This window comes from Lynx rufus, unplaced genomic scaffold (assembly GCF_022079265.1).
Source record: "Lynx rufus isolate CCGP_SWC_20201006 ecotype Redwood Valley unplaced genomic scaffold, mLynRuf1.p SCAF_7, whole genome shotgun sequence".
Taxonomy (NCBI): Eukaryota; Metazoa; Chordata; class Mammalia; order Carnivora; family Felidae; genus Lynx; species Lynx rufus.
The window spans coordinates 131,355,807-131,424,468 of NW_025814889.1; the positions used below are offsets into that span (position 1 = coordinate 131,355,807).

At 55.3% G+C, this 68,662-nt stretch overlaps 3 protein-coding genes and 1 long non-coding RNA gene across 5 annotated transcripts in view; 2 read left to right on the forward strand and 2 right to left on the reverse strand.

Moving 5' to 3' along the window:
• Positions 1 to 25,798: 25,798 nt before the first annotated feature.
• On the forward strand, positions 25,799 to 28,186 carry CDC42EP1 (CDC42 effector protein 1). Its single transcript, XM_047065196.1, has 2 exons — positions 25,799 to 26,261; positions 27,567 to 28,186. Exons 1-2 carry the CDS (start codon positions 25,799 to 25,801, stop codon positions 28,184 to 28,186), a joined length of 1,083 nt encoding a protein of 360 aa, XP_046921152.1.
• Positions 28,187 to 29,459: 1,273 nt separating this feature from the next.
• On the reverse strand, positions 29,460 to 35,403 carry LGALS2 (galectin 2). Its single transcript, XM_047066410.1, has 6 exons — positions 35,398 to 35,403; positions 33,514 to 33,579; positions 31,230 to 31,289; positions 31,082 to 31,164; positions 29,781 to 29,937; positions 29,460 to 29,606 (listed from the first exon to the last, which is right to left on the reverse strand). Exons 1-6 carry the CDS (start codon positions 35,401 to 35,403, stop codon positions 29,460 to 29,462), a joined length of 519 nt encoding a protein of 172 aa, XP_046922366.1.
• Positions 35,404 to 55,108: 19,705 nt separating this feature from the next.
• GGA1 (golgi associated, gamma adaptin ear containing, ARF binding protein 1) overlaps positions 55,109 to 68,662 on the forward strand; it is a 19,390-nt gene continuing 5,836 nt past the window's right edge. Inside the window, exons 1-11 of one of the 2 annotated variants that reach the window (XM_047065042.1) lie at positions 55,109 to 55,216; positions 58,905 to 58,989; positions 60,230 to 60,305; positions 61,717 to 61,815; positions 62,878 to 63,001; positions 63,421 to 63,521; positions 64,208 to 64,288; positions 65,158 to 65,298; positions 65,377 to 65,458; positions 66,937 to 67,044; positions 67,773 to 67,925. In XM_047065042.1, coding sequence (XP_046920998.1) covers positions 55,174 to 55,216; positions 58,905 to 58,989; positions 60,230 to 60,305; positions 61,717 to 61,815; positions 62,878 to 63,001; positions 63,421 to 63,521; positions 64,208 to 64,288; positions 65,158 to 65,298; positions 65,377 to 65,458; positions 66,937 to 67,044; positions 67,773 to 67,925 — 1,093 coding nt within the window. In that variant the 5' untranslated portion in view covers positions 55,109 to 55,173. Of the gene's footprint in view, positions 55,217 to 57,737; positions 57,757 to 58,904; positions 58,990 to 60,229; positions 60,306 to 61,716; positions 61,816 to 62,877; positions 63,002 to 63,420; positions 63,522 to 64,207; positions 64,289 to 65,157; positions 65,299 to 65,376; positions 65,459 to 66,936; positions 67,045 to 67,772; positions 67,926 to 68,662 lie in introns of those variants that run through there. The other variant, XM_047065043.1, reaches the window with a different exon arrangement.
• Positions 67,788 to 68,662, reverse strand: part of LOC124501084 (uncharacterized) — a 1,800-nt gene continuing 925 nt past the window's right edge. The window contains exon 2 of the long non-coding RNA XR_006959698.1: positions 67,788 to 68,577. This is a non-coding gene — a long non-coding RNA (uncharacterized LOC124501084). The remainder of the gene's footprint in view (positions 68,578 to 68,662) is intronic.

Here is a 68,662-nt window from a genome sequence, read left to right on the forward strand (position 1 = left end):
AAACACAATCAAGCCATCGAGCCATGAAAAACACGAATGCATATTACTAGATGAAAGAAACCAAAGACTACCTACTATAGGATTCTAAGTCTACGGCACTCTGGAAAAAAGCAAAAGTGTGGGGACAGCAAAAAGATCCGTGGTTTCCTGGGATGGGGGCAGGGGAAGGAGGGATGAATAGACGAGCACAGAGGATTTTTAGGACAGTGAGGACTGTTCTGTGGGGTACGTGATAGCGGACACATATCATCTCACATTGGTCCAAGCCCATAGAACATTCAACACCATGAGCAAACCCTAATGTAAACCGCGGACTTTGGTAACAATGTGTCAACATAGTTTCCTTGCTCGATAAACCGGGATGTTGACAGTGGGGGGAGCTCTGCATGTAAGAAACACGTGGAAACTCTCTGAACTTTCCACTCAGTTTTGCTGTGAGCCTGAAACTGCTCTACAGAAAATAAAATCTATGTTAGAGAATTAAACCAAACCATCTATGGGAGCGTCAAAAACATCAACTTCCTAGAAATACAGGTTCCTGCTATCCGCAAGTGTTCCTATGAAACTTTTGTAAGCTGGAATGCTATAAAGCAAACAACAATTACCCTTCGTTTATATGGAAACATTTTTTAGCATTCCCAGGCCCAAAAAGCAACCTCTCTCAGGCTTTGCTGATACCTTAGGACACATCTTGCTAATAGACGCACCAAAGAAATCCAGACAAAGCGTCGATTCGCAGACACAGTTCAAAGCTACGGCGGCTTGAGGCTGAGTGGGGTTCTCGGGGCAGGAGCTTGGCGGGGCCCCTCTTGCTGCCTAGGGAGCGTGCGGCCTCTGTGACGGCCCCTTGAAAAACCACCGCGGAATGCTAAAAAAAACCACAGTGAGATTCCATTTCACGGCCACTAGGATACCGGTAATCAAAATGACAAACAGTACTAAGGGTTGGCCAGGATGCGGAGAAATTAGAACCCCCTCTCTCACACTGCTGAAGGCAAAAAGGGGCAGCCACGTTGGAAAACAGTTTAGCAGGTTCTCAAAAATTTAAAGGTAGAGTTACCATATGACCCAACAATTTTCACTCCCAGGTATCAAATACCCAGGAGAATTGAAAAGATCTGGGGCGCCTGGGTGGCGCAGTCGGTTAAGCGTCCGACTTCAGCCAGGTCACGATCTCCCGCTCCGTGAGTTCGAGCCCCGCGTCAGGCTCTGGGCTGACGGCTCGGAGCCTGGAGCCTGTTTCCGATTCTGTGTCTCCCTCTCTCTCTGCCCCTCCCCCGTTCATGCTCTGTCTCTCTCTGTCCCAAAAATAAATTAAAAAAAAAAAAGAAAAAAGAAAAGATCTGCCCACACACAGATTTACACGTGATGTTCACCGCAGCGCTATTTATAATCGCCCCAAAGTGGAAACAACCTAAATGTCCATCAACTGATTCGCGAATGAACAAAATGTGTATATTCGTACAATTAAATATTATTCAGCCACCAAAAGGAATGAAGTCCTGACGCAGGCTACAACGTGAATGAACCTTGAAGACGTGATGCTAAGTGAAAGAAACCAGACGCAAAAGGTCATTCGTTGTTTGATTCCGTGTATACAAAACGGCCAGAAGAAGCAACGCCATAGAGGCAGAAGGTTCCAGTGGTTGTCAAATGCGGGGGATGGGGACAATAAGGAATGACCGTTACTGGGTATGGAGTTTCTCCGGGGAATGTTAGTAATATTCGAGAATTGGTGGTGAGGACTTTATAACTTCGTAAATGTACTAAAAAGCCACTAAATTGTACACTTTAAAATGGTGAGTTTTACGGTATGTGAATTATATCTCAATTTCTTATTTTTAAAGAACAATTTTGGGGCGCCTGGGTGGCGCAGTCGGTTAAGCGTCCGACTTCAGCCAGGTCACGATCTCGCGGTCTGTGAGTTCGAGCCCCGCGTCAGGCTCTGGGCTGATGGCTCGGAGCCTGGAGCCTGTTTCCGATTCTGTGTCTCCCTCTCTCTCTACCCCTCCCCCGTTCATGCTCTGTCTCTCTCTGTCCCAAAAATAAATAAACGTTGAAAAAAAAAAATTTAAAAATAAAAAAAAAAAAGAACAATTTTGTGTCGTTACAATAAGATCTAAACAAACCGGAATTAAATAAGACCTAAATAGGGGCGCCCAGGTGGCTCAGTCGGTTAAGCGTCTGACTTCGGCTCAGGTCATGATCTCGCGGTTCGTGGGTTTGAGCCCCGCTTCAGGCTCCGTGCTGACAGCTCAGAGCCTGGAGCCTGTTTCAGATTCTGTGTCTCCCTCTCTCTCTGACCCTCCCCTGATCACTCTCTCTCTCTCTCTCTCTCTCCCTCTCTCTCTCTCTCTCTCAAAAATAAATAAACATTAAAGTTAAAAAAAAAAAAAAGACCTGAATAAATCGAGGGATATATCATTTTTATGGACGAGAAGACTCAATATTGTAAACATATTGATTCCTTTCAAATTACAGTTTCAACGGAATCCCAATCAAAATCCCCAGCAGTTTTTTTCCCCTGAAATTAACAAGCTGATTCCAAAACTTATATGGAGATGCAAAGCAAAAGTGTTTTCCCTAAAATACAAAAATAAAGAACAACGGACACCTGGATGGCTCACTCAGTTAAGCAGCCAACTTCCAGCTCAGGTCATGATCTTGCGGTCATGGGATCGAGCCCCACAGTGGGCTCCATGCTGAGCAAGGAGCCTGCTTGAGATTCTCTCTCTCCCTCTCTCTCTCTTTCTCTCTCTCTCCCTCTCCCTCTGCCCTTCTCCCCTGTTGCTCTCTCTCTAAAAAAGAAAAAAAAAAAAAAAAAAGAAAGGACAAAACTGGAGAACTGACTATACCAGATAACAAGAACTATTTTAAGTATAGAAACTCAGGCCGTGTGGTGTTGGTACAAGAACAAACAAACAGACTAATGGAACAGAACAGAGTCCAGAAACAACACACACTTGATCTATGACAAAATGTCACTGCAGTGCAGAGGATGATCTTTTCAGTAAACAGTGCTGGGTCAACTGGACAGAATTGGGGAAAACGTGACTCTGTGTGTGTGTGTGTGTGTGTGTGTGTGTGTGTGAAATCTCCCTCTGCCCTCCTCTTAGAAGGATACATGTGGTTGTATTTAGGGCCCAACTACATAATCCAGGATAATCTCCCTATCTCAAAATCCTTAACTTCATCGTATCTGCAAACACTTTGTCATATAAGGTAATAGGTTGCAGGGGTTAGGATGTGCACGTCTTTGGGAGCCCACTTTTAAGCCTACCACAACCCCTACCTCACACCATAAACAGAAATAAACTCTACACCTAAGTGAGAAAGATTCAAACAATAAAGCCTTAGAAGAAAATACAAGAGAACATCTTCACGATCTTAGAACAGGCAAAGGTTTCTTAAACCGAAAACAAAAGCACTAGCCATTAAAATATATACATATATATAGGGGCACCTGGGTGGCTCAGTCAGTTTAGCATCCGACTTTGGCTCAGGTCACGATCTCGTGGTTCATGGGTTCGAGCTCCACGTCAGGCTCTGTGCTGACAGCTCGGAGCCCCGAGCTTGCTTCATGGATTCTGTGTCTCCTCTCTGCCCCTCCCCCACTCATATTCTGTCTCTCTCGCTCAAAAATAAATAAAAAAACATTAAAAAAACAAAAAGTTTAAATATAGATATATAGACTATATTAAAGTGAAGAAATATGTTCAATAAAAAAATATACTTTATGGGGCGCCTGGGTGGCTCAGTTGGTTAAGTGTCCGACTTCGGCTCAGGTCATGATCTCACGGTCCGTGAGTTTGAGCCCCGCATCAGGCTCTGTGCTGACAGCTCAGATCCTGGAGCCTGTTTCAGATTCTGTGTCTCCCTCTCTCTGCCCCTCCCCTGTTCACGCTCTGTCTCTCTCTGTCTCAAAAATAAATAAACGTTAAAAAAAATTTTTAAAATATATATATATATATACTTTAGAAGAGTTAAAAGACAACCCACAAAGTGGGAGAGGATATTTGCAATACACACATACAGTAAAAAGTTTCTACTTGTGGGGCGCCTGGGTGGCTCAGTCGGCTAAGCGTCGGACTTCAGCTCAGGTCCTGATCTCACGGTTCGTGGGATCGAGCCCCACCTCGGGCTCCGTGCGACAGCGCAGAGCCCGCTTGGGATTCTCTCTTTCTCTCTCTCTCTGCCCCTCCCTTGCTCGCCAGCTTTCTCTCTCTCTCAAAATAAATAAACTTAAAAGCAAAAAAACAACAACAAAAAAAAACAAAACAAAAAAAAAAGGAAACTGTACCCCAAACAGCAGATTTTATGTAGTAGTACGGATCAAATGCAGACACGTTATTAAGGGACAAAAGTAAATGCACAAGGTATATTGCGTGGCCACCGTGCGTTTAGAGCAGGAGGGGCGGCGGCGAATATACGCGCGTGGGCGTGTCTACGTGCACTTCTGTAATCCCCCGAAGAGACTGGAAGAAGCTGCCGTTGGCTAACTGCCTTTCCGTGGGGGGGGGGGGGGGGGGGAGCTGGATGCCTGCGTGAAGTTTGCTCAAGTATATTTTCAAAACTAGGAAACTAGTCCGCACACACTTGGAAGTATTTACAGAAAAAAAAAAAAAAAAAAAAAAACCAATGGACACCTTAAAAAAAAAAAAAATGTTGAAAAGCCCAACAGGGTACCTCAGGGAAAGGCTGAGCTCTGAGTTTTTGGGGGGGATTCGGTCGGGATCAGAGAACTGCCGGGGGCCGCCTGAGCCCCGGGCGGGGAGGGGGGGGTGCTCACACGTGCACCCGGACCCCCTTTGCCGATGGAGAAACAGAGACCCAAGGAGAAGGCGGCAGCCCAGCTCGGCCCCGTCCGCCCCCGTCCCGAGCTCAGGTTTAGTTTCCGCTTGTGGATAGCGGCTGCGGCTTTGGAGTCAGACGGGGGTGGAAGGTTGTGTGACCTCTGGGCCGGGGTCCGCTAGCCTGAAAAGTGGCGGTAACAACCCCCACTTCCTACTGATGCGGGCAGAACCGATGGACGGGGGCGGAGCGGCCGCGGACAGCAGGAGCTCTGTAAGTGGCCGCCACTAGCCGACGGCGGGGCGGGGACCCGGCCGGAGCCTCCGTCCGCACTGCTCCGAAAGGGGCGCAAGGTGGCGCCCTCCCCCCCGCGCGTCCCAGCCTCCAGGGCGTTGGCTCCTGCAGGGACGGAGAGCAGGGGGGGTGGGGAGGGGGGGAAATCCGCGTGGACTCACGCGATCGCGCACTTCTGGGCCCTGGGGGTGGAAGGGGGGAGCGACGGAGGGTGGCTCTGCTCAAGGAGGCAGGGCGGGAGGGCTCGGCCTCCCCGGAAGGAGGGAGAAGGGGAAACAGGATCCATCTGGATCTTGTTTAGGGTTTTGCCCGCGGGTTGAGTGGTGGCCCCACTGGGTCCCGCCTGGAACCTGTGACTGTGACCTCATTTAGAGGAAGAATCTTGGCAGATGTCATCAAGATAAGGATCTAGAGATGAGATTATCTTGGATTGTCCAAAACCAATGACAAGCGTCCTTGCGAGAGCAGACACCGACCGTGTGGGAACAGAGATTGGAGGGGTGCGGCCACTAGCCAAGGAGGCCGCCAGAGCTGGAAGAAGCAAGGAAGGATTCTCCCCTGGCGCCTTCGGAGGGAGCACAGCCCGGCCGGCATTTTGATTTTAGACTTTTGGCCTCCAGAACTGTGGGAGGGTTCAATTCTGTTTCAAGCCACCCTCCTTTGTGGCCATTTGTTATAACAGCCCCAGGAAATTAACACGGATTTTTTTTTTTAATTTTTGTTTAATGTTTATTTATTTTTGAGACAGAGAGAGACAGAGCATGAGCTGGGGAGGGGCAGAGAGAGAGGGAGACACGGAATCCGAAACAGGCTCCAGGCTCCGAGCTGTCGGCACGGAGCCCGACGCGGGGCTCGAACTCACGAACTGTGAGATCATGACCTGAGCCGAAGTCGGACGCCCAACCGACTGAGCCACCCAGGCGCCCCAACACGGATGTTTAAAATCTCCCCCTGCTGCTCGGCCTGTGGATCCCACCCCCAGTAGCCTACAGGATGGTACCCGAGCCCCCCCAACTCCTGACCCCACTATTTGCTCCCCAGATCCCAACTCCAACCTACCCACTGCTTTCCAAACATGGGCTCTTTCATACCTCTACACTTTTGCTTTCGCTGGTGCTCTGTCTAGGGTGCCCTTCCCTCTGGGTCCCCTGTAGAACTCCTATACACCCTTCAAAGCCCTCCCCAAACATCCTCTCCTAAGTATATTCGTGTATCCTGACTCCCAGCACAGCTGGGCTCCCCTCCATTCCCCTCAGCCACTGTGCCTACTCACCCATGTATCATCACAGCCAGCTCAGCTATGGGTCCCCCACCTTCATCTCCTGCCTTCTCCATCCCCCCCCCTCCCACCTACTGCCCTAGCTCAGGCCTCCCCATCTCTTACCAGACCCTTGTGCCACCTCCTCGCTGGTCTTCCTGCCCCAAGCGGGTCCTCCAGTCTATCAACGCTCTCGGTGCTTCGATCTATCTTGTCACTCCGCTGCTCAAAAGCCTTCCATAGCTCCCCGCTGCCCTAAGGATGATGCCCAAAGGGAAAAAGGTACTTCACATGCCTCTCCCCACCTCGCACCCCACCCCGGCGATGTCTAACATGCCCTTGTGCTACATGCCTCTGCGCCTTGGCATAAGCAGTGCCCTGGGAGGCCCCCTCCCTGTATAACAGGCATGCTCTGACCCACGTTCTCTGCAATACCCACCAGTCTGCAGCGACGACAGCTAAAACATTTTCGGACTGACCACCCACCAGGTGCCCATCTAAGTGCTTTCTACGTGTGGACCCTTGGAATTCTCATAACAACCCCGGGAGAAAAAGCACCATTACTGTGTCCACATCACAGGTGGGAAAACTGAGGCCCAGACAGAAGAGATCAGAAATGGCAGAGGTCTGCGCTCCCTCTCCTGGTGGGGGCCTCAGAGCTGTTGAACACACTGTTGAAGCCTCCCCTTCTTCACCCCGTGGCCCCCCACCCCAGATTAATCGCTGTCCCCTCCGTGGCTTCTGGACTTTGTGCGCACACCCCTCACGGCACTGAGCGGGAGGGACCCGATGACGCGGTGGTCACCCCACCAGGAAGCACCCAAAAACCTTCTTTGCTTCCCTAGGCCCGCGGTAACCGGTGCGGGGTAAGGGCTTCAATAAACCAGAAGGGAGGAGTGAGCCACTGAATGGTTTCCAGGTCCTGGGAATTTTTCACCCTCCTCAAAGACAAGAATAAGTTATGCAAATCTCTGGAGCCAGAACTTTCGCCTTCTCCCTCCCACTCTCCCTCCTCCAACCCCCCTCCCCTGGTTTCTGGGAGGGCACTGGGCTCTCCAGAAAATGCCCCAGGCTCTCTAGTGGCCCGTTTCCTGATCACAGACGAAACTAGAGCTTAAAGCTGGTGAATCACTAACAGTCACCAGCCAGGGCCTGTTGGGGTGTCGGGCAGGAAGGGAGAAACCAGGTGCCCCATCCACCTCCCCTAATCCTACCCCTGCCACCCCCAGCCCCGTCATCACTGTGCGAGTGACCTCCTGAGCCTCTGTAGCCCGGGCGACGCTAGGTGGAAAGGGCCTAGCCCTGGATGCAGGTGACTTTGAGCAGTTCCTAGACTGTCCCCGCTCCTCACCCCCACTCGGCCACTCCCAGGTTCCAATGAACCTACCACCAGAACGCTTGCAAACCCGTTTCCCATCCCGGGGCTGGCGACTCACTGATGACACCCAGGGAGGTGCAGCACCCCCATTTGAGAGGTGGGGAACCCACCTCAGGGAGAAGGAACTACGGAGCACCCATAGGAGGTAAGGAGGACACGGGAAGCTGCATTCCAGCTCTCCGCCTGCCAGAGGGGTTGTTTTTTTTTTTTCAACGTTTATTTATTTTTGGGACAGAGAGAGACAGAGCATGAACGGGGGAGGAGCAGAGAGAGAGGGAGACACAGAATCGGAAACAGGCTCCAGGCTCCGAGCCATCAGCCCAGAGCCCGATGTGGGGCTCGAACTCACGGACCGCGAGATCGTGACCTGGCTGAAGTCGGACGCTTAACCGACTGCGCCACCCAGGCGCCCCCAGAGGGGTTTAAAGCAAGACCAGCCATTTTTGGATTCAAAGGTCCTACTCTTAAAAGGACAAAGGAGGGGTTCCCAGCTCCTACCCCAAGAGTCTAGAAGCCGCTTGTCAAGTGTTCCAGGGGCTCGAGGCAGGTCAATAAGATGGGAGCGATTCTAAGTACCTACATCTCACAGGATTGTTGTGAGACTCCTATGAATAACATAGAAAGGGTTTAGAGCCGGTGATGCGATACTCTCCAAACTGTAGCTGTTTTTTTAAAGGGTCTTTTTTTTTTTTTAAACGTTTATTTATTTTTGAGACAGAGAGAGACAGAGCATGAACAGGGGAGGGGCAGAGAGAGAGGAAGACACAGAATCCGAAACAGGCTCCGGGCTCCGAGCTGTCAGCCCAGAGCCTGACGCGGGGCTCGAACTCATGGACCGCGAGATCGTGACCTGAGCCGAAGTCGGACGCTTAACCGACCGAGCCACCCAGGCGCCCCTTTAAAGGGTCTTTTGAAGGACTCCCTTCCCAAGAATGAAGCATGTGGAGTGAATCCTTGTCATCAGAGAGGAATGCTCCCCACACCTGTCTGGGAGAAGCTCAGGCCTGGGGCCTCCTTATAAATCCTGAGACTTGTCCCCACCCTCCCCCCAGACCTGTCAGGTCAGAGTCCGGGGGTGGGAAGCTGATATCTTTAATAAGGGCCCCAGGGGTTCCTTGAATCAGCCAAGTCTGGAATCCCAAAACAGTTGGGAAGTCAAGTCACTTTTTGAAGATGTTTCTGGTTGACACACCTTCCTCCCACCTGTCACCCTGTCCTTGGGGGAAAACCAACTTTCTCTTGTTCCCAATTAGTAATACCACTATTCGTAAACTGGTCTAAGCCCTCCCTCGTGCCAGGTGCTTTGCTAAATTAATTCTACCCACCAACGGCCTTCTGAGGCCGGTTCTCTCTTTAGCCCCATTTTACAGAGGCGGACACTGAGGCCAGAGACCTGGGTCCCAAGGTCATAGAGCTGGAACTTGGAAGAGCCAGGGCTCTATTCGCAGCCACAGTGTGGCCCGTGCCAATAGCCCCAGGTCCTCTGAGAAGGTGTCTAGATGCCCCGGGGCAAGCCTCTCGGGAGCCTGCGGCCTCTCTGGGCGGCTGCACAGAGCTAGAGGCCAAGGTCTCAGTCCCAGTCTCCAGGACCTTCTCTTCACCATGGCCACGTACCCACACCGAATCCTGCTGGTTCCTTTACCGGACTCCCCTCCGCCTCCTGGACGAGGGCAAAAGCGGGTGCTCCAGAGCCAAGGAAAGTCCAGGCTTTGGGGCACCCCCCACCCCACAAGATCTCCCCTCACTCCCTCACCTGCTCCTTTCTCCAGCCCCATCATGTCGCTAGCACCTCTCTAGAAGGGCAGTGCCTCTGACCAGGCTGGTTCCTGGGTCAGGCACACCGTTTCCTGCCTGATGGTAGACTTCCATGTTGAGGGGCGGCCTCCTCCAGGAAGCCCTTCCTGACTGCCGGCTCTGGGTTAGCTGGCTTCTCCGTGCCCCCACCACTGTCTAGAGGATGACTGCCTCAAATAGTCATGACCTTGTGACTGAAGGATCCGTATCTCCAGGTACTCTAAGCTGGCCGGGAAGGGGGCGTCTGGCAGAGACAGAGGACAGGTGTCGCTCACCTCCTTCTGGGTTAGGGAGGGAGGGCAAGAGGGACAGGGCCAGTCTCCCTGCCCTGCCTCTTCCCCTGGCCGTGACCTCCAGGCCCTGGGTCAATACCTGTTGGGCAACCAAAGGACAGATTGGGAGAGGCTGACTGGTGGGGGAGGAGGGCAGGGCTGTTTGCTTCCTGAGGGGCAACTTTGGCCAGCTCCTCCCCTCCACCTGACCCCCGGCGGCACCTGTGCTCTGCTCGGACCTGGGACTTGGAACACGGAGGGATTCTGTGAGGTGTTGTTAAGACTTGTCTGGGTCTGAGGTCTCTCCGGTGGTCCTGAGCCTCCAGACATCCCCCCCCCCCACCCTCCGGAGACGGTGAAGGAAAAAGAAGGCTGACGGAGTTGCTGGCCCGTGGCCCTTGCCCACAGATGAGAGACTGTGGCTGCCAGAGGCTGGTCAAGCCAGAGCTGAAGTCTTGTGGCCCCCGCGGGGCAGGATGGGGTCTGGCCTCCTCCCCCCCGGGTCCCACAGCCCTCCCCTATCCAAGCAAAGGGAGGGCCCTACGGTTGGGGGAAGAGAATGGGGCGTGGCGTCCAGACTTGGAGGGGGCTGTGCCCTGGAACCACGGATGCTTCCTGCGGACGTTCGGGACGTTGGACTCCCACATTCCTGGCCATTCCAAAGACTCCTCACTCCTCCTCCCTTCTCGCCTTCCCCAGTGCAGGGGGAGGGCAGTGGCCTGGGTCTGAGCTAGCAGCGTGGGGCCTCTCGGGGGAGGGACTGAGGTCTGGGCTAGAGGGGCTGCCGCCCGGGAGTCCTGTCCCAGGCACCGCCCCAGGGGTCCTTGTGATTCTCATAAACAGGAAGTTCCCCCCCCCCACCCTCGCAGACAGGCCCCTGTGTGTACCGTGGCCGGGCTCTGAAGGCCCAGCGGCCCTTGACCTCTCCGGCTGCTTCCTGTTAGCTGGGCCAGAGGAGAGAGAGCGAGACAGAAATGGCCTGAGATGGGGAGAGGCCTGAGGGAGTGTGAGAGCAGAGAGGAGCACAGTGAGGCTGAAGGGTCAGAGCACATAGTAGGCACTCGAGAAGTAACATGCCCTGGGCTGCGGTTGGATAGGGAGGAGAGGGACCCCCTGCCCCTGGGGAAAACAGCACAGTTAGAGAGAGGCTGGACCTTCCCACCCCGGCCCTCACTGAAGCCTAGCACATAGTAGGTGCACAGAAAGTATGTGACACCTATGTTTCGGATAGGCAGGGAGGGGGTGCTCTTGGGGGACAGCACTACTGGGGGAAGGGGACAGAGGGGCTCCCCCGGCCCGGCTGCGCCCTGTGGGTGGACAGCCCCCAAGACTCAGCATCCCATTGTCCCTGTCTGGCCCCCACCCCACCCCATCGCTGGCTGGGCCAGGCCACTGTCTCAAGGCCCTTTATTTTTAAAATCCCTGCGGTGTTCCCACCCCAAACCGAAGGAGCCGTGCCAGCCACAGATCCGCCTGCGGCCTGGGCTCAGGGCCCAGAGGCGCTGGGGGTGGGGCATCTGGCCACCCCGCAGCTGCCGAGGCAATTCCGGGAGGACTTCTAGGCCAGCCAGCCTGCCGGGCAGAGTAAGGAGGCCCCTGGGATGCCCCCACCCTGGGCCCAAGGTGGCGGCCCAGAGGCCCCCTAGGGCAGCCACCAGATTTGTGTGTTAAGCCCAGGGGCATGTTCTTCTAGACAGCGTATCTTGTCTCCCCACATTCCACCAAAAACGAACGCGTGTGTGTGCCGCACCTACTGTGCGTCAGGAAGGAGGCACAGGCTCGACCTTGTGGGGGCGACAGGTGGGCCAGTTGTGAAGCAGTTGTGAAAGAAGTCCCCAGCTCCCTCCAGGCTGTGTGGCCTTGGGCAAGTTATTCAGCCTCTCTGAGATCAGGCTCCTCCCCCGTAAGATGGGACAATGACAGATACCACAAAAGGCTGTGGGGCCTTCGCACGCGCACGGCAGCGAACAAGACAGTCATGGGACCTGTCCTCATGGAGCTTAATGTCCTGGGGCGGGGGGGGGGGGGAGGAGGGGGAGGGGAGCCCCTGTATGAACAAGGTCACGGCGGTCACTCAAGACACGACACAGAGGCACAGAAAGGAGGGTGCTGGTGGGATCAGGGGCGGGGGCAGAAGTGAATTTAGAGGAGCGGTCTTGTAGGCTTTGGAAGAGGTGACTGGGGGCTGAGAAGAAGGCAAATTTTCACTCATCTTGGGGAAGAGGGTTCTGGGCCGAAGGAATAGCGGTGCAAAGGCCCTGGGGCGGGAATGACCTGAGATAATGGGTAGGGGAGGACTTTGCAGACTCTCGAGGGCTGTGCACTTGGCCTTCCAAGTGGTATTGTTATTGTCATTATGTCAAGTATGGGGAGGAGACAGGAATGTCAGGCAGACTCAGGCCAAGGCTGATAGCTGTCCCTGAATCCCTTCCCCTTGGCTTCCTCCACCTAGAGAATGGCAGGCTGGCCGGCCGATGTGCGTGGGCCCTTGGACTACAAACGCGTTCACTCTGGCCCAACTCGTTTTCCCCTTTGAGCCTCCCAACAGCTATGAGGTAGGGCAGGCAGGGTTTATTATCCCTGTCTCCATTTGATGGATGGGGAAATTGAGTCAGGGAGTGGGCCCAGGACGGTGGTGGTGGCTTGCTGAGATCACCTAGCTCATTCACGGCAAAACCGAGCCATGCGCCCAAGTAGCCTGGTCCCCAGGCTAGTCCATTCACCCCACAGTGGCTCCTGGGGTCCCCCACCTTGACCACCTCCCCCATCTCCCTACCTCCCCCACCCAGCATCTATTCCGGCACCCGCAGAGCAGCACACACACTCCACCAGGAGGTACCAGCCTCCCCCCCCCAACCCCCAGGCTCTAGCCAGAGAAGAATGCAGCCTGACCCTCCCCGTGGGAGCTCTGGCCAGAGGCCTTGGCAGAGGAGAGGCGGGCTGAGTCAACAAGAGGTTGGCAGGGGCTCAAGCTGCCCACCGAGGTGGAGTCAGAGACCTACATACCCAAACCCCATACCCCATCCCTCGCTCTCCATGCCACCCGCCCTGCTCCTGGTCTGGGCACCAGCCAGCCCAGTTAACCCCTGCAGGCCTGACAGGGGAACGGCCTGGTGGTAAGAATCGATCGGGGCGCCTGGGTGGCTCAGTCGGTGAAGCGTCGGACTTCGGCTCAGGTCACGATCTCACGGTTTGAGGGAGTTCGAGCCCCGCGTCGGGCTCTGTGCTGACCGCTCGGAGCCTGGAGCCTGCTTCGGATTCTGTGTCTCCCTCTCTCCCTGCCCCTCCCCCACTCGCGCTCTGTCTCCCTCTGGCTCAAAAATAAATAAACATTAAAAAAAAAAAAAGCTTAAAAAGAATCAATTGATCGATCACCCTGCAGGGAGGTGCTGTGGGACCTCAGGTAGGTCACTCCACCTCTCTGGGCCAGTGGCCTCACCCGTGAGATCCTCTCCTTACCCCTGAGGATGTTGTTGGAATCTTTATGAGTGAATAAAGGTCATTCTGCACATAAAAGTGTACCAGCCACTGTGTCTCTCCTCTGCGAGCTGGAGGAGGGATTCCTGGGTTCAAAGGCAAGAGTGGCGCCCCATTGCCAGGGCCAACAAGCAGGTGCTTAATGAGTACTTGCTGTGATGTGACCATTGAGTCCGTGGAATGACTCAGGAAAGTACGAGAAGCCTAAACATCTGTGATCGTCATGACACCCCCCCCCTCCCCCGGCCTGTGTTTGCAAAGCTCCTTCCCTAGGCATCTTCTTTGATCACGGGCATTATTATTCCCATTTCACAGAGGAGAAAACTGAGGCCTGGGGAAGCCAAGGAACTGGCCCAAGATCCGCAGCTTGGGACTAATTGGAACCAGGCCTTGGAAAGGGGGAACCTCTGGGGGCATCTGGGTATAGCACCAGGAGGTGGAAGGAGGAACGGTGAGCGGGGGTTACACAGAGCTGATTTCTGTTCCGTTTCAGAGAGAAGTTCTTGACCGGCAGAGCTGTCCTCTTGGGGGTGAGCTCCCAGGGACCAGAAAAGTAGTGGGTACGACCCATCAGTCAGGGATGTTTCTGAGCATGTCCGGCCCCACGAGGATGTGCGTGTGGCACGTGAGGTTCCTTCCCACATACTGAGACGGACGGAACAGGGTCTCTTGGGGGGCTCAGAGCCTTTGCCCTCGAGGCAGCAGGGCACTGGGGACACTGCAGGCATGGGCTCGAATCCAATGGGAACACTTCCAAGCTGTGAGAGGTTGAGGAAGTAACTTTACCTCCTCGGCCTGTTCCCTCGCCTGCGGAATGGTGCTGCGCGGACCACAGCAAACACAAGCACCAGGCCCGGAGCTCCAACTCGAGTCTGACATTTAGGAGGTGCTTAATTAATATTCCCCTGGCTTCTGATGATCGCCCTCTGGCCATCCATCCCGGAGAGGCAGGAAGAAACCAGGAGCTAAGAAGCAGCGGCAGGGTGGAGAATCATTGGGTGAACCCCAGACTCAGAGCCAGGACCGCCGGGTTCGATTCCCAGCTCCAGGGGGACAGGCAGGTGCCACGAACGAGTTGCCTGTCTCCCCTCTGTAGACCACGGATGTGAACGCCCTTCATCAACCAAAGGCGGCCAGCTTTTGCTAGAAGAAAATAGATGGACCCACGCACCCAGGAATGAGCCTCTAGGGTGAGGAAGGAGCCCCCAGCCCCATCCAGACAGGGCCACACGAAGCCCCAAGGGCCGGGCTAGGCCGGGGGTGGGGGGATGCTGGAGATGGTCAGGCCAAGGCAGCACTGGCCTCCAGCCCACGGGCCTATCTCTCGGGCCAGGCTGGACGGCAGAGAATGGGCTATTGTCTCTGCTCCTCAAATACTTTTCCTGTCCCCCTGGCCCCTCCTCTCTCCACACCCAGCCCCCAACATCGAGAACAAAGGTCTCCGGGAGGACCCCTCCTCACTGCCTTTCCATCCAGGCTCCTGGACGCCTGGCCCAGCTCTGGAGAACCTGGCTCCATCACCCCTGGGACGACAGGGTCACCTGGCCCTGACCCTGTCCCTCCCCGCCTCCTGCAACGACAGATGCCTCAGACCCCCCCACCCTCGCCTCCATCCATCCACCTGACTGTCCTCCTCAGGGTGGGGCTGGAGGAACTGACCCTACATCCTTCCTAGTCCCCGAAGCAACTTCTTGTCCTGTTCTCCCAGAGAAAGGGAGCCTCGTGCCTGGGGGCGGGGGGCTGGGGGGGCGGGGAGGGGAGGGGAGGAGGCCCTTCCCCGCCCCCATTTCCCTGTAGAGCAGTGAACAAGGAATCAGAGCTGAGTTGGCCTGGAAGGGTCCAGCTGAGAAAACTGTTCCATACGGCCAGCCCCCGTCCCCAGAGGCGTTTCCGGCCCTGACAGCTGCCTGCCTCCGGGAGCCACGCTCTCTCCCTCTGGGCCTCACGGCCACACCCTCCAAAATACCCTTGGGATTAACTGCCATCCTGACCCCACTCCTCCCAACAACCCACTCACACCCAGGGATCACCTCCAGAAAACAGCCGGGGCCGGGCGGCCAGGGACTAATCTGCCATCACCTTGTCCTCCGGCCCCACGCCAGCCCTGGGCCGGGCCCCGATTCCCCTCATTACTCAGCTGTCACTCCAGCTGACTCCCCGTGGGGCACACACACTTGGTGCACCCAGCCTGGCTCTCCTGCCTTCGGGTTCGCACAGCTCCACGCGTCCGCCCGCCTCTTCCAGGGAGCCTTCCTGGAAGCCCTGCCAGGTCTGTGCTCTGTCTGAGCCTTGTCTGTCTGTGAGCCTGTCTGTTTCATCATATCGGGCTGGGAGCTGGCACACAGTAGGTACTCCACAGACGCTCACCCACACTGAAGGCGGCCACGGGGTGTGTGGCTGCGGGGACTGCCAGCTCTCCGGCAGACCGGCTGTGCAGCCCCGTGACAAGGCCTGCCCTCTCTGGGCCTCAGTGTCTCCACAGCCCCTCTGAGGCCCTGACACTCCACAACCAGTGTTGACTCTTGGGGCTCTGCTGTAAAGAGGAAGGAATGGGAGGGCTGCAGTTTCCTTCCAGAAGGGTCTCCATCCCCTGGCTCCCTCAGACCACATTCCTGTCCTCAAGGTCAACCAGGGGAGAAAAACTTGGGGCTAGGTTGCAATCTAGTCTGTTAATGAGGAAACCCCAACAGGGATCCCAAGGCACCCCACTCCTGAGGGCAGCCATCACGGGGGGGCAGAGCAGTGGCCCCGGCTAGCCCAGGCCACACTACAGAGGGCCCGGCGTTCAAGGCCTCTCTCCCATCCTCCATAGTAGACCCTTCCCAGCTCATCTCCTACCCTCCTGAGCCCTGTCCTCTCCCCAGCTCACCTGCGGGCAATCTTACCCCAAGATACAAAGCCCAGCTCAAATAGCACCTCCTCCAGGAAGCCTCCCTAGACCTCCTCCATTAGTCCTCTGGCTCCCTGGCCCCTTCTACCACTGTTTTGGCCCTTCATCCCCACCAGGATCCTGGCCTATATCTTCCCTCCCAGACCAGAAGTCTCTGGAGAGTAGGAACTACACTCCTTACTCACTGCTGCATCCTCACAAGGTACCTCAACCTAGGGCCTGACCCACAGAGGGAATTTACTTAATATGTGTTCAATGAAATCTCCTCCAGGGGAAAGGAGAATGGTTAACAATAGTGATCTCGCTACCCTTTCTTGACCATTAGTTACAGGCCAGGCAGTGAGACTTATGGCTTATCAGAGACGACACAGATGAGGCCCAGGCAAAGTGGCCTGTCCAAGGTCACTCTGCTAGTGAGAGGCAAAGCCGGGATTTGGACTCAGTTTGTGTGACTTGCAAATACACGCTGGGTCATACAGGTATCGCGTGGGCGATAGTCTCCTTGGCCCCATTGCCGGTCTACCCTAGCTGACAAACCAATCTGCCTCACAAACTCCCTCGAGAACCCAATGCTGTCCCCTTCCCCTGCAATGCCTGTGTGTGTCCGAGCCCCTGCCAGGGGTCTAGCCCACAGGGACTCTCCCTAGAGTGGTCCCAGGAGGAGGGCACCTGCCCTGATGGTGGCGGCAATCCTAGACAAGGACTCCTCTCCTACGCTGTGACCATTCGTTCCCCAAACGCGCCAGGAGTACAGACATCACCATCTCGTGGGAGGATTCACAGATACCAACATGGAGGCTGGAGCAGGTGTAGAGGAGAGGCTCGCTCTGAAGGAGGATCTCCAGGAGGAGGGGACATTTCAAAGGAGCCTTTAAGGACGTTTTGCCCAAGGGTGACCCACTGAAGAAGGTGAGTGAGGTCTGTAAGTGCGAGAGAAAGGAAGACGTGCCCAGAGACCCGTGAAGGTCAACAGAGGCCAGGTGGGAGTCAAGGCCAGCGCTTCATCGGGAGGGACAGGGAAAAGAACGGGTGAATGCATGAAGGGACAGGTGGGTGAGCCAATGGGTGTGGGTCAAAGGATGCTGGATGGATAGAATGGGTGGGTAGACACATAGGCGTATAAATGGACGGGGGTGGAAGGATGCATGGGTGAGGACAGACGGGTGGAGGGGTGGATGAATGAACGGATGGGGGTGTAGGCAGTGGGTCAACGGAAGTAAGAAGTAATTAGGTGATGGATGGGCATGGGTAGGAGGTCAACGAATGGGTAGGTAAATAGATGGGTAGAGGGGGAGTAGACGCATAAGTAAGAGTGTGGGTAGTGTGTGGAAAGATGGGTTGGTGATTGCATCCATGGGTGGACGGACCCCTGAACACTCAGGAGAGAGAAGACGGGGAAGACCAATCAATGGGCCAGTGAGCATCTGCTCAAACTGCCCAGACCCCCACCCAGACGTCGGGAGGGAAAGGGTACCTGCTCCGCTCCCCAGGGAGAGGCCGGAATGAGGGCTGACAGATACGGCCAAGCCAACTCACTCAGCTCAAGGATCCCACTCCAGACCTCCCTGGAGCCCGGTGGACAGCCGGCAGCATTCTTGAGTCCCCAAGGGGGAAGTGCCCCGCTCTAGCTGTGTCCTGCTCTAGTCCACAGAGGTCTCTCTGCCCAGAAACTGCCTCCTTCCCATAAGCCCTAAGCCTCAGCCCACCCGGTCTGCAGGGGTGAGTGGAGGGGGCAGCTGAGCTCTATGATTAGGCCGAAGGGGCCCGGTTCCTCTAGGACAGAGGAGGAGCTAGGGGCTCCCAGTAACTAGCTGGGAGACATTTGTTCTGCATTTTACACGGTTATTATGGCTCCCCAGGGTTAACCCCTGCGCTCCCGGCCACCGCCCCTCCACAGGGAAGGGAAAGGGACCACGAGAAATCAGTGGAGGACCAAAGCACGGGAAATGGGGGACTGCCCATCCCCGCAGCCTTCACAAGGGTGCCAAGACCCCTCCACTCCTCCCATTTTCCAGAGGGACACACTGAGCTGGATCAGTCTCCGTGGAGAGGGTATTTCGGTCTGGAGAGAGGCTTTGAATGAAGGGAGAGAGCTGCTCGAGCTGCTCATAGCGTCAATTTACCCGTCTGTAAAATGGGGCAAAGAATTCCTGACTCATGGATTGCTCCACCGTGAGTTAGTGAAGACAGAGTGCCTGGCACCTTGCAGGAAGGTTCTCAGGCACTGGTCCCCTGCCCCCGGCTGGAAGTTGGAGAGGACGGAGCGAGCGTGCGGTGGGTGGTAACCCTTTCCACTCCGACTGCTTTCTCAACCATCTCCGGGCTGGCAACAACTAGCAGATGCCCGCACTGGCATTATACCCATTTTATAGACAGAAGAAACTTGAGGCTCAGAGAGGCCAAGTGACTTGCCCACAGTCACACGATGCCCGGGAAGCCGCCGGGCCAAGATCTGAGGTCAGGGCCTTTGACACGGCACTAAACGGCTTCCTTGAAGGCCAGCTGTTCTGGGGACCCTCTGACTAGAACCACCAAGTAATGTATCGTCTAACCAGGTCACCTTCGAGAGTGAAAGACTTGTTAATAATCGTGCTGGGACCGACCTGGGCAAACAGGGAAGTGTGGCCATCTTGCCACAGCAGGAGGCTTTGGGCAAGTCATTGCACTTCTCTGCAAAGCGGACACGAGGGCAGGATTGTCGCTATGGGGCTCTCACGATGACTAAATGTCACGGTGCCGGTAAGAGACTGGAAGGCCCGGGGTTCATTCGATGTTCAGTAAAGGCAGGTTATTGCTAATGCTGTTAGTGACAGTGGCCACTGGTCTCTGCCTCCATCACTGCCCTTCCAGTCCATTCTTGGCTAAGAGTAAGACCTTCCAAGGACACATCTGAGGGGCCCCTGGGTGGCTCAGTTGGTGAAGCGACCGACTTCGGCTCGGGTCACGATCTCGCGGTCCGTGAGTTCGAGCCCCGCATCGGGCTCTGTGCTGACAGCTCGGAGCCTGGAGCCTGCTTCGGATTCTGTGTCCCCTCCCTCTCTCTCCGCCCCACCCCTGCTTCTGCTCTGTCTCTCTCTGTCTCTCAAAAATAAATGTTAAAAAACAAAAAACAAATACACATCGGACTCATGCCGCCTGCTGGCTTCCCCATCCCAGCCGGGGAGAGGCTGAACACCTGGCCCAAGGTTAAGCCCCCAACACCTGGCCCAAGTTCTCTCCTAGCCCTTGACTGTGCTCCCCACCATCCCTGCCCTTCTTCCTCACCCATGCTCTGCAGCAGCAACCCTGAGACCATCCCCGATTCTCTCCAGGACAAAGCCCCTCCAAGCCTGAGCTCTGACCGACGGGCGTCTCGGTCCCACAGCTGTGCCACTTGAACAAGTGCCAGAATTCTTTGTGCCTCAGTTTCCCCATCTGTCCATCTCTCTAGCTGGGGAAATAACCCCGTCCCTGGGTGGCCTGAGCATTCGGGGAACCACTGAAAGAGGCCCAGCGCTCCGTGAGCAGCCAAACCTTGTCTCCTCCCCCTGTGTGTCAATATGGCCCTCGTCTCCAGCCAGGACAGCATTCAGAGGCTTTCCGCCAGCCGCGCCTGCCTCCTCCATGTGGATCCTTAGCTCTGAGTCTTTGCTTGGGTTGGCTCCCCACACGACACAGCCGTGTGCACTCCTACGGCCCTCCCCCTGCCTATGTGTCCTTTACAGCTGAAGTCAGGTATCACCTTCTCTGGGAAAACTTGTCGGGCCCCTCCACTCCCCTGCAGGCTGTTAGGGGTGTCTCCGGGCAAGGACAGCCCCCAGGATTTTCTGCCTGTCCCCAGGGAGCTCACAGTCTGAGGGGAGTATCCGAGGAGGGCAAAAAAAAAAACTTGAGGCAGGGATCAGAGCCCTGTCTCCCCTCCTTGAGGGTGACACAGGTGCCTGTGCATAGCTGTCCCCTGCCCCTCCTGGGTGGGGTTTCGGGGAGGGGGGGTGCTCAATAATGCTTTCTGCACCCATCCGTCTGAGGTGTGGTCTCATCTACCTGTTCCGCAAGCCTCCTAGGTGCTGACAGAGCAGAGAGCACTTAAGAACGTGACATCCGATGCCTACTGTTATTATCTTATTTTTCGGATGGGAAACCGAGGCACAGCAAGGCTAAGCAGGGGCTAGGGCAGGCTGGGAAACCAGGCTGTGGGGTTCTAGGGCCCCCGTCCTTGACCACCACACCACCCACCACTCCGCAAGTAGCCTGCTGTGGTCTGCGCCCCCGACACCCCTGTGGCCTGTAGAGGATTGAGAGCCAGGTGGACCGGGAGAAAGACAGCGGGCATCCCAGCGTGGAGAGCTCAGGGTCCAGGCGACTCTTTCCGGCATTCAAGGCCCCGGGCGGGCTTCTGGGTTCTCCCAAACTCCCACAGGGAGCGGCTGGAGAGCGCAGGAGCCGGAGTTGTCAGGTCCCGGAGCCCCAAGGCCACGCGGGGCGCCGGTGGGGGAGGGGTGGCCGCACACGACCCGAGTCGCCTCGCCGGGGCTTCCCCGCACGTTCGGCGGCTCCCCGCCCCGCCAGCCCGGCGCCCCCGCCGCCCCCCTCCAGCTCCCGCCGCCACTCGGGGCGGCCCGATCGGTGCCCCGGAGGGGGCCCGGCCCCGCCCGCAGGCGGGAGGGGCGAGGCGCGGGGAGGGAGCGCGCCCACACCCCGCCCCCGCCCCCGGAGCCAGCCCGCGGAGCCCGCGGCCAGGGCGGCGCAGACCGGCCCAGCCACTCGCCCGGGCTGCGCGCCGGGACGCGCCGCCGCCGCCGCCCGGGCCGACGCGCCCGCCCCTCGGCCCCCGGCCCCGGGCCCCCGGGGCTCGCGGAGCGAAGGTAACAGCGCCCCCCTCCCCCGGGTGGGCGTGGACGCCGGCGGGACGGGGACCCGGCACCCTCTTAGGCTCCCGGGGACCGGGGCGGGGAGTGGGGGGGGGGAGGGAGGAGGCCAGCCTGCCCAAGGCGCCCCGGGTGCCAACAGGAAGGCCCGTCGCGCAGGGCGCGGGGACCCTCCGAGTTTGGGGGTGGTTTTGCAAGGTCCCGGGCGAGCGGAGGGGCGCAGAGCACTGGAGCGGGCGAGCGGTAAAGCCGGCTGCGGGAGGAGGGGGTGCGCGGAGGGCCGTCTACGCTCCTTCCTGCCCTGGGAAAGGAAGGGAAGGAACGGGGAGGGGGCGAAAGTGCCGGAATGTCGGGCCCCTTGGCGAGGCCGGCGCGGAGAGCGGGAAGTGGGGGGCGGGAGGGACCGCAGGGGAGATGGACCAGGCACCCTGCCCCCTCCCCAACCGCCGCATTCCAGGCCGAGCAGGGATGAGGTCATCCCGTCCGGTTCCCCTCGGGCCACGACAGCCGGCTGTCCCTTCTCCCCTCCCCCGTGGAGCGACCCTCCCCATCCGAACTCCTTGCCTCCCAGAGGGAACGTTTTCTGGCCAAAGTCTTTCCCGGACTTCCAATCTCGACCGGCCTCGACATTGTTCTGTTCTTGCCTCGACCACGCAAGGTCCGCCCAGCTTGAAGCCCATTTGCTAGCCCGGGAAACTGAGGCCTAGAGAGGCGGCGGGACTACCCCCCGAGGCCGCAGCAAACGCCTTGGGGGGGGCTGGAACCCAGGACTGTGCGACACTTGGGCCGCCGCCCGTCCGCCTCACCGAGTGGAGGGCTTGGGCTCTAACCTGCTTTCCTCTTACTCCCCCATGGCCCCTGGTGCTCCCATCTAACCCCTCAGAGTCCTGTCCCAGGGTCCGCGCTGCCCCTGCAAACAACTTGCTGCCCCTTTCTGGCCTCACTTTGCTCATGTCTCCACCTTGACCGGGTTGGGGGATGGGGTGTGCCTTCCAGGGGTATGAGAGGCCCCAGGGACTTGACGTTTTATTCCAGGGCCATAGCAGCCCTCATCCAGGCACCAGCGGTCTGGGATGTTAACCAGCTGGACACTGGTGGGGAAGGGGCTGTGTGCGTGTGAGTGGCCTCCTGGATGACAGGTGGTGAGCCGGCAGGCACTAGTACCTGCGGGTGACCCCCAGGTGAGCTCAGGGGTGCAGCCGCCCCAGCCTCTGCCCCCTCCCCCAATGTCAGACAGCCCCCAGCCTCCTCTGAACCACAGGTGCCTCCACAGCGGCCCCTGTTGGCCTCTCCTAACGCGTGGTCCCTGCCCTCGGCCTCAAACCCTGTCCTTGCGTCATTACCACCATTGAGTAACCTCTTACCAAGTGCCCCCGCCTGACTGTCTTCTGTAGGGTAAATACGAGGACTGCTAGGACACCCAGGCCGTTTGGTGACCACTCTTGCCTGGTCACGGGCACCGAATCCGCACAGCTCAGTCTCCTGCTTCCCAGGCCTGCCCTTCTGGAACTCGGCAGCTGGGCATTGCCTCCTGCCACAGCTGTTCCCCCGTTCCCTCGCCCCGCCGCTGTGGTCCTATCCCTCCCCTGGCATTTACTAGTGATGGTGACAGAATCCTGGGGAGGCTGCCAGCCACACCACTTTTTTTTTTTTTGCTTGCTCTGTGACTCAGGGCAAGTCGGTCCCCTTTTCTACGCCTCATCGTTTTCACCTGTAAAATGGGTGTCATGAGCATCAACAGGCAGTAACGCTGGGTTGGTAAGGGGAGGTAGGCTTTGCACCAGGACGCCTGGAGCCCTTCTTCCTCCAGGGCCAGATGGGACACACCTGATTGCCAGCGATACCCTGAAGTCAGTGTCAGGTGCCAAATAGCTCCCACCAAGGACGCCCAGAGTCAGAGATGCTCGTGTTCATATGTTGGATTTGAACCGGGGCCGCCTGACTCCGGGACCTGGGGGTTTAATTACAGCACCTTCCGCTCTTCCCGCTCCTTTGGGAAAAAAACCAGATTTCGATGCTGTTATTGTTTCCCACGTGGGAAAACGGGTCCCCAGTAGCACTGCCCTGTCCTTGGCCCCACCACCCGGCAGTGTCTCTCTGTCACAGCGGGCAAGGTGGAGAGGTAAGGAGAGACCTTTCAGAGGTGCCCAGGGGCACTGGGGAGGTGGGAGCGTCGCAAGATTGGAGCAGAAGCTGGTCTCGAGAGTTAAGGTGGCCGTGGGGATTAGGTGGGGGCCAGAGTCCTCTCGGTGGAGAGAAGAGTGGCTCCTTCAAGGTGGACGCTGGGAGAGAGGTGGGTGTAGCCACATGGCAGACACAGTGACCCCTCACGTGGCATTCGGAGTGACGCCCCCACCCCCGGCCCGTTCCTTTCCCGCCCAGAGATTCATCCGTCGTCTCTGCAGAGCTAGGAAACCTGGCCCATGCCATGCACCTGCCAGGTGACCTTGGCCAAGTCCCTTCCCTCGGAACCTCGGCTCTGCTTGTAAAATTGGGCTCACCCTCATGACCTCAACAGCGGGGCCTTTGGAGTCGGATGACATCATGTAATGGGTGGCCGACTGCAGAGTGCTTCGTAACTTCAGCAAACATTCCACGAGGACTTCTTGGTGCTGGGGGTGCCGGGGAAAGGGATGATTCAGACACCCCCCCCAAGGGGGAGGAGTTACGGCTGGGGGGTGGATCAGATGGTGGGAAGGGACGAGAATGCAGTCCGAGAACAAAGCTAGCTTTGTTTTATTGCTTTCTTTGTTTTTTATCTTGTTATTTAACCGATTTTGAATTTCAAATAACATTCAAAGGGCAGTATTGAGATTTTGTATGTTGGAGGTGGCAGCGGTATTTAAAAACAAGCGGAAAAAAAAAAAGTTGAGGCACGCATCTAGGTCTTATCAGCTTTTATCAGCTGAGGCCCCACACCTGTGGAGGTAAGTGACTTGCTCAAGGTCACCCTGCGAGGCCTTTGAATCCCCCACCTGCCCTCACTGGGAAGGTGGCAAAGGGTGATCCTTTGGTATGAAGGTCATCACTAAGATCCCCTGTGATTGAACCCCTGTTGATTTGGCGCCTGGCCGGTGCGGAGCCCAGGCTGGGTGCTGGGAGGGGGGAAGGCAGGAAAATCCAGGCAGCCGCCCCACCTTCAGAGTGTGTTGCCAATCTAGGGAGACAAGACGGGGCTCCAGGGGCCGATCAAAGGGCCATGAGTCAGAGGCTCTGAGTTCAAGTCTCAACTAGCTCTCTTGCTAGGACCTGGAGCAAACTTGGACCCTCTGTGGGCCACAGGAAAACCAGAGGTCAGACCGTAGGCTCATAGGTGTCCTCCAGACTGCACTTTCTATGATGCTAGAAGGGATGGGGTCAGACCAGAAGAAGCTTAGAGAAGGTTGGGGCTGGGGAGGAGGTGGGGGAGATCACGAGGGGACGGAGTGGGGAAGGAATCGCTTTTGGCACCTGCTGAGCTCTTTCCAAAACTTGTTCCCTGACAACAAGGCTCCTACGTCAATTTGAAAAATTATGGTAAAGGTCTTTCCTGCGGGCCTTCTCAGAGCCTTGAATCTGCTCAGGCATGCAGTAGGCAGCTGGAAAAAGCCACTTTTGACCACAGGATCCTTTTTCCAGGAAGCACCTTGAAGGCGGAGGGTTCTAAGGAACCTCTGCGCAGGCTGTTTACACAGCAGTGCACAAAGCCTGTGGCAAGGCACCTCCTCCCTCCTGGCCTCCCCGAGTGAAAGACAACTTCACCCACAGAGAAGGGAGGTGATTTGCTCAACGCGCCCGCAGAAGAGAATGTAGCTTGGGGCTCAAGGGCTCTGGGTCGGGAGGGCTCTGCCTCACCATTTTTACTATGTAGCCTCAAGCAAGTCACTTCACTTCTCTGTGCCTCAGTTTCTCCTCCCTAAAATAGTGCCTCCCGGGGCGGCTGGGTAGCTCAGTTGGTTAAGCGCCCCCGACGCCGGCTCCGGTCACGATCTCGCGGTTTGTGAGTTTGAGCCCCACATCGGGCTCTGCACTGATGGCATCGAGCCTGCTTGGGATTCCCTCTCTCTCTCTCTCTCTCTCTCTCTCTCTGTTCCTCGCTGCTCGCTCGCTCTCAAAATAAGTTAACTTTAAAAAATAAAATAAAAGAATACAAAATAAAATAGCGCCTCCCTCCGGGGTGTCGTGTGAATGACATGAGTAACAGGTCATTTCTTGGCACTTAGTAGGTGCTTCATAAATGGCCTCCGTAGAAGGACCATTCATGCTTTTTACAGAGAGACGTCTCAAGCGGGCAGCCCGATGAATTGTTTCGTGCCCCCCTCCGGTCCATACCTGTTCACAGGCAACAGCCACAATTCCTACCGTGTCACTATTTGCTTTGCCTGGTCCTAAACGTCGTCCTCCTCCCGGAATTGTCCGGCGTGTCGTCTGCGCGCCCGCTCAGCACGTGGGCGGTATCCCCCATCGGGGTTGGTGGGTATAGTCACTTGTTCCCTTTCGCTGTGTGACCCAGGATCCCCACCGGGGCCTACCATCATTGTCTTTCTTTCAGGTCTCCACCACCGGGCAGAGAGGGGCAGCTGGCCCTTGAGGTGCATCTGGTACCTTCTCTGTGTTGGGACAGGCATCCGTAGCGGTTTCCACGGGGCCGGGAGCCAGGCCTCAGGGACAGGCGAGGGGGCAGCACTTCAGGAGCGCACAGGAGCAGCCTCCGTCCACCCCCCTTCCTCTGGGAAGGAAGGAGCTGAGAAGTGGATCGTGAGCCCCGGCCCCGGGGAGGGGGGGGCCCGGACCATCCACCGTGAAGAGCGGGAGCTGATGCCAGGCCCCCAGGGGGCCGGAGGAGCCCCTGCCATGAGCCTGGGCAAGCTCTCGCCGGTTGGCTGGGTGTCCGGCTCGCAGGGGAAGAGGCGGCTGACGGCAGACATGATCAGCCCCCCACTCGGCGACTTCCGCCACACCATGCACGTGGGCCGCGGCGGGGACGTCTTCGGCGACACGTCCTTCCTCAGCAACCACGGTGGCAGCTCGGGGAGCACTCACCGCTCACCCCGCAGCTTCCTGGCCAAGAAGCTACAGCAGGTGCGGAGGGTAGGGGCACCGCCCCGGCGGATGGCTTCCCCGCCCGCACCCTCGCCTGCTCCGCCCGCCGTGTCCCCCATCATCAAGAACGCCATCTCCCTGCCCCAGCTCAACCAGGCCGCCTACGACAGCCTCGTGGTCAGCAAACTCACCTTCGACCGCAACCCTGCCAGCTCCACAGACGGCCACTCCGGTTACGGTGAGGGCCCGGGCTGGCCACTCGTTCGTCAGGTGCCGAGGCCCAGGGTGTTCGGTGGGACGGCCGAGCCACCAAGTGAGCTCTTTGCCCCGCGTTAGTTTGGTCCCACCGTGGAGGTCAGGCCCGAACCCCGGACCGTGGAAGGGGTTGGGGGGGGTGGGGCGGGGACAAGGGTCGCAAACCAGCTCACTCCGCAAAGCGCGCTGAGGTTGAGAGGGGAGGGGAGGGCGGTCCAGCTCTCCCCGACTCTAACTCGCCTCCCTGTGTCCGGGCCCATGGCTGAACCAGCCCGTCCCCTTCCACGGAAGCAGCCCCCTCGTGTCAGAATGACACGGTGGCGAGACTGAGAGTCTGGGCTCTGGATTAGAATCCTGGCTCTACCCGGTTTCCAGCATGCCGGCTGACCTCTGCAGGCTCAATCCTGGCCTGTACGTGTAATGGGTCCATTAGGGTCACTGCTAAGACTCAGCGACAGGACATCGGGGCTGTTGCTGTGTTTTTGTTATTTGGACAGAACCTGACAAATTTGGAAAAACCACTCACGCGGACAGAAGCCAGGGGGCCCTCCCGGCCGTGGTGGGGGACTGGCAGGTGCAACCTTAGCTCCGCCGGACAGCTCGCCTTGGGAAGCAGGGCCCTTGCTGCCACCTGGTGGCCGTTCTCTGCCCTGTGGCTTTGCCCCACTGCCAGGGGCTTCCGCGGGTGCTCCACCCCCAGCAACGCAGCTCAAAACTCCGCTGAGGGCTGGTCCACAGTGACCACACTGTGCCTCAGGCATGGTAGTTTTGGAGCCAGAGGCTGGACCAGAGGTCCTTTGCAGGGCATCCGCCTGTCCTTTGAGTCTGTGATTTCTGTGCAGTCAGACCCCAGCTTGCTAGTTCCGTCCCCGTGCCCACAAACCCGTCCACTATGGGTTCGCCTGCAGCCATCGGCCACTGTCATGCAAGAGGACCGTGGCCATCAGTTGGGACTGCGAGTCAGGACGTTTTGAGCTCCAGGCTTGCCTCTGCCCCCTTCAGATCCTATGACCCTGGGCAAGCCTCTCCCCTGGTCCCAGACTGAGCCTTCCCTTTCTACGTCTGCAAAGTGGGAATGAGAATTGTGTCCATTTTCAGCTTCTGGGTTGATAGAAAGATCCCGTGAGAAACTTCAGGGTTCGCTATATTGGAAAGATGGGAGAATCTGAGGCCGGATGAGAGAGTGACGTGTTAGAGGCCACACAGCAAGCTAGGGTCGGTCCTGGCCCTCCCTGCCCCGATTCCTGGTTAGGGACCCCAGCTATGACCCTTCTCCCCATTCTTCTAGGCCCGGACTCCGGGTTCTGCACTATCTCCCGCCTGCCTCGCCCGGAAAAGCCTCGTGACCGAGAACGTGATAGTGCCTTCCCCTCCGAGCCCGAGCTTCGCCGCTCTGACTCCCTCCTGTCCTTCCGCCTGGACCTCGACCTGGGGCCATCTCTCCTCAGCGAGCTGCTGGGGGTCATGAGCCTTTCGGAAGCCTCTGCAGCTGAGACGACCCCAGCCCCTGCTTCAAGTTCACCAGCCCCTGCTCCAAGTTCACCAGCCCCTGCCTCAAACCCCCAACCACGTGGACACTGCCCCAATGGGGTGACTGCTGGATTGAGCCCTCTGGCTGAGGTGAGGGCCAGTGTGGTGGGAGAGTGTCCCCGTATACCTGCTGACACGGCCCCTAGCAGGCACTGGGGAGCAGGCTGGGGGGGCAGCCAGGGTAGCCACCGCTATACTGAGATCGATACCCGGCGAGAGCTAGCGGGGGTCCTGCCCCAGGCTCGAGCTTCTTGGGAGAGCCTGGACGAAGAGTGGGGGGCACCCCAGGCAGGCAGCAGGGCCCCCGTGCCCAGCACGGTGCAAGCAAACACCTTTGAGTTTGCTGATGCTGAGGAGGACGATGAAGTCAAGGTGTGACCAGCTGGCCGTGGGCTCAGGACCCTGCCAGGGCTCAGGGCACTGCCCATGAACAGTGCAGAGCCAGCACCGAATAGCTAGGTCCTGCCCACGATAGATGGGAGAACCCAGTTGCCCCCAAGCCCCTCCACGCCTCTGCAGGACAGACATGGGAGGGAGGCCGGAGGAGACCAGGCTTGTTCTGGGACCTGGGTGTTCCCGTGGGCCCTGCTGGGCTGCATTACCTAGCCCCTTGCCACTCTGGACCCAGGGCCGTTCCTTAGGCTCACCCCCCACCCTCTGCCAACCCCACTGGCTGGAGAGCCCAACCTCACAGTATAGCCTTTGTGCTGGAAAAGCTGTCCTTGCTGGGGGGGGGGGGAGGCGGGGAGCATACCACACAGGGCCTTTGTCTCCTCTCCCTAAGGGACGTCCTGCCCCAGCTCATCCCAGAGCTGCCCCCAGCAGGGTCCCTCCTGCACCCCTCAGAGCCCCAGCCCTTGCTAAGGCTGCTTCCCCAACATTCCAACCCCAGAGAAAAGTCAGGTGCGACCTCACAGGGGAGGAATCCCACCTTCCTGTGCACCCTAGACCTGCTTCTGGGTCCTGATTAAAAAAGGCTTTTTGATAAAAGGCGTCCTGCAAGATGCTTGGGGACTTGGGAGAACAAAGTCAGCTCCACCTGCTTAAAATACTTTCAGTATCGGGTTTGGAAAACCAAAGAATCCCCCCCCCCCCCCCCCCGCCAAACCCACACCCCCAGGGCCCCCAGCGAGGGGAGGGACCAAAGCAGGGGGTAATGAGTAACCAGGCTGGAATGAATGTTCCAGCGATAAGAGGCCCAGGTGGAAGCCCTTATCTACAGTTCCTGGAACAGCCCCTGGCCCAGGTGCCCGGAACGGGGGGCCTGCTCCGTAACCCCCCCTCCGTAATCACGAATCACTTGCCCCGGTGATAACTGGGGACCGAGAGGCTGCAGCGGGTGCTTAGAGGTGTTTGGGAGCATGTCCCAACCCCCACCTCGCAGCCCTCTGACCTTATGCCTCAGTTTCCTTCCCTGTGGCATGAGGCTGCTGGGAGCACTATGGAAATCACCACAAGCACTGACGCAGGAAGACTAGGTAAAGATGGCTTCTTTTGTCTGGTCTTAGCCTCAGGGGAGGGAAGTAGGGTCCCAGGGGCCGGAACTGCTGGCCAGCAGCCGGGACTCAGCGGCCGCTGATCTGTGACGGAGCGGGAGCTCAGGATCGGGAATCCGCAGTGGGCTCTTTGACTCCGGTGAGGTGCTCTCCGCTCAGTCGATCTTGAAGGAGGTGATGCTCAACCCACCCTGTATGCTCAGGTAGCTCAGGTGGCTGTGGCCCATTCTGTTGGGAAAGGTCAACTGGTGCCCATCTGACAACTTCACTTTGAATCCATCATTGTCAAAGGTCACGGTGAACTGCGGCAGGAGGGAGGGTATCAGGGAGGCGGAGGCCCTGGAAAATGGGCCACGGCAGCCCCGGGGTTGGCCTCAACAGTGCCAAACCCCATGTCTAGGCCAGGGTGCTCCCCCCCCCCCACCTGGGCTCTCTCTTTGACGTCCTCCTCGGGCGCCTCTCCCCTCTGACCTCACCTTGACCTCTGACCCTGGGCTGAAGCACATGTGACCATCCTTCTGCTCCTCCCCCCAGGTGCCATCCAGTGAGTTACAGACGATGACAGATTCACGGAAGCGTGGGTTGAAATGCAGGTCCACTTTAGATGACCCCTGGCCCAGATTAAGGGCAAATCTGCAGGGAAAGGGGGTAACAAGGATTAGGGGCCAGCCCTGGGTAAAGCTGCTCGGGTCGCGGGGTCTTGGTTGACCACAAGCTGAAAGAAATCACAAAAGAAAAGTGTTAACAGAGGCCTGTGCCTTAAAACAAAGGAGGTGACAACCTGCTCGGACTCAGCACTGGAGCGTCATTCCATTTGGCACAGGGACTAAGGCTCTCGACAGGAGGGTGACTGATAGTGACAATCTCAGGAGTTCGGGGGACCTGTCCTTGGGGGAGAGAATTGTCCTTAGGTATCTGAAGATCCGCTGAGTTTGGCCATGAACAGCTAACCTCAAGTGGCGAGCTCCCTGTCATTCCAGGTATTCAATCAGGGGCCGTGTGACCTGTTGACAGGATCCCTACAGCCTGGGTCAGACCGCCAAGGTCCCTGAGGGTAGAACATTCTGAGTCATGAATAGGGTGCCTTCACTGGGAGGGCTCAGATCATGACCGTATACTTAGGGAACCCAAGTAGGAGAAAGGAGTGATTTTCCTCTTGGCTCCTACCCTACGCCTCTGCCCGCCTCTCCTCAACCAAAAGCGGTTGCGGATCAGTCCCAAGAAATTCTGTAACCGTGTTCTGCCCACGGGAGAGCCCGAGTGCCGAGCTGTTAACAACGGAATTAGAAGTGCGGCTAGTTCTAAGGGAGAGGATACAAAAGAGACCACTTGGCGCCCCCTGGTGGCTCTCTCTGGTGTAACGTGTGTGAAAGGCTGGCCTCTGCCCATTCAGCTGGGTGGGGGGGCGGGGAATTGTGCTTTCCCTAGAGACACCTGACCCACAGGGGGCTGGGCAGATCTCTAGGGGCTTCCCTACCTACCCCCTTCAGTGTCTTTGGGGGCCACGGAGTTGAGCAAATAGCACGAGTTGTGAAATTCTGGGGGTCCCCAAACCTAGCCTCGGAGGTGAAGGCAGGCCCCTAACAGGAGGGGAGCCAGCGGGGGGCATGGCAGGGATGTGAGCACGAGCAAAGGATTTAAAAAAAAAAAAAAGGCCCCTGAGGTCGCTCTCCCCTGTGACCATCTCACAAGGCTGCCCTGCCTGCCCCCACCTTCCAGGCCTGTGGACAGCCCCCCTCCCCGGGGTCGGGCCCACCCGGCCTCTCCCCTTGCTCACCCAACGGCGTCACTGGCGATCTTGCCCTTGATCTTCAGGGTTGAGCCCAACTTCATGTCCATGTTCACGATCTCAAAATTTCCCTGTGCCAACGGAGAAGCACGTCACGCACATGCCCAGAGCCCTTCTGCTGGCGGCCCCCATTCACCGGCACCTTCTCACGGGGCCTCAGGTCTCGTTCACCCTCTGCACCCTCGAGGGCACTGAGCTGGGAAGGGAAAAAGCTAGAGTGCGCTGGTCAGAGCCTTCTAGAACTCCCTCTTCCCTGCTTTGCTTCACTCTCATCCACCCAGCCTGATGAGAACAGCTGAATGTGGACACATGGGGCCCAGCTGGGGGATCCTCAGTATGCCCATCTGTGAAGTGGGTACTGTGGTCCGTGCTGACCTTACAGTTCCCAAATAGGTTCAGGTGATGAAGGCACCCTTAGCAGAACCCCCCAAATGAGGATGTGTTCAGCTTCTGCAAAACCTTGGAGCCATTTTACTAACAGAAAGTGATTGTATCAGAGGCATGCAGGGCTTGGCCCATCCAAAACCAGGAACTATAAAGCTCTGTAAGTCACATGTCTTGACATGTCCTATCAAAGTCCCTCTCCAGATCTTACTTTTCTCATCTATAAAATGGGCTCATGTGATTTATCCATTCACAACCAGTGCTAAGCCGCCCCCTCTGTGATAGACACTGCCGGGGGCCCTGAGGTTAATAGCACCCACCTTCAGGCCGTTGGGATGGGCAAGGTCACGTTTGCAGAGCCCCAGACATAGAGGCTGGCATGAACTACAGGCAAATCGAGGGACGGATACCATTATGATTACTTGCTGTTATGATCAACTCACTCCTTTTTCCATAGGACCTTAACAGCGCCTAGATTTCTTTTTTTTAATTATTTTTTTCAACGTTTATTTATTTTTGGGACAGAGAGAGACAGAGCATGAACGGGGGAGGGGCAGAGAGAGAGGGAGACACAGAATCGGAAACAGGCTCCAGGCTCTGAGCCATCAGCCCAGAGCCTGACGCGGGGCTCGAACTCATGGACCGCGAGATCGTGACCTGGCTGAAGTCGGACGCTTAACCGACTGCGCCACCCAGGCGCCCCAACAGCGCCTAGATTTCTATATAGCACAAGTTTCCCGCAGCTGCTCCATGGTTAAAGGAAGGGTCTTGCAGCTCTCTCTCTCTCTCTCTCTTTTTTTTTTTTAATGGGAGGGAGGATGGCTATTTTTTTTTAATGCTTATTTATTTATTTATTTTTGAGAGAGACAGAGACAGAGAGAGAGGGAGACACAGAACCCGAAGCAGGCTCCAGGCTCTGAGCTGTCAGCGCAGAGCCCGGGGAGGGGGGCGGGGTGGGTTTGCTCAGACCCACAGACCGTGAGATCTCGACCTGAGCGGGAGTCAGACACCCAACCGACGGAGCCACCCAGGCGCCCCTTGAAGCTATTTTCAAAGCTCATTACCCAACACTTACAAAATGTCCCTTTTTCCACATCCATGCTCGGAAGGTGTGTGGTGGGGGGTGGGGGGTGGGGGGGAGAGGACACACGCAGCAGGTACCGAAGATCTCAAACATCCCGTGGGAGAACACGTTTATGTTGTGCAATTTCTGTTCACAGATTTTTGGGTTTTTTCCTGGAGCCCGCACGCCTGAAACTCACAGGCCTGGGGCGCTTTGCTGACAGCCAAGGGCAGCATCCTTGGGAGGATAGTCAATGCTCCCCCCCTGGCAGCTGTCTTCTTTTTACCAAGGGGGAAGGCGATCCAGTGTGCACACACACACGGCGGGCTTGCCCGGCTGTCCCAGGGGCGGGACATTTCAAAAGACAGGTCTGAAAAGAGGCTGTGCGCAGCCCAGGAGAGTGGAGCCAGCAGCCCCCACACCGGTGAGGCGGGATGACTCTTTGTCGTGGGGATGGCCCGTGCATCCGAGGGTGTGGAACTGGCAGTCTGTATCCACCAGATGCCAGGAGCACCCTCCCCGCCAGTTGTGACAAGGGCAAATGTCCCCAGATGTGGCCAAATGCCCCCTGGTGGGAAAAATCTCCCCGCCCTTGAGAAAACGGGGGCTAGAGGCAGGAGAGCCTCACCCGTCAGAGGGACGCTTGGTGTGACAGCTGGATTGCCGTCTTGAGAACCAGACAGGCTGGGTTAAAATTCTCCTCCAGCGTCTCACAGATAGACAAGTTTGCCGCTCAGAGACAAGGTTATCCGGTCCCCTCCCAAAGATGTTCAGACGTTACCAGAAACATAGATGTCCTGCCACAAAGCAAGCTGTCACAGATGGGCGCTCTGAGACGCATACACGGCTACAACCAGACATCGTGAGCGGGCTGAGTCTTCTCGTCTCCCCCCAGTTGCCCACCCACTCCCCCCAGGACCCTGGACCAGTCAGGCTGGGGCCCGTGTAGGGAGGAGCACCCCCATTCCCTTACCACCTCCTGGGAGCTGGCTGGCTGAAACAGAAGGAGCAGAGCCCCCAAGGATAGAGGTGGGGGTTGCTACGGGACGGGAGCACCAGAAAGGCCAGGGACAGGTGCCTCTGGACAGAGAAGGGTGCCGCTGGGAGCGTGCAGACCCGGGATCCCCGTCCTCACTCAGCAAAGTCTGAGACAGACGACGGGGGGCAAAGCCAGTTTGGGGAGTGGGGCAGGAGTCGGTGGTCAGGGATCGAGTCCTGACCCTGCCCCTGGTTGGCTGAGTGACCTGGGGCCAGCTGCCTCCCTTTCTGGGCCTCGGTTCTCCCATCATTAATGTAGGATATTTGGACTAGGTGATCTCTGGAGAAGGAGGAAAGAGAGGGCAGGGATGGGACGACCAGAGAAGGGGAAAGACGGGAAGGTCTCTGGGCCACAAAGTTGCCCTTGGGAGGCAGGGGGTGGGGAGTGCATCATCCCCGCCACACTGACCCCTCCAGTCACGGTCACATCCCGCACCTTACAGGGACTGGCTTGAACAGCGTCTCCCGAAAAGTCACGTCCACCTGAAACTTACGGATGCGACCTATCTGGAAAGAGGGTCTTTGCAGATGTAATCAACTTAAGATTTGTTTAGGGTGGGCCTTCAATCCAATGTGACTGGTGTCCTTATAAGAAAAGGGAAGAGAGGGGCCCCTGGGTGGCTCAGTCCGTTGAGCGTCCAACTCTTGACTTCGGCTCCGGTCATGATCTCACAGTTCTCGGGTTCGGGCCCCTCATCGGGGCCTGAGCCGACAGCGCAGAGCCTGCTTGGGATTCTCTGCCCCTCCCCAACTCATGCTCGCTCTGCTCGCTTGTGCGCGCGCGCTCTCTCAAAATAAATACACTCAAAAAAAAAAAAAAAAAGAAAAAGAAAAGGGAAACGTGGACCCGGAAGCACAGACACACAGAAGAAGAGGCCATGCGAAGACAGAGGCAGAGATCGGAGTCGTGCAGCTACAGCCAAGGAATGCCACAGACTCCCGGCAGCCACCAGAAGCTGGAAGAGACAAGAAAGAATCCTCCCCTGGAGCCTTCAGAGCAAGCATGCCCTGCCAACCACTTGATTTCAGGCCTCCACCCCCCAAAACTGTAAGGGAATATTGTTACAGTAGCCACCGGAAATTAAGACACTGTCTAATCCTCAGAGGAATTGTGATCCAATTCCACAAATGCGGGAGATTGAGGCTCAGAGAGGGAGAGTGACTTATCTGAAGCCACACAGCAAGCCATGATAGCGCCAGGTTTGGAATCAAAGATTGCAAAGAGGATCCACTCAAACGCCTGCAACGTACGGGTCGTAATGTTGGGTGGTTTAACCTCTGAGCCTCAGTTTCTTCATCTTTATAAAGCGCAATAGGGGCGCCTGGGTGGGTCGGTCGGTTAAGCATCCGACTTTGGCTCCGGTCATGATCTCACGGTCTGTGAGTTCGAGCCCCGCGTCGGGCTCTGTGCTGACAGCTCAGAGCCTGGAGCTTCCTTCAGATTCTGTCTCCCTCTCTCTCTGGCCCTCCCCTGTTCATTCTCTGTCTCTCAAAAACAAATAAACGTTTAAAAAAAAAAAAGCGTTAAAGCCCAGTAGATGTTGGCAGTTATTATTACGGATGAGAAACGGAGTCTAGAGAGGGGAAGAGGTAGGTTTCGGCTCCCCCTGCAGGGTGGTGGTGGAGGGAGCGGAGAACATCTACCCTAGAGGGCTGTGGACACCGTCTGTCCGACTTGGTCAGTCTACGGACAGGGAAACCGAGGCCCGGGCAGTGGCTTTCCTCCAGCTGCGCTCCCCCCGCCCCCCACCAGCTGCCCCACTGAAGCACAGATGTGGGAAACGGAGGAGGTGGGCAGTGGGCAAGCTGGCATCCTCACCGACATGGTGGCAGCTCCCGGTGCGGCTCCCAGTGACTCCTGGAGGTCTGCGCTCAAGATCACGCTTCACGGCCCAGTTTATATTCTAGAATATTACACATTAACTCCCCCAAGGCCGTACATGAGGACTTTGGTCCCTCCTGCCCGGGTGTCTGCCCCCCTCACATCTCCCAGGACAGATGAGAGGCTCCCCGTCCGGGCACACCCAGCCCAGCCCGGAGCCACCTGCCCCGTGCCCGGCCCAGCACAGGACCAGCGCCCAGCCGGGCATCGGAAGCCAGCACAACCAGCAGGTGAGCTTGGCAAGCCACCCAAGGTCCTGAGCCCCACTTCCTCATCCTCCAACAGGGAGACTTGCTGTGTGAAAAGCTCGAAGCTTTTAAAAAAAATAAAATCTTAAAAACAAACAAATACATAAGTAAATAATAAAATAAATGTTAAAATAATAATTAAAAATTTTTTTTAATTTTTTTTAATGTTTATTTCTGAGACAGAGACAGAGCATGAGTGGGGGAGGGGCAGAGAGAGAGGGGGACACAGAATCCGAAGCAGGCTCCAGGCTCCGAGCTGTCAGCACAGCGCCCGACGCGGGGCTCGAACTCACAGACTGCGAGATCATGACCTGAGCCGAAGCCGGACGCTCAACCGGCTGAGCCACCCAGGCGCCCCTAAAAATTTTTTAAAAAGCTCGAAGCTTTAAAAAAAATAAAATCTTAAAAATAAATAAATAAATAATAAGTAAATAAAATAAATTTTAAAATGATAATATTTAAAAATTTTACAAAAGCTCAAAGCTTTTAAAAAAAATAAAATTTTGGGGCGCCTGGGTGGCTCAGTCGGTTGAGCGTCCGACTTCAGCTCAGGTCACGATCTCGCGGTTCGTGAGTTCGACCCCTGCGTCGGGCTCTGGGCTGATGGCTCAGAGCCTGGAGCCTGTTTCCGATTCTGTGTCTCCCTCTCTCTCTGCCCCTCCCCCGTTCATTCTCTGTCTCTCTCTGTCTCAAAAATAAATAAACGTTAAAAAAAAACTTAAAAATAAATTAATTAATTAAATAATAAGTAATAAATAAAATAAATTTTAAAATAATAATTAAAAATTTAAAAAAGCTCGAAGCTTTAAAAAAATAAAATCTTAAAAATAAATAAATAATAATAATAAGTAATAAATAAAATAAATTTTAAAATAACAATAATAATTAAAAATTTAAAAAAGCTCGAAGCTTTAAAAAAAATAAAATCTTAAAAATAAATAAATAAATAATAATAAGTAATAAATAAAATAAATTTTAAAATAATAACAATAATTAAAATTTTTTTTAAAAAAGCTCGAAGCTTCTCGTTCTCTGCGATGTCGAGATTCGTTTTGAGAGACTTCTGTTTTGTCATCTCCCGTCACCCGATGGTTTTTCTGATTGTACGTGTAAGTCTTAAAAACGATACACAGTTGGGGCGCCTGGGGGGCTCAGTCGGTTGGGCGTCCGACTTCGGCTCAGGTCATGATCTCACGGCTGGGTCCATGAGTTCAAGCCCCACGTTGGGCTCTGTGCTGACAGCTCAGAGCCAGGAGCCTGCTTCGGGAGTCTGTGTCTCCCTCTCTCTCTGCTCCTCCCCTGCTCTTGCTCTGTCTCTCTCTGTCAAAAATAAATAAAAAAAAACATTTTAAAAATTAAAAAAAAAAAAAAAAGAAGCAAACATTCATAACCTTACCGCCCGGAGGGCACCTGTTCTGTTTATGGCACACTTCACTCACTCTTCACGGTTTTCAGTGGATTTTTATCCCTCTGTCTGTGCAATTGTTTATTCTGCTGCGTTCAGGAAACATTAAACCCACAAATCTATATTTCAGAACTAGATTTTAATGGCAGTGAAATATGCCATTTTTCAATGACTCAATTTATTGGCCCAATTTCCTCCCGCTGAACACTTACGTTAATTCTCAACGGATGCCGTTAAAAGTCCTGCTGCATTAAATCTATTTGCGTATAAAATCTGACTGCCTCCTGACAACTTACTGAGGGTGGACTCCCAGAAGCGGGATTTTTCTAGAGCCCTGGTTTGGCCAAGCCAGAGCGGTTTCCATCAGAGCTGGCAATGGCCACTCTGGAAGGGGTGGGGGGGAGGCGAGCCCTGCTCAGAACCCTCTGGTGCCAGGAGCTGATGGGTGGCTTGCTGCCCAGTGCTTACACGGGACACCACCTCCAGTCCCCTGCCCGCCCCCGGAGGAGGGTGATTTCCTCCTCTTAAGCCACAGGGAAATCAATCCCTTCTCGGCTTTTCTCCCGGGGCTGCGGTAAAAAGCCCAAGCGAGATAAGGAGTCTCCAAGTGCTTTTGAAACGGAAACTCCCTAATCAACAGAAACTACCCCTTGTAAAGGTGGTATTTTTCTGATTATAATAGTCATTCTGGCTCACTGTGGAAGGTTTCAGAGAATGCACAAAGTAGAAAGAACGGACACGTTCACTTGTTTTGGGAGAATGTTTAAAGGCGGGGGAACACGACCACATTCTGAATCGGACGCTTTTCTGCGTATGTGTGTGATATGAGTGAAAGATATTTTAAAAGAAAGAAAGAAGGAAAGTAAGGGGGGCGGGGAGGAAGGAAGGAAGGGAGGGAGGAAAGAAGGAAAGAAAGAAAAGAAACAAAAAATCAAAATCACCCACATTTGTATCTCCAGCCCGGTTCTCTTAAAAACGCTTACCTTCCTGGGGCGCCTGGGTAACTCAGTCGGTTAAGCAACTGACTGGCTCAAGTCATGATCTCGCAGTTCGTGGGTTCGAGCCCCGCATTGGTCTCCGTGCTGACAGCTCGGAGCGTGGAGCCTGCCTCAGATTCTGTGTCTCCCTCTCTCTCTGTTCCTCCCCTGCTCGTTCTCTGTCTCTCTCTGTCTCTCAAAAATCAATAAACGTTAAAAAAATAAAATTGCTTACCTTCCAGGGCACCTGGGTGGCTTAGGCAGTTCAGCGTCCCACTTTGGCTCAGGTTATGATCTCACGGTTTGTGAGTTCGAGCCCCACATCGGGCTCCGTACTGACAGCTCAGAGCCTGGAGCCTACTTTGGATTCTGTGTCTCCCTCTCCCTCTGACTCTCCCCCACTTGTGCTCTGTCTCTCTCTCTGAAAATAAAGAAAGAAAGAAAGTTAAAAAAAATCGCATTTTGGGGGCGCCTGCGTGGCTCAGTCGGTTAAGCATCCGACTTCGGCTCAGGTCATGATCTCACAGTTTGTGGGTTTGAGCCCCGCATCGGGCTCTGTGCTGACAGCTCAGAGCCTGGAGCCTTCTTCAGATTCTGCGTCTCCCTTTCTCTAACCCTCCCCCATTCATGCTCTGTCTCTCTCTGTCTCAAAAATAAATAAACATTAAAAAAAATTTTTTTTAATTTTTTTTTTTTAAATTTTTTTTTTTTCAACGTTTGTTTATTTTTGGGACAGAGAGAGACAGAGCATGAACGGGGGAGGGGCAGAGAGAGAGGGAGACACAGAATCGGAAACAGGCTCCAGGCTCTGAGCCATCAGCCCAGAGCCCGACGCGGGGCTCGAACTCCCGGACCGCGAGATCGTGACCTGGCTGAAGTCGGCCGCTTAACCGACTGCGCCACCCAGGCGCCCCTTTTTTTTAATTTTTAATCACATTTTTGGGGGTGCCTGGGTGGCTCAGTCAGTGAAGCATCTGACTCTTGATTTCTGCTCGGGTCATGATCTCACGGTTTGTGAGTTCAAGCCCCACACCGGGCTCTGCGCTAACAGCATGGAGGCTGCTTGGGATTCTCTCTCTCTCCTTCGCTCTCTCTCTCTCTCTGCCCCTCCCCTGCTCACGTGCTCTCTCTGTGTCTCTCAATATAAATAAATGAACTTAAAAAAATTGTTTCTAAATCACACTTTTTGGAGGCCCTCCATGGCCACGGTTACTTGCTCGCGGTACAGCGCTAAGTGAATGAAGTGGCAATGGAAGCGGGTTCCCAGGCTACGCGATGGGCCTTACAGAGCTGCCCTCCCTGAGTTGTGCAGGAGGCCATCGGGCTGCCCTGAGAGGCAGCAGCGAGGAACAGCCACAGCAAAACTGCCAGCGTGCGCCCCTCCAGGGTGCCAAGAAGGACATCGCCGAGCTGGTCACACAGGGTACATAGGACTTTGTTCAATGCATGGGATTGAGAGCTTCCAAGAAGAAAAGTAGAAACACAGCCGGGCCTTAAAGAGACCAAGCCTAAGAGGGGAGACGAGCTTGAGCACGGGAAACGACCAAAACACGATTAATTACAAACCACCCCCCACCGCCACCAATGAAAGGCTGCAGAAAGTTCCGGGATCCTGGGGCAGGAAGAGGTCCTCGGATATCATTTGGAACTGGAATCTGGGTGCCATCGCTTCCCAGCTATGTGACCTCGGGACCAGTTATTTAACCTCTCAGATCGATCTCTTCCTCTGTAAAATGAGACCATACGTGTTATAAGGATTAAGGGAGATAGAGCCTGGAGCTTTGTTAATAGTTGACAGATACTATTTATTATTATGACCAGGAGCCCAGTGCCCCACCTGTGTTGGCTGTGAGGAAGGTGGCTCGCCGCTACCCGGCAGGTGCATCTGAGTCCCCAGGCCTGTGGGAATGTTCTGGCAACCCCCCAGGGCCCCATTATGACTTTTGCGGGTTCAAGGCACTTCTGCCTTCATGGGCCCCTTCTTACATTAATATATATATATATATATGCACATATATTTTTATATACACATATATATAATTATATTTTACAACTGCACTGAATGAATCTATCAATGTACCTATATATAATATATAATATATTATACCTATATATAATGTATAATATGTAATATATTATATTTAATTTATAATAATATGTAAATTATATTATAATTATTATATTTAAATTATATATTATATAGGTATAATATATTATATATTACCTATATAATAAATTATATATTATATATTAATATACCTGAAACTACCATAACACTGTATGTTAGCTATAATGGGACTTTTTTTTTTTTTAATTTTTTTTTTCAACGTTTATTTATTTTTGGGACAGAGAGAGACAGAGCATGAACGGGGGAGGGGCAGAGAGAGAGGGAGACACAGAATCGGAAACAGGCTCCAGGCTCTGAGCCATCAGCCCAGAGCCCGACGCGGGGCTCGAACTCCCGGACCGCGAGATCGTGACCTGGCTGAAGTCGGACGCTCAACCGACTGCGCCACCCAGGCGCCCCTATAATGGAACTTTTAAAAAATGTTATATATTAAACATCTTTTCTCACGGGTGGGTGAGATGGGTGAAGGGGTCAAAAGGTATGAACTTTCAGGGGCACCTGGGTGGCTCAGTCAGCTGAGCGTCGGACTTCAGCTCAGGTCACAATCTCACAGTTTGTGAGTTGGAACCCTTCGTCAGGCTCTGTGCTGACGGCTTGGAGCCTGGAGCCTGCTTCTGACTCTGTGTCTCCCTGTCTCCCTGCTCCTCCCCTGTTCACATTCTGTCTCTCTCTCTCTCTCTCTCTCTCTCAAAAATAAACATTAAAAAAAAATTTTTTAATTAAAACAAGGTATGAACTTTCACTTATAAAATAAATAAACTATGGGAGGTACAGCATGGTAACCATATTTAATAATACTCTTGCATATTTGAGAGCTGCTAACAGAGTAGCTCTTTAAAGTCCTCATGCAAGAAAAGAGAAAGAAAAACAAATTGCGCGACTCTGTACAGCACTGGATGGGCACCGGACTTAACCATGGACGCAAGTATCAAATCGTTACGTAGCATGCCTGAAACTAACATGATATGACACGTCCATTATACCTCAATCAAAAACAAAAGCAAAAAACCCCACACTTTTTTCTACCCGAAAGTTCATTTTCTTCCGATTTTATAAGAAATCAAAACCTTTCGGTGAGCCTCTGGAGTGCGTTGGGTGCCTGGTGGGGAGTCAGCGCCCGGTTTCTGGTGACTGTTGCCCACTGGCCCTTCTGCTGTTGGGAGACTTTGATCCCGAGGCCTGTGAGATCCCTGTCTATCTCCTGTCCTGTCCTTCTCCTCCTAAAGAACAAACAGCCCGACACATCCTGCTTCCCTCCCTGCTCACCCCCTCCCCAACATCCTCCTTCGGATGGCAGAGGGAACAGGGCGGGGGCACAGAGGTACCGGTATCAGATGGGTAAGTGTCCTGGCTGTGTCACCTACAAGCTGAGTCGCCATGGCAAATCACTCTGAGCTGCAGTTTCTTAATCTGTGAAAGGGAGCTGATAGCACCTTCTTCTCAGGGTGACCGTGAAAGTGTTTTAATTTAATTTAAAAACTTATCCTGGGGCGCCTGGGTGGCTCAGTCGGTTAAGCGGCGGACTTCGGCTCAGGTCATGATCTCACGGTCCGTGGGTTCGAGCCCCGCGCCGGGCTCTGTGCTGACAGCTCAGAGCCTGGAGCCTGCTTCGGATTCTGTGTCTCTCTCTCTCTCTCTCTCTTACCCTGCCCCACTCGTGCTCTGTCTCTCAAAAATAAATAAACATTAAAAATTGTTTTAAAGCCTTAACCTATGTAGCATGTGGGCACATAATAGATGCTAAGAAGATAAATAAACAGATGTCTTCCTTCCCTTGGAAGACTTCCTAAATGGGTGACAGTTCCACCTGTGCTGCCGACCCCAGTGTCCAGGAGGAGAGAGGACAGAGAAGAGGCTTGGGTGAATTTGTTAAATATTAGTTTTTAGGCCTGCTGGGGTGTTCGGGCTCTGCCCCAGTGGATGTCCAGTCTTGCTTCTCCAGTTCTGACCAGCTGACCGTCTGTCCTTCAAGAAACTTCCACAGAGCTCTTGCCTCCTCTGGCTCAGAGATCTTCTTTATTTAACCTGACCACCCGTTTCTCCGGCTCCACTCTGAGCCCAGCTGCTGGCTGTTCCTGGCCACACGCCTGGCTGGCGTCCCTCCGGGATCACCTAGGTCCACTGAAGCCCTTGGATCATCCCCGCCTCACCTGGAATTGGGGAGGAACCTTGAAGGAGGAAGGAGTTTGGCAAAGTGGGGGATGGGCTGCAGCCACTTAACTACCCCTCCCCGCCCCCGTCCTCCACTCCTGCCCCACAACCCTTTCCCCCTCCCCTGCGATCTTTACAAATGGAAGTGAAAACACCCCCACTCTCCTGGTCTAAACCCTCCAGCGGCTTCTTCCCGCGTTTAGAACAAAATCCAAATTCGCCTCTTGGCCGATGAGGCCCACCTGACCTGGTCCTGTCCAACTTGCTGCCTTGAGTCACCCCCCCCCATGTCCCCTGGCCAGGCTGACCGTTGAATTCACCAAGCTCATTCCAGCCTCAAGTGTTTGTCCTTGCCTTTTCCCCCCACCTAGAACTCCTCCCCAGTTTTTGGATGGGCCTTAACGTGTCCATCTCAGCTCAAAGGTGGGGACGGGGGTGCCGAGGGGATGGGTGGCTGGATAGCGAATCATCAGCAGATGGGTATTTGCAAGGGCTCCAATCTCGTGGCGCACGGCCCCATCACCTCCTCCCTCCCCTCCCCCCCCAACACACACCCAGAATACTATCCAGGCCCTTTGGACCAGGGAGGCTCCCTCTCAGGCTCACACCCACCTATGCACACACGGGGCTGGAAGGATTTACAGAAGAGGCCATCATGTTCTGTGTTTGGCTTCATACAAGCAGCAAGAGGGACATTTTCCATACAGAAAGTCTCTCTAGAAATTAAACAAGTAAATCAAACTGTTTCTGTTCCTGGGGTGGTCCTGCAGGGCTCTTCCTGGGGGAGAGGAGACCCTAGCCCTGTGCCCCATCCCCCCTTTTCCCCGGGGCCACTCAATCTTCCTGTGGACAATGGAGTCTGGTCCGCTCTGATTCCTGGTCACAGCTGATGGGGCAGATCCCTGGGGGACAGAAACATTTGGATCCTAACCCCCAACCTGGCATTCCCAGCCTACTCCAGAGCTGCTGGCAAACTCTAGGGCAGGACGATATCTGCCTCGGGGCAGATGGGCAGTCTTTGTGTCTGTAAGGGAAGGGGGACAGGCATTTATCTGCCCTGATGTGGTAAATGGCAGAGGAAGCCCCCCCACCGGAGCAAGCTCACCCCCTCCCAAGGCCTGCAGTCCACCTTGAACCCACGAAGCCGCTAGACAGACCTCCCTCCTGTGGAGCCAACATCTTCCCCGGGGACAATCTCCTCCCCATGCCCAGCTGGCCCCGGATCTGCCCCGGGCCACGCGGAACACCTGCTCAACCACCCTAACAATGCCTGTCCTGGAGCCGCTTCTCTCCAGGGGGAGCAGCCCTCACTCCCACCGCTGCTCTTTTTTTTTTTTTCTTTTTGTATTAAAATTTTTTTAATGTTTATTTACTTTGACAGAGAGCTCGGCTCTGTGCCCATCCCTTAGTCAGAATCCATGGAGACCCTTGGGCACCCGGGCACTATGCTCTGCCTCCCAGGGGGACAGAAGGAGTATAGAACCCGGGCCCCACCCTACTTCTACGGTCAACTTCACAATTCAGAGAGGCACCACCCAGAGCAGTCGTGGGCCCTCGTGCAACTCCCAGAGGCCTCTCAGAGGACCACTAGCTGCCAGCACTAGAGGACACCACTTGAGGACACCAGCGGGGACGGTGGCCCCAAGTCCAGAGCAGCTGCCCTGCCCTGGGGCCTCAGTGGGATGACATCACCCTCCAGTCCTGACCCTGCCTCTTACGGTGTGATCTCGGGCTGGCCAGGTGGCCTCGGCTTCCTCACCTAGAAAGTTATTTTATTTTATTTTTTTAAGTTTATCTATTTATTTTGAGAGAAAGAGAGAGAGCATGAGCAGGGAAGGGGCAAAGAGAGAGAGAGAGAGAGGGAGAGAGAGAATCCCAATCTGGCTCCGTGCTGTCAGTGCGGAACCCAACACGGGGCTCGACCGCACGAATCGTGAGATGATGGCCTGAGCCGGAACCAGGAGTCGGACTCGGACCAACTGAGCCCCCCGGGCGCTCCTAAGAAGTCGTTTTAAAGATTTCTACTTCACAGGATTGCCACGGGGCTAAACGAGAGGACCTATGGGGTGGGCTTCACATACAGAATTTGGCACATCAGAGGAGCTCGGCTATTATGATTCTGTAATTAATAGCTAATGGCTGGCATTTCACTGAGTGTTTTCCATGCTTCGGGCCATTGCGAGGCCCCTCACCTACATCATTAGATTCACTGTGAGGTGTTCAGGGGCCTTCACGGGGCAGAAGCTCTACAGACAACCCTCCTCTCCAGTGAACACAGGACAGCTCCCAACCTCGGTGTCCCCACCTGCGGCAGGAGGGGCTGGGAGCCATGACCTTCCAGCTCAATGTCCAGAGATCTCTGGGTCTTGGTTTCTCCCTCTGCTGCTCCTCCCTGCCCTGGCCACCCACCTGTCAGCTGGAGGTTCCAGGGGCCTGCCTGTAGACTCACATGCCCTTCTCCCCTGCAGATATCTAGAGCCCCCCCCCCCAGCCCCACCCTCCCCAGCCTTCAGGCCCCAGGTCACATTCAGCCCAGCCCCCAGGAGTTGATTTGCAAAGAGGATAAGGGATTGCTCACGAGAGTCTGTCCATTTCCTGGCAAGCGGCAGACAATCAACCCATTGGTTTTCAATATCCAGATTTCGGGGCGCCTGGGTGGCTCAGTCGGTCAAGCGTCGGACTCTCGATTTGGGCTCAGGTCGTGATCTCACGGTTTGTGAATTTGAGCCCCCCCCCCATCAGGTTCATGCTGACAGTGCAGAGCCTGCTTGGGATTCTCTCTCTCCCTCTCTCTCTGCCCCTCGCCCGTTCATGCTTGCTCTCTCTCAAAATAAATAAATAAACTTTAAAAAAATGTTTAAATGGCTACAATGGAAAATTTATGTTATACATGAGTTGCTACAATTTTTAAAAATTAGTAATATACCAAAAAACATTGAACTGTACACTTTTTTTTAATCTTTGAGACAGAGCATGAGAGTGGGGGAGAAGGGCAGAAGGAGAGAGGGAGAGAGAGAATCTTAAGCAGGCCCCACATGCAGCACGGGGCCCAACACCGAGCTCGATCCCACAACCCTGGGATCGTGACCTGAGCTGACATCAAGAGTGGGACGCTCGGGGCGTCTGGGTGGCTCAGTGGGTTGAGCGTCTGACTTCAGCTCAGGTCACGATCTCGCGGTCTGTGAGTTCGAGCCCCTCGTCGGGCTCTGGGCTGACGGCTCAGAGCCCTGGAGCCTGCTTTGGATTCTGTGTCTCCCTCTCTCTCTGCCCCTCCCCCCTTCATGCTCTGTCTCTCTCTGCCTCAAAAATAAATAAACGTTAAAAAAAAATTTTTTTTTAAAAAGAGAATGGGACACTCAACCAACTGAGCCACCCAGGCGCCCCTTGAACTGTACATTTTAAATGGCTGAGTCATAGGGTATGTGAATTATATATCGATAGAGCTATTTTTTTTAAGATTTTATTTTTAAGTAACCTCTACATCCAACGTGGGGCTCAAACTCACGACCCCGAGATCAAGAGTCACATGCTCCACGAACCGAGCCAACAGAGTGCCCGACAATTGAGTTATTTTAAAATCAGAGCTTCCCTGGACTTCATAATGGCAACTTATTTAATTTATTTTCCTCCTAAGGCCCCACCTGGCGTCTGAGCTCCAGCCACAGGGCACAGCCACTGTGTTTTTAGGAGGTTGTGGAAGGGGGGGGGTAACCTCTCTCCAGGAGAGAAAGAATTTGCCTCCTCCTGCTGGCCACTAAAAGAACAATCTAAATTAGCAAGAGGGGCGCCTGGGTGGCTCAGTCAGTTGAATGTCCAACTTCGACTCAGGTCAGGATCTCGCAGTTTGTAGGTTTGAGCCCCATGTCGGGCTCTACGATGACATCTCAGAGCCTGGAGCCTGCTTCGGATTTTGTGTCTCCCCCCCCCCTTCCCCATTCATGCTCTCTCTCTCTCAAAAATAAACATTAAAAAAAATTTTTTTTAATTACCAAGAAAAATAGCTTGTCAGTTGTTAAGCATCTATCTCAGAAAAATGAACAATTAAGACATACATGTGATTTAAAAAATACTTCATAGGGGCGCCCAGGTAGCTCGGTCCCTTAAGCATCTGACTCTTGATTTCGGTCTTGACATTGAGCCCCGAGTTAGGGTCTGTGCTCAGGGTGAAACCCGCTTAAGATACTCTCTCTCCCTTGCCCTCTGTCCCTCCCCCAACTCATGCATTTTCTCTCTCTCTCAAAAATATAAATAAATAAATAAAATACTTCATAGAGCTTGAGAGGGTTGTGCAGGGAAAAGCGAGTCTTCCTCCTACCCAAGTTCCCTCAACCACCCAGAAGAGGATACCATTCTCCTACTTCCTTCCAGAAATATGTTCCATGCCTCTCAGGTGAGAGCCTGCCATACATACTGTCCCACACTTTGGTTTTATTCTCTTAACAATATATCTTGGAGATTGCTCTGTGTAACTAAAATTCTTTTTTCTTTTTAATTTTTTCGATGTTTATTTATTTTTGAGAGAGAGAAAGAGAGAGAGAGAGAGAGAGTGCAAGCAGGGGAGGGGCAGAGAGAGAGGGAGACACAGAATCTGAAGCAGGCTCCAGGCTCTGAGCCATCAGCACAGAGCCCGATGTAGGTCTTGAACCCACGAACCCTGAGATCATGACCTGAGCTGAAGTCAGACATTTAACTCACTGAGCCACCCAGGCGCCCCTGCTTTTTTCTTTTTGAAGGCTAGGTCTAATTTGAGGTCCAACTAAGGGGAAGCTGATTTGGACATGCATTTAGTTTGAGTTTTAGTGGGTTACAATTATTTTTCTTTTTGAAGGTCTTTTTTTTAATTTTTTTAACGTTTATTTATTTTTGAGAGAGAGAGAGAGAGAGAGAGAGAGCACAAGCAGGGGAGAGGCAGAGAGAGAGGAAGACACAGAATCCGAAGCAGGCTCCAGGCTCTGAGCCATCAGCACAGAGCCCGACGCGGGGCTCAAACTCACGGACCGTGAGATCATGACCTGAGCCGAAGTCGGCCGCCCAACGGACTGAGCCACCCGGGCGCCCCTAGTGGGTTATAATCATAATGCTCACAGTCACTTCTAGGAAGAGTTAGGTGATTGCTAGCTGTCCTAGTATAGACAACGGTTTCCAGAAACACTCCTATCACCCATACCCACGCTCCAGATTCAGCTGGTGTCCTGACACAAAGGGACAGGGAAGGAGGTCATATCACCACGTCACCACGATATGTACCCTTGGCACCCAATGTGGGAAGAAGGTGGACAATGGAGGAGAACCAAGGTCTGCATTGTGCAGAGCCAGAAGCGAGTGTATGGAAAACTCTTCCAATTTTCAGATGTGTGGAATCACAAGGCGGGGGGGGGTGGATTCAGTTCCCCCGATGCCTGGTTGCAAGAGAACTCGGCACCATTGGGAGGACAGTCGACCACACAGCATAGGTAACTGTAAATGTGCCACGCACGATTTTCTTCTTTGCTGGGAATCCCGCGGAACAGAATGGATCAGAACACCTCTGTCGTAGGACACACGCCCGTAGCAGTGCAAACAGCGCGTGCGTCCGTGCGTCATGCCAGACGTTTTCTATAGCAGGACACATTTTGTTCTGACAAAATTTTGCAGCTCCCGATGAAACAGCACAGAAAATTTGGCCTCCCCAAATGTGACAATATTAAAAATGTAAGATTTGGGGGTGGGGTGGGGGCGCTGGCTGGCTTAGTCGGTAGAGCATACAACTCTTAATCTCAGAGTTGTAAGTTCGAGCCCCACATTGGGTGTAGAGATTCCTTTTTTAAAAACTCTTTTGGGACACCTGGGTGGCTCAGTCGGTTGAGCGTCTGCCTTCAGCTCAGGTCATGATCTCGGGGTTCGTGGGTTCGAGCCCCACATTGGGCTCGCTGCTGTCAGCACAGAGCCCTTCGGATCCTCTGTCCCCCCTCTCTGCCCTTCCCCTGCTTGCACTCTCTCTCAAAAATTAACATTAAAAATTTTTTTAATTTAAAAAAACTTTGAGATTTATGTGACATTACCAATAACAGATTATAAAGCTGGGAAATTTTTCTTTAAATGTCTTTAATGTTTATTTATTTTTCAGAGAGACAGAGTGCGAGCTGCCAGGGAGGGGCAGAGAGAGAGGGAGACACAGAATCCGAAGCAGGCTCCGGGCTCTGAGCTGTCAACACAGAGCCTGACGCGGGGCTTGACCCACAAACCGTGAGATCGTGGCCAAGCGGAAGTCAGACGCTTAACCGACTGAGCCACCCAGGCGCCCCGAGAAAAACTTTTCCAACATAATAAAATGAAAAACTTTTTTTCGATCAAACATGCTGGAAGCCTGACCTTACTTTCTCCTTATAGAAAATATAATAGGGGCGCCTGGGTGGCGCAGTCGGTTAAGCGTCCGACTTTAGCCAGGTCACGATCTCGCGGTCCGTGAGTTCGAGCCCCGCGTCGGGCTCTGGGCTGATGGCTCGGAGCCTGGAGCCTGTTTCCGATTCTGTGTCTCCCTCTCTCTCTGCCCCTCCCCCGTTCATGCTCTGTCTCTCTCTGTCCCAAAAATAAATAAAAACGTTGAAAAAAAATTAAAAAAAAAAAGAAAATATAATAAAGTCACTGCTCTCTGAAGAGCATGCAGCCCAAATTGTAGAAAAGAAAAAGAAAAACAAAGTATTACATGGAATGTCAGGCAGTTAAGAAAAAATGTCTTACTGCTCTGACTTTACGATTATGGTATTTGTCAGCTTTTTAAAGTTTGTCATTTATAAGAATGCGTTTTTTCAGTCTCCATGAATACCTAATTTTATGTTCTTTTATTTTAATGAGGTCTCCAAATTTTTATAAACTTCAGGCTCCATAAAACTCGAGTTCACCCTGTCCTGATGTAACATGCATTGCTTACTTTGGGTATCTGTCCCAGAAAGAAAGAAAGGAATAAAAGAGAAGAGAAGAGGAGAGGAGAGGAGAGGAGAGGAGAGGAGAAGAGAAGAGAAGAGAAGAGAAGAGAAGAGAAGAGAAGAGAAGAGAAAAAGAAAAAGCCTGGATTAGATAAATGACCTCAGAGACTTCTTCCAGCTCCAGAATTCTCTCTGTGGGAAATGTGCCCTGCCCCCCTCCTCCCAACAGCTGCGACTCCAACAGAAAGACAAGGAAGTCCTGTCTTGGAGCTTATCCGAGTCTTTCCTGCTGTACTTGGAGTCCATTTCCGGCAGGGAGACAAAAGCACGGGTGTGCAGAGCTCCGGAGGGAGAGGTGAAGACAGATACCTTGAAGGTCCAAGCTTTGGGGGGAAGGAAAGGGCAAACGGATAGGACCCAAACCCTAAACGTAGAGAACTGATATAACAGCCTCTCCCCATATAACAGCAATAGTTACCATTTAGAGCTTTCTTTAATTTAGCATTTACTGAGTGCCTACGGTACGCTAGGTGTGGTACACGTAATCTCTAATCCTCTGCCAGCCAGGACTTGAGGTGAAGTGACTTGCCCGAAGTCGCCCGGCTCTGCTCTCTCCTGCCCTGCACACCCTTCCCTCCAGCCAAGTCCTACTTCCCACATACTGTCTTCTCTTGGGGAGGAAATTCCTGCTCCTACTTTGGTTTCCTGTTCACGGGCACCTCCTCTCTCTCACCCCTCAGTTCACCACCAGGATGATTGGCCTGCCCTCCCCTGCAGCACTTAGAATATGCCCCCAGAGGATGTTGATAGTGCGGGCTCACAGCTCCCTGGTGCATTGTCCTTTTGGCCTCACCCCGCTTGAAATTCTATTGTTCATTTCTGGGTTTATCAGTTTAGTAGAAAGTAAATTCCACCAGGGCACATGAATGAATGCATCCGTCCATCAGCAATTAACAAAGGACTATATTTGCCTATTGCCTTCTGATTGGTGAATCTCGTAGTTTCTAGTTTCCTCCCAGCCAGTAGGGTGAGGGTCAGAGGGTTGGCATCTGTGGCCACACTTCCTGTAAACCAGCTCTTCCTACCCACTGGAAAAGGGTGCGGGTGGGGATGGGGGTGGGGGTGGGGGAAGGACCCTTCATTCCCCAGCCTTTCCTTCCTCCCTACCCCTGGGGTTGGCACACAATCTAGTCACTGGAAAGGGTGACTTCACTTGGTACATCTGAGAACCAGAGCGGGGAAAGGTTGATGTTACAACGAGCTGGGGCAGAGGGAGGCCAGGAACCAGGGTCCTACTATGCTGCAGAGATCGGCCACATTGTGGGGTCAGACCTTTGGGGTGAGTCTGTGTAACACCATCTCGGATCTGGGATCCTTGGGGATCTAGATCGGGCAGGTGCAGGAGGGCTCAGGGAGCACGGGGTGGACTGTACACAGAGTAAAGCTCAGGGTATGGGCTGCAAATTCCTGGGCCACCCCCCACCCCCAGTGAGTCCAAGCTGAATACGAGGTTGTCCAGAAGCCTGTGTTCTTAATCAGCTCCCTGGGGGATTTTGACACAGTAGTCACCTCAGAGAAAATCAGCAGAGAGACACCTGGGTGGCTCAGTGGGTTAAGCATCCGCCTTCGGCTCAGGTCATGATCTGGCGGTTTGTAAGTTCGAGCCCCGTGTTGGGCTCCGTGATGACAGCTCAGAGCCTGGAGCCTGCTTTGGATTCTGTGTCTATGTCTCTCGCTCTGCCCCTCCCCTGCTCGCTCTCTTTCTTTCTCTCTCTCAAAAATAAATAAACATTAAAAAAAAAAAAGGAATCAAACAGAAGTTGGTGGCAGCACCCCATTAACTTGCGGCCTCAGTCAAGATTTTCTTTAACCTCTCTGGACCTCAGTTTCCTCCTCTGTAAAACGCGGAGACTAATCCCCACCTCAAAGATATATAGACATGTAAAAGTCAGGGCACGCAAGAGGTGAGTCAATAACTAGTAGCAAATTATCTTTGTCACATGGAATCAAAGCAAAGACGGTGAAACAAACTGTCACACAGGAGATGCCAACCCCCCCAGGACATGGAAAAGTTCAATGAACAAGTTCCTTGCCCTGGTGGCCTCAGGCCTCTCCCTCTACACACTAGAAATGACCCAGTCCCCCATGAACCACATCTTGTTTACTGACCTATTGTTTCAGGCAATCCAGATTTTCTGGGAAAGCTTTAATCGCAAACAACCAATTAGATCATTTTCCATAATATAGGCTTTATATTTGCACCGAATTGATCTTTCCTTCCAGCTAAAAGGTCATTCTTTTTCATAAAGATAATTTACTAAACGTACAGGGAAACAGGGCTGAATTTTAATACTTTATGAGGCTTTTCACTGGTGTAAATTCGAATATACATCAGTGCAATCATCTTCCTTATACCACATGGCCTAGTACTGATTCAGGAAATATGAGCCCCTATCCCTTGTCCTTTTCACATACATAAGAGGTTGAATGCTATATGTTGCATGTACCCAATCATCTTTCTGATTCCTGCTTTCTCCTCAGTCAGCAGTAGAACCTGGAATCGTGATTCCTGGAGACAAGCACAGACTTTGGGTGCAGAGACTCAAGCTTCCATTCAAATTCTGACTCTGCTGTAAGACCTCAGGACCTTTGCACTTGCCGTTCTCTTGGATACCCTTCCTACAGCTAGGTCCTTCTCAGCTAAAACATGAACTCATCAAAAAGGTCAGCCTGGCTTCTCCATACACGGTCTCCACTCCTCACATCAGCTCATTTCAGTACTTTTATAATTAATTCACCATATTCTGTTTGCTTTTGTGTTTTCTGTCCTTTGAAGGCCAGGGCTTGGTCTTACGTAGGCTCTTGTGATGGAGGCTGTGTGGGCATGTTGGCCAGTCACGTCCATACATGGGGCCTCAGAAATCTCATCTGTAAAAGAGGGATAAAAATCCCCAGGCCTGAGGTCTGTGTGAGGATTACAGGACACAATGACACCTGCGGTTCTTTGTGCCTCCGCCCCCAGAGGTCAGCCAGGAAGGGAGACGGATGTGATCCCGGATCTGGCTGGAGTCACAGGGGCTAGAAACGAGGCCATGTCTCAGCTTGTTCCTGGACCTCCTACAGTTCCCCCAAGAAATGATTGGGTGCCCTCCTACTTGCCCTCCAAGGTCTCTCCCATTTCCTCTTTTTTTTCCCTCCCCCACCCATCCTCACCAGGCTTCCCAGGGTTGGAAGGGGTTTTCCTGGGAAGGAGATGAGGCATGAAGCCTTTGGAGGTCAGCATGGGTTGGTTCATTACAGGTGCTTCAGGGAGAGCCCTGCTTTACTTGTCATCTCCCCTCCCCCACCCCTGACCCCAGGGTTCCCAAGGCACCCAGAGCAAGGCATGGAAATGGAAACTGCTTTCAAAGGCCAAATTCCTGCATTCCCTGTCTCCTGTGCTGGCCCCCTTCTTTTCACCATCCTCAGGCTTTCTTCCTCCTGCACCTCCTACTATGACCTCCAGTCTCAACCAGATCCTACCTGCAGTGGCCACAGCTCCTGGGTCTCCCTCACCAAGCCCTATTCTTTGGGACCCACTGCGGTACAGCCTAGAGCTTTCCTTAAGAGCACAGCCTGACTCCCCCCAGCCCCCCACACATGTACTTTGCAATGTGGGACACATTCCTGCACTCCCCCCCATCCATGAAACTTACGAATAATAGTTCCTACTCATTCACTTCTTCAATCCATATCTGTGTGGATATGTGCCACAATTCTTTTAAGCTTTGGGGATACATCGGTGAACCAAACAGATGAAATTCCTTGCTCTCCTGGAGCTTACATTCTGGTGGGGGGAAGACACACACACACACACACACACACACACTGAAAAAAAAAAGAAAATATATAATAAAAAATATAATAGAAACATTCAGCAAGGAAAGTGGTTGGGTGGGGAGCATGTGTTGGGGGGGGTTCACTTGGCAGACACAATTTCTTTGAATTCTCACAACCACGTTTCAGTGGAGAAGCCTGAGATCTAGAGAAGCCAGGTGATTTGTCCAAGGTCATGCGGTTTGGAAAGCAGTGAAGTCAGAATTTGAATCTAGGTCAAACCTATGGTATCTTTAAAAAGTGATTCCTGACAATGTATATGCCTCTGAATCTGTGCGGTAAATACAGTTGCCTTTTATTTCTGGGACAATTCTTTCAGTAATAAAAGAAACAAACAGAAGAGATCTAAGTACACATTACGTTACAGCTTTTATTGAGGAATGCAATAAACACACATATCATTTTCCTGTATAATTTTAATGGCCTGCGGGAGAGAATTTTAGAAAAGCATCTCAGTCGGCTGAATGATGAGTTTAGGGAAAAAACTGACTCAGCACAAACCCCTCATCCCCCCAGATGAGGTCACTGCAGTTGGGCAAGGTGACTCGAGGTCGTTCACCAAGGCGATCACCAAGCCGAACCGGCTACACCAGATTCCCCTGTCTTTGTCGCTTTGACAGTACGGGGCACTTGGTGGCTCCAGAGGGCGCTATAGACTGGTTCCCCAGAGGACCGCCAGGGGGCGATAGACTGCAACCGACCTAGGTGAGCCGGGGACCGACTCCCCCTGGGAGTGACGTCATCTGGCGATCCCGGGCCGCGGATGCGAAAGTCAGATGAGGGAGCTTTCTGATGAAGGGAGAAACGGCAAGAGAAGAGACACCGAGGCTAGGACGTCGGTCCATTCGGCCTTCCCTGATTTCGGATTCCCACTGTTGCCGCCTGGACAGCTCTAAAACAAAAGCCTGACTGTCGCCACCCATGAAACACTGTTAAGGACATCAACATAGCTTACAGAAAAAAAAAATCTAAACACAGACCTGCATGATCTTGCCGCGGCCTAATTCCAGGCCAACGTCCCCTGGAGCCCTACTGAAATACTTTCAGTTCTCTAAATTCATCACATTCTCTCTACCCTTTGAACCCTGAAACCTTTGGTTCACTCCACCTGAAATACTGTTCGCACCAGGTTTACGGAGAACTACGTCTGTCTTTCAGCTACACGTCACCTCTGGGACATCTTCCCAGACAAGAGCCCTTCCCTCATCCCCTCTACCCCTCAACTTCAGTTTGGAGTCGGGGCCCCTTCTGAGTTGCCACCACCGCATAGGCTTCCCCTACCACACTGTAATGAATATCCGGCCTTGCCTTTCTCCTCCAGCGCCCGTCACAGGGCAAAGCAAACGTAGTGTTCGTTAAACGATCGCAGAATCAAAGCAGAGATATAGCACGGGGTTGAGGCTCTGCCACTCATGTGACCTCAAACTATCTGGCTCGTGGGTTTGTTGTGGGGGGAGTAAATACATTAATGCATAGAAAGTGCTTAGAAAATGCCTGGAACATTGTAAGCACCCAACAAACTTTGACTTCTTTTCCCAGCGGCCAACGTCCGTCATTGCCCTTTTAAGGGACCCTCCCACTTTCCATATAAGCGGAAGTACGCAGTGAGGGTTCCGGAAGTGACCTCAGAGCCCCTCAGAAACATGGCCGCAGAGCATTCTTCCGGAAGCCGTCACGGGCATCTTCGTGACGCAGAACGAGTTAGAGCGTCCCGTGGGGTTACCATGGTGCAGCTCTCAGCCCCCATTCTCTCCGCTTCCTCTCCCGCCTGAGCGCCGGGAACGGGAAGGCGGGCGTCGGGTCCTGCCCGCGACGTAGACACCACCGGGGGGGAGGGGTTGGGAGAGCAGGTGACGCTCTAGGCGAGCTCGTACGAGTCTCTATGGTGCCGAGCGCTCCTGTGCGCCGCTCCCGCGAGTCCGGGCGGACGTTGCCCCTTTAATCGGCGGAGGGCGGTGCCGAGGAGGTCCCGCGAGAGCGGCGGGGGGCGGGGGGCGGTGCCGAGGCTGGGGGCCTGTGGCGGATGGAGCCCGCGATGGAGCCGGAGACTCTGGAGGCGCGAATCAGTGAGTGTCCGGGAGGGGCGCGGGCCGGACCGGAACCGGAACCGGGGGCACGAGGCGGGCCCCTTCCCGGCGGGGGCGGGGTACGCGGCGCCCCCTCCCCACGCTCCGCCTCCGGCCCAGGAGAGGCGGCGCCCCGAGCCGGTCCCTCCGACCCTGGGGCGAAGGAAGACCCCCGGCAGCTGCGGGGACCGTCGCTGGGAGCGGGCGCCGCCCACCTATCCGATCCTCGGGCCGGGACCCTCGGGGAGCAGTGAGCTGCGCCCGGCTCTGTCCGTAGAACCCCCAGGACGAAGACCGTAGTCCCCAAAGCCCCGAGGCCCACACTTCTCCCCTGAAGAGCGGGCCCTCCGAGCCATTCTCTTGGGCCCGGGAGGGAGCAAGCCAGCGGCCCCCAAGGCTGCAACTCAGACCCGGGCGGGAGGGCTCCTACTCTCCGCGGGCCCCAGATCGTCCACTCTGGCTCTGCATGGCGTGATTCCCTCCTAGCCGTTCCTTGAGTCTGCAGCTCCTCTCAGATTTGCTCGTTTCCTCGCCCAGGAGGGGAGGACTCACTGGCCCATCTGATCCTCCAAGCTCTGGCCGTACAACGAGAAACCTTCAAACCCTATAGGCTGGACAGGGTCCCGTTTGAGACTCCAGAAGTAGTATCAAGCTCTGTATCACTAGCCTCGGCCCAGCCCCTCAGATTCTGTACCTCCACCCAAGACTCTTCTCAGCTCTTGCTGACCTTCCTCCAGAGGCCCCTGAACCCCTTTCTCTGTGGCTTCTCAGGCGCGGGTTCCTATTACTCAGGCTTCTGAATCTCCATAACCACCTGACCTCCCTATCCCACACTGCTGATGGAGCTCCTCGGCTCTCACAGCTTTCCTACTGGACTCTCTCTCCCTAGGCTAGTGACCGCTCCCTCCCAAGTCTTTCCTCTCCTTGGGCTGCGTCTCTGCCAGGGCCTCAGGGAGACCTCGGTCTGCCTTCAGCTCAGCCCCTTGGCCCCCAGCGCACCAGGGAGCTGCACAGGGTGGTTTGGGGTCATGGCCAGCCCTTTTTGAGCCAGTCTCGAGCAGAATTGAACTCTGAGGTTGGCCCCAGAACAACAACATTTCCAGGCGTGTTTCAGAGCCCCGTCTGGCCAGTGGAGGGGGAGGGCATGGAGAGGAGGCACTCAAAGGCCATGGAGACTGTTCCAGAATGCCCAGGTGTCAGCAGCAACTTGGGAGGACGGGCAGGGCCCTGGCTGACAGATCCGACATATCTCAGGACTTGAGGGTGATGCAGAACTGTCTCGTGTTTAGCAAAGAACGGGATTTTCCGAGAGTCCAGAGGGAGTCCGATCTGAGAAACAGGAGCCAGGACCCCTGGGTTTGGCCGTAGGGCTGGACTCTAATAGACTGAGGCCAAGATTGTTTTCTCTTTTTCTTCCCCTTTCTGCACTAGCAAAATCGTAAGCTCTTCCCTTGCAGTGGTTGGAGGTAAAGAGTAGCTTCTTGTAGGTAAACGACGATATTGTCACCGCTGTGTAGTGACAGGGGACAGTCATGCTCTATTGTGAAACACTTCCCCCTTGCCCTCCCTGGGTGTTCTCCCTTACTGCCTGCTGGGGATTTGGGGCTCAGGCCAGCGAGGTTGGTCAGCTCTCCTTGGACCCAGCGGCTCTTACTCGGAGCCAGATGCAAGGGAGAAAGCTGATGTCTCATGATGCCACCGCTTTTTCCTCACTGGCTTCTGACTCAGGACAGTTTCTAGAACTAGCTTCTCTGTCCTCACTCAGACTCATGTGTCTGACATTTTTAAAAGACTTCCTGTTTTAGGGTCCCCCAGGCAGATGTCATTGAGAGGGCCAGCTCTAACCCCATTCTATCTTTCTAACTTCAGACTGGTGTTCCCCAGCCTCTGGCCATGTTGGGGGGGGGGGGCCGGGAGACAGAGTAGACAGCCACACTTGCCCTTGGTGGGGGGGTGATGGTTATTCCTGGGTGGTCAACAGGGGCTTTCATTTCTCTGAGGGACTAGAGGGCTTTGCAAGGCTCCTGGAACAGAGGTTTCTATCCAGAGAGAAAATGCTTCATTCACATCTCTGCTCAGCTGTACCTCCTCTGAGAGCTCTCCCAGAGAGAGAAGCGCCCCCCCCCCAAAACACTTTCTATACCTTCTCCTTGCTTTGAGTTTCTTTATACTTCACAAGAGTATACAGCGTTATGTGTTTGTTTATCTGAGTAGTTGGTGTTTCTCTTGCTGGGCTGCCAGCTCCAGGAGGGCAGGGATCTTGCCTTGTTCACTCCTGTGGCCCCAGCACTCAAAATATTTATGAATAAATACGAAGTGAATAAATACTGCCAGGCGCCGGGATCCCAGAACTCGACCTCCCACCACAGCATAGGACCCAAGCGGGCAGGCACCACATGTTGGGTCCCAGCCTCCTTCTGGCCACAGATCCTTCTCTGTCCCACCTCCTAGGCTGTGTTTCCGCCACACCCCCTGCTCAGTATCAGGCTTGAGGCAGAACAGGCCAGAGAGGGTGAAGCTTAGAGACCGGCTCCGGGGAGGTAGGTGGTGGAGATCCAGCTCTCACCTTGCGTAAAGTATTTTGTCATCTAAATCGGTCCACCTTTCGCTCCAGCTTTACAGATGGGGAGACAGAGGTTCAGGGAAGTTACGTGACTTAACGTGATTGTTTTTTAACCGGCATTGGGTGTCAGGGAGGTGACTGGGCTTGTGTGTCGCCCCCTCCTGTCGAGCTGTTTGCCCCTTCCCGGCCACTACCCACCCCTGGACTCAGACTCCCCCACAACCTGTGCCGGCCGCTGAGCCCTCCTTCCTTCATTTGTTTGCCAAGGGGAAATGGGCGTGTGCACAAGAGGCTGGGATGCGGTGCGACAGCAGGCTTGGGCCCACGATGAAGGTCAGAGCTGGGGGACAAAGAAGAGAGAGCTGATCCAGCAGGGCCGCCCTGGGCAGGAGCCAGGGTTAGGGAAGACTTCGTGGAGGAGGTGATACCTGAGCCGCACTCCTTCCAAGGTCCTTCACGCTCTGCCCTGTGCTCAGTGATCCGCGTCTCTCCTCCTCACACACGGCCCCGTGCTGTTCCGAGGCATGCCATCCCCCCCAGCCTGGTTAGCTCCCGCTTGAGTGTTGCCTCTTCCGGGCAGCCTCCCTGGCCCCGAGCCCAACCCGAGTCCCCTGCTCGTGGCTCCTTTGCCTCCCTCTGTCACGCTGTGTTGCGAACCTAGCTTCCCTTGGCTCACTTCCCAGCCACATGGCTCCTTGAGAGCGAAACTGTGGCTCCCCCCCCCCCCTTAACCTCTGGATCTGAGTGTAAATTCCCTGAGAATTGTGGGAATAGTTTTCAGGAGCAGAACTAGAGGAGGTGCGGTCAGGTAGGCAGACAGACGTGCAGCTGCAGAGGCGGGGGCACTAGGGAGTAGGGGAACAGCCCCTGAGCACCATCTCTAAAAGTGGGGCTATTCAGGGAGAGGCTGCAAGGAAAAGCCCGTGGACGGGAGCTCATCTGTCCGTTGACGCCGCTGAAACATCATCCCTCAGGTCTTGAAGCTATTGGAGCAGGAGGTCAAGGGGACTCTTTTTGCCTGTTCGGTCATCCCCTCTATTCCCTATTGACCAACTGTCTTGCCAGAGAGGAAGTGGGAGAGGCAGGGACGCCTCCCCCAGGCCACGACGGTCCTCTCTCCTACAGACAGAGCCACAAACCCCCTGAACAAGGAGCTGAATTGGGCCAGCATCAACGGCTTCTGTGAACAGCTCAACGAGGACTTTGAGGGGTAGGTGGCCTCCTCTTTTGCTCACCTACGCAACAGAATCTGCCCCGCACCTGCTGCGCCCACGCCAGACCCTGGCCCCCGGGCAGAGACCTCAGTGGGTCAAGACTCCGCTTCCATTCCTAATGTGCTCACAAATGAACGATAGTAGTGGTCCTTCTGTACCACCGGTGGGCCACCCGCTAACCGAACCCATTTTACAGGTGAAGAAGCTGAGGCCCAGGGGACTCGGGTTCCCCACAAAGGAAACGGTAGTCCTGGCCTTAAGGCCACACCTCCCTGAGCCCCGGCCAAAGCTTTGTTGGGACGTGCTCCCCAGCTGGGGGGAAGCCAGTAGGCCCTTTGCTCCAGGAAGAACGAGAACCGCCTGCGTTAGAATTACTTGTCAAAAACGCCCCTTGGGGGGCTGTGCGCAGACGGGGGGACTAGACTGGCAGAGGGCTTGGGGTAGATTTGCTGGCAGGCTCCCCAGGTGGTGAAGTTTGAGGAGCGCGGCTTTCCCTCCACCGCACCGCCACCAGTGCGGGCGCTCCGCTCCGGGAGGCCACGCATACGGTGCGACACGTGTGATCCAGAGTGCAGCCGCCCGGGTGCGAATCCCGCCCCTCCGTTGGCTGGGTCAGCTGGGCAAGCCTCCGTCCCTTCTCCTGTCACGTGGGGGCGATAGTCCGGCCTGCTTTGGAGGGCCGGAATGAAGGTCGGGCACTGAGATGCACGTGAGGCACCTCATAAGCATCATAAGCACTCCGTGTTACATCATAAGCACTCCGTGTTAGCTGTCGCCGTCACCGGTGACAGGCCTCTTACGATCCAGCAGACGATGTCACTACCTTCACCGCGAAGGCGCTCTGATTTCTCCCAGCAGAACATCCTGTGCCCCCTCAAATTCCCAGGGAGCCGTGTCCGCCCTTCCTTCATGGCACATTGTCATGTTGTGCTCCCAGACGGGACCCTTGAGAAGGCCGTGGTCCCCTCTCCCGCTCACAGTTCTCGGTAACGCCAGGAGAGGGACTGAGCTCATACCTTTTGAGGGTCCCTGGCCCCTACTCCCAGTCTGCCCCTGCCCTGTCCTGCTACAGCCTCCAGGCCTCTCCAGTCGGAGAAGGGGCAGGGCCTTTGCATCTACCCCACCGAAGCCACCAAGGGCTGTGCTCCCAGCAGGGGGGTGTGGCTGCCCTCCCCTGGGTTGCCTCGGGCTCCAGGGCTCCAGCCATTTGGGCTTTGTGCTGTTCCTCTCGCCCAGGCCCCCGCTTGCCACCCGGCTGTTGGCTCACAAGATCCAGTCACCGCAGGAGTGGGAAGCGATCCAGGCGCTGACGGTGAGAAGGGGAGAAAGGGTGTGCCGGCTGTCCCCAGACCACGTGGGTGGCCCCCCAGGGAGGCCAAGACTGAGGTTTTTGGTTTGTTTGTTTTGTTTTGTTTTGTTTTTAGAGAGTGCTTGAGCAGGGGAGAGCGGGGAGAGTGCGGAGAGAGGGAGAGAATCTTAAGCACTTAAGCGGAGCGTGGAGCCCGACACAGGGCTCGGTCCCACAACCCTGGGATCGTGACCTGAGCTGAAGTCAAGAATTGGACACTCTTGACTGAGCCAGCCAGGCGCCCCCACATCAGGCTCTTCTTTAGAGCCCAAGGGAAGGGTGCCAAAATGGCCTAGATTGGGGGTCTGGGCTGGCCCCTAGGGGCTCACAGCCTCCCACCCCAGCCCTGCACAGTTAGGCCTTGCGTGGGGAAGAAGCCCCTTAGGATCATCTGGCCCACGGGTTCCCTGCTCCAGCTCTGCGTCAGATCGCTGGGAGGCCAGTTAACCTACTGAATGAGGGCCCCCCCCCCCAGGCCTGCTGAATCTGAGTTCCTTTGGCATCTGCACCCAGGAATCTGCATGCCTGTAAAGCTCCCCAGGTGCCTTGTAGAGTTAACTCAGCCCATCACTGATCTCCAGCCCCAGGACAGTGCCGTCCTCCCCAAAGGCGGTTCAAGGGCTGACGCTGGACTCAGGCCAGAGTTTTTGAAGCTAGGTCAGCAGAAGGGGGGCGGGGGGAGGGTGCGCTGTCTGTGGCCCCCAGGCACGGGCCACATAGCAGCTCACCATAAAGCAAGGCTGAACTCAGAGGGTAAACGTTTTTCTTTTAGTGGTTATGTATTTGTTTTAACAAGATAGGGTTGTTGTTTTTGTTTTTTGTTTTCTCGACTATGGGCTAGTCCTACGATTCCACGAATATGTACTGTAAGGCAAGGTAAATGGTGCCTGTTGAAGTTTAAAAAACTACCAAAGGGGCACCTGGGTGGCTCAGTCATTCGGGCGGCTGACTTGGCTCAGGTCATGATCTCACGGTCCGTGAGTTCTAGCCCCGCGTCGGGCTCTGTGCTGACAGCTCAGAGACTGGAGCCTTCTTCACGTTCTGTGTCTCCCTCTCTAGCCCTCCCCCATTTGCGCTCTGTCTCCCTCTGTCTTTCAAAAATGAATTAATGTTAAAAAACAATTTTTTTTTTTTTAACTACCAAAGAAAAATAATAGGAAAATCATTCACAAGTGGTGCTCAGATGTGGCCAGGCTGTGGAGGGGCCCCCTCGATGCTGCTGTCACCGGCCCTCGAGGGCACCTGCCCCGCCTCGTGTCCTCAGGAGTCATTCTCTCCCTCCGAATGCCCATCCCTGGGCTTCCATGCCCTGGTCATGGTTTGGGGGGGGGGGGGCTGCCTCCTCTGACCCTCCCTGGGGTTCCCCCCCACCCAGGTACTGGAAACGTGCATGAAGAGCTGCGGCAAGAGGTTCCACGATGAGGTGGGCAAGTTCCGCTTCCTCAACGAGCTCATCAAGGTCGTGTCTCCCAAGGTGGGTGCTCCCTGAGCTCAGGCCTGCGCCATCAATGGGGGCGCATTGAGCAAGAAGGACCCCCTGTGGGAGGCAACTGACTGCCCTCATCCTGGGGGCTCCCACTGGGGTTCCCACTTCTGCTCAGTTGGAACTCTGCCTGGCATAAACACAGACCCTTGAGTCCGGGACAGCGGGGTGTCCAGAAGGAGGGCTACCAGGCCACCCGGTGGCTGGTGGCTGTGGAGCCACTCTTGGGGCCGCTCAGGCTTAGTGAGGAATGACCGTAGGACATAACGCGCAGCTGCTGGGCCAGCTTCCCCAGCACGGCCACTCTGCCCGTGACCTCTCCCCACCTGGGTCTCCACTGGAGGGTCTCCCTGTCCCCACCCCTCAAGAGTGGCCTCCTTGAGGCCTTGGATGCTGAGGACCCAAATCTGAGTGGCGGAGCCTGCTGTTGGACTTGGCCCGTTTGGGGCGGGGCGTCCTCCCTTAGGGCATGCACATATTCGATGCCCCTTGGGTGAGATCCCACCCCCTATGCTCTTCCTTGTCACACCCCTCTCCTGACCAGAGCAGCTGAGCGTCCCAGCTGGCCCCCCATTCTCTTCCCAGGAGGCGACTAGTGTGAGATCCAGTTCCCTCAGCCTAGTTTGCTGCTGAGAGAGACTGTGCGTGGGGCCCAGGGCTGAGCTCGGTTCCACACCTGCCCCTTCCCTGGCCAGCCCCAAGCCAGGTGGCTCCTTCCTGAGGTCACAGAGTTAAGCCATAGCGGACTGGCCGGAGGCAGGTGCTGGGCTCTGCGCCTTACCTGTGTCAGCCCTGCATCCTTACCGTGATGCCACCGCCGACATCCCCACCTGACAGGTGGGGAAACAGACACTCAGGGCTGGCCCGGCTAGTGCGCGGCAGAGCTGGGAGGTGAGCTCAGTCCGCCAGGCTGGTTGGGTGGGACGGAAGGGCCCCGCAGGCCGAGGCTCCCAAGGGACTCCTGGGGAGGCAGCCAGGTTGCGGCTGGGGTTGGGGCGACAGGTTTTGGGGCCGGACGACGGCAAAGGCCTGCCCTCCCCTCGGTCTCTGAAGTACCTGGGCTCTCGGACATCAGAGAAGGTGAAGAACAAGATCTTGGAGCTCCTTTACAGCTGGACAGTCGGCCTGCCCGAGGAGGTGAAGATTGCAGAGGCCTACCAGATGCTGAAGAAGCAGGGTGAGGCACCAGAGGGGGGGCTGTGACCAGCGCCCCCTTCCCTCCTCCCCAAGCTGGGGCTCCGGCAGCTTCTGGCGGCAAGGTCATGGCTCTGCCCTTTAACTTCTCAACAACATAGAGCTATGGGGCCTTTTTATGACTCTGTCTGAAGCTAGGTTGGGTGGAGAGAAGGAGAGTGTGGGTCAAACTTCCCCTCAGAGAGTGGCCCCCATGGAGTGGCCTCAAAATGTGGGTGCCTAAATGCCACCACGCAGTTTGACATTGTAGTTCAGGAGCCGATCGTGACCCACTGGAGTCCAGAGCCAGCATGCAGGAGAGACTGTCCTCCACCCTCCATTCTACCCTGCCCCCCCCCCCAGTTCCATTCACACTCTGGCCCTGGGCACGGTTGACGGCCTTCCCACCACCGTCTACTCCAGGGATCGTGAAGTCAGACCCCAAGCTTCCAGATGATGCTGCCTTTCCCCTTCCTCCTCCACGACCCAAGAATGTGATCTTTGAAGATGAGGAGAAGTCTAAGGTGAGCTTCCAGGGAGGGGGAGATGAGGACCTTTAGGCCCACTTGGCCATGAATTCTAGGCCCGGCCACGAATTCCAGGCCCTGCCCTGAAGCAGAGGCTCGTGCTGAGCACAGTCATGCAGCGGGTGACAGGCACAGTTTATCCAGCACTTGTGTGTGCTGAGTACCTCCCGTCCAGTGCCCCTGCATTTAATAAACACAAGAGCGTGTCTGGTGTCCCTGGGATTGGTCTGAGGGCATTTTATAGGCTGGGCAGGAGTTCGTGTATTTTTGTCTTTGACCTTTTCAATGATAATTTTATTAACTCCGTGTTAAAGAAATCATGTGCTCACGGGCAAGAAATTAAACAGCCCAGAGGAGGTAAGATAAAAAGTAAAAGCTCCTATCCACCTAGTCCCAACCCCCAGAGGGCTCGTGCCGTAGAGTTTCTGGCACATCCTTTGGGAAAGATTCCCTCACGATGGTACTCCCACATCTGGTGCCATCCATCAAGAACTTCTTTGGGGAGCACTCGCGTGCAATGCCTCGGTTGTCCTGACGGCCACCCCATCAGGTGTCGGTGGAGGCTCACTGTTTCATGGAGAGCTTAATAAGTGCCTTATGTCCCTCGGCCAGGAAGTGGGGAACCGGCACATGACCCCGGGCCCGGTACTGGGGTCACTGTCATGCCCCCCGTGTCCCTGCAGATGCTGGCCCGCTTGCTGAAGAGCTCCCACCCCGAGGACCTCCGAGCAGCCAACAAACTCATCAAGGAGATGGTTCAGGAGGTGATCGCCAAGCCCGCGGTGCAGGGAGGAGGCAGAGTGGGGACTGGAGCGGGGCCGCCGAGGCGGGGTTGTGTGTACGCCTACGGGAACCCTGCGGCGACCCAGCCAGAGGGCTGTCACAGCCAAGAAGGAGCTGACAGATTGGGGAAGCCCAGGGGACAGAGCCAGGACCGGTGTAGGGGGGAGAATGTCCCAGCAGCTGAGCTGACCTGCTCAGGTTGGGCTTCTGCGAGGCTGACTGCCTCTTCTGTGATAAGGAAATAGAAATCAGGCCTTGCTAAGTGAAACGTACGCATATGTGCTTACTTATCATAAAGAGGGAACGCCGCACACTTAATATCCAAGCAAGTACGCGTATGTCGTGGGTACGGGCTGAAACTTTTTTATTTGATGAGGGTAGGCCATCAAAGCTTCAGTCTAGAGACCTACAGGGGGGAAGTCCTAGGCGGTGTTCTGAAGGGCAAGCTGCGTGTCCTCATAGCACAGGGAAAGTCAAGGGTGGCCCCTTTCGAGGAGGGTGATTGTGTCCAATGGCGCAGCGCAAGCCCACCTCTCGTCCCGCGAGGGAGGGACGTGCATGGTAAGCCCAGGGGCACGGGACGGTGGGGTCACTGGAGATGGTGTCTGAGGGCCCCGGAGATTCTGACAGGCCCGTGCAGAGGCCTGGGACCTGAGGGCGTCGGCAGGAGGAGAGGACGTGAGCGCAGGGTCGGCAGAGGGCTTCTTGGACTGGAATGCCCTGGCCTGGGCACGAGCGCCTCGTGGCAGGGTGTGATCTCACACTGAGCCAGGAGACTCTGGAGTGCTGTAGGCAGTGCCTGGCTGAGAGCAGACATGAGCTGGGCTTTCTGGGGCTGATGCCTCCCTAGGACCAGAAGCGGATGGAGAAGATCTCAAAGCGGGTGAGTGCCATCGAGGAGGTGAACAACAACGTGAAGCTACTGACGGAGATGGTGATGAGCCACAGCCAGGGCGGCGCCTCTGCCCGCAGCAGTGAGGACCTCATGAAGGTACGCCTGCCTCTGCCGCCCAGCCCCCACCCTCTCCGGGTCCCCGCCGGCTTGACCCACCCGCCCTCCTGTCCCCAGGAGCTGTACCAGCGCTGTGAGCGGATGCGGCCCACGCTCTTCCGACTGGCGAGTGACACAGAAGACAATGATGAGGCCCTAGGTGAGCGCTGGGCGGTCAGCCCTGTCCCTCCGACCCCTCCCCTGCTCCCTTCCCAGGACTTGCTAATTATCTGCAGTTGGCAGGACCCACCACCAGGGGGCCCCCCCTCCTCCAGCCCTGACCTTGGGTTTCTCCACTTCGAGGAAGCGGAGAGCAGGGGCTGATACGGTCATAAGACCCTACGGGCCAAACCTCTACTCAAGCCCACGAGCTGAACAAGCTGAAAGGGGAAGAATTGTCCCCATTTCACAGCTGGGGCTCTGGGAGGGAAGGGACTTGCCCAGATCACAGAGCATAACAGTGGCCGAGCCAGGGTGGACCAGGGACTCTCTCCGGACACTGCCTCCCTCCCTGCTAAGGGCTAGAAACTGAGGGCAAATCCCACAGGCCTCAACGGTTCCAGCGCGGGGCCCCATGACTCTGTCACAGCCACATATCGGGTTGTCATCCTTATTCTCTGCTACCATGTCAGCCAGTCTCTGGGGCAGCAGTCTGGGAACCATATTAGCCCTTGATTCGGTGGGAGTTCACTGAGTGCCTCCCAGGTGCCAGGCACCTGGTCCTTGCCCAGGAGACTTACTGCCCAGACTCCTCTAAGTCTTGGCCCCTAAAGGGATAATATTGGTAAGGGCCTAGTTTATGCCAGGCACTATTGAAGGCCCTGGGGGCACGGCAGTGATTAAAATCAACAAACGCCAGGGGCGTCTGGCTGGCTCAGTCAGTAGAGCATGCAACTCTTGGTCTCGGGGTTGTAAGTTCGAGCCCCGCGGTGGGTGTAGAGATTACTTTAAAATCTTTTATTTTATTTTATTTTATTTTTTTTTTTATTTTTTTTTCAACGTTTATTTATTTTTGGGACAGAGAGAGACAGAGCATGAACGGGGGAGGGGCAGAGAGAGAGGGAGACACAGAATCGGAAACAGGCTCCAGGCTCTGAGCCATCAGCCCAGAGCCCGACGCGGGGCTCGAACTCACGGACCGTGAGATCGTGACCTGGCTGAAGTCGGACGCTCAACCGACTGCGCCACCCAGGCGCCCCTAAAATCTTTTAAACAAAAATCGGCAAAAACCATATTCTCCATGGAGCTTGTAGCCTAACGAGAGGAGAGAGGCAGCAGGCAGTGACCGTTTGTCAGTTGGTGGTCAGTGACGTGGAGAACAGCCGGCAGGGAGGGGACTGGGGAGTGGGGGTGAGGAAAGGCCTCCAAAGACCCCAAGGCAGGAAGGAACGAAGCCACGCAGAGATGCGAGGGGCGTCCGCACGGCAGAACCAGTGTGGAGGCTGAGGCCAGAGCATGCCGCCGTGTTCGGGGTGGTGGGGACGGTGGACGAGGACGGGCAGTAGAGGGTCTGAGTGAGTCGAGCAGATGGGACGCCCCCAGCCCCTCGCCAGGGCTGCAGTAGACGCAGGGACCTCCTCTCCCCCCAGAGGTCCCCGTGTTCCCTCAGCCTAGTGTCTCCCCTCCTGCCCCTTCCAGCCGAGATCCTGCAGGCCAACGACAACCTCACCCAGGTCATCAACCTGTACAAGCAGCTGGTGAGGGGCGAGGAGGTCAACGGTGACGCCGCAGTGGGCTCCATTCCGGGTGAGGAGACAGCTGGGGGCGGGGGGGGGGGGGCCGCCAGGCGGGAGTGGCACAGAGCCCAGGGCGGAGCACTGGCTCCAGAGCTGGGGGCTGGGAGTGCCAGGGTGACCCTGGCCTCTTAAGATGAGGAAGGCCCCCGGGGACAGAGCTTGGGGGGAGTCTCTGCCAGGGCTGCAGCTGTGGGGGGAGGAAGTGAACATGGGGCAGAGGGGGAGGGAGGCAGGGTTTGGCAAGGACGAGTAGAAGAAGGAAGGCCTTTCTTTCACTTGATAAATCTGGCACCTGTTGTGCGGGGCTGGATGGCACCCTCCGTGCTTGGTTTCCTTACCACGAGGTGCGAGGGAGGGGTTGACACCTAAACGTGGCAGGCTCGGCCCCAGTAAGGGTAAAGCGACAGCCCTGGGGACGCACAGAAAGGGTTCGAACGGGCCCAGTTGGGTTGCAGTGGGGGTGGACGCTACCACGGAAGCAGCCGCGTGTAAGTGAGGCTTCAAAGGATGGGAGGCAGTTCGCCAAGTGGAGAGAAGGAGCGAATAGGTTCTGGACAGAAGGAACTCCCTGTGCTAGAGAAAGGGCCTGGTGGCAGATTTCGGGGGCAGGGCAGCCTGGCCAAGGAGGGGGAAAGAAACAGGAGGGCTGTGAGCGGGGGTGAGGGGGGGCAGCAGGCTGGCCTCCAAGAGCCTGAGCGTCCTCCACGCAGGACGGGCCTGACTCTCCTTTCCTCCCAGGGAGCACCTCGGCCCTGCTGGACCTCTCAGGCCTGGATCTCCCTCCCGCGGGCACCACCTACCCAGTCATGCCCACCCGCCCCGGTGACCCGGCCAGCCCCGAGCAGCCTAGCACCTCCGTTTCCCTGCTCGACGATGAGCTCATGTCTCTGGGTGAGGAGGGGGCCGGGCCCAGAGGAGGGCGGGCTGGCTGCAGGCGGCGGGGGGGGGGGGGGCAGGGAATGGGGGGGGATGGGGGGGGACATGCCCGCAGCATGTGAGGCAGCCTGGATCCCACGAGTCCCGTGGAGGGTGTTGTGGGCGTTAGGCCCATTTCACAGCCCAGGAGGCTGAGGCTCAGGGAAGTTAAGGAGTTGTCACCAGATCTTCCAGTCAGAGGGTGAGACCGGCCAGCCTCTAAACCGACCTCTGCCAAGCCCGCCACACCTCGGCTCTGGTGGCCTGAGGGAAAGCCGGCGAGATGTCTCCGCGGCAGGTTAGAGCCTAGAATTGGGAGCCGCCCGGCAGACGGTTCCCCCCCCCACCCCCACTTGAGAGGGAGAGGGGCAAAGAGGGAGAGGCCAGGCCCCGTAGCTCCAGAAGCTCCAGGGAAGCCGGTGCCAGAGCACCAGGCGCCCCGCGCCTCCAGCCGGTCCCGGACTACAGGTTCCAGAGCCACAGGGAACCAGGCGCACGCCTGGGGAGGACGCAGGGGGCACCCAGCCGGCCAGGCAGTTCTCAGGATTCCAGCTTCCGGCACAGCCCCCTCTGAGAGCTTGAAGCGGGAGGACGCGGTGACAGCCTCTTCACAAGGGCCCTGAAGTTACTTAAAAAAAAAGAGAGAGAGAGAGAGGTTGAGGTCTGTCAAAAGAATCTCGAAAGTTACGTTGGGGAACTGACTTGGAAGCCAG

Coding starts and splice junctions, on each gene's coding strand:
- CDC42EP1 (XM_047065196.1), top strand. CDS start 25,799: ATGCCAGGCCCCCAGGGGGCCGGAGGAGCCCCTGCCATGAGCCTGGGC. Junction 26,262..27,566: donor AGACGGCCACTCCGGTTACG/GTGAGGGCCCGG, acceptor CCATTCTTCTAG/GCCCGGACTCCGGGTTCTGC.
- LGALS2 (XM_047066410.1), bottom strand. Junction 31,165..31,229: donor GGCCCCGTGAGAAGGTGCCG/GTGAATGGGGGC, acceptor CCGTTGGCACAG/GGAAATTTTGAGATCGTGAA. Junction 29,607..29,780: donor GCCCAGGGTCAGAGGTCAAG/GTGAGGTCAGAG, acceptor CTCCTGCCGCAG/TTCACCGTGACCTTTGACAA.